Here is a 72,089-nt window from a genome sequence, read left to right on the forward strand (position 1 = left end):
AAAATTTATAAATTAATAAAAAAAATATTTTTCAATAATTAAAAAAAACTCATTGATAATATTGAGTAAATAATTTCAAATTTTATATATATATATATATATATATATATATATATATATATATATATATATATATATATATATATATATATATATATATATATATATATATATATATATATATATAGGGCATATCATATGAGAATGCCTTTTTTATATGAGAATGTGAGAATGAATCTGAACCATTGAATTTTAAAATAAATGGTGGAGATTATGTGTGAAACTTTTTTTCTCTTTTCTCTATTATTAAAATAAATGATGTAGGAGAGAGAAAAAAAGATCCATACATAATCTTCACCATTTATTTTAAAATTCAATGGTTCTGATTCATTCTCACATTCTCATATAAATATGTCATTCTCATATGATATGCCCTATATATATATATATATATATATATATATATATATATATATATATATATATATATATATAAAGAATGTAAATGACAAAATTACCCTTGCAAGAACATGTATTTAATTTGATAAAAAATAAAATTAGTATTCATATTTTTAATAGTTATTTTATTTTTAAATATTCTAATTTTTTTATTTTATTATATTAGTTATTAATATTTTAATTTAATATTTTATTTTAAATTATATTTTATAGGGGTAAATTAGTTAATCAACTGAACCAAACCGAACTCCACACCTTTTTTTCTTGCGGTTCGGATGATTTTTTACGTTAAAAACCGCCCAAACCGCACCGCGAACACCCCTAAACAAATTTAGTGGAAAATAGATTGCTAGCTCAAAATTGTTTTTTTGTTTCCGAATGATAGCGATGAGGAATAAACTTTTGTCACTAAATTTTGAGTTTTTTTAACTATTTTAAAGAATGTTGTATATAGCGTGTGGAGATTTTAAACTATTAAATTAAATATATATATATATATATATATATATATATATATATATATATATATATATATATATATATATATATATATATATATATATATATATATATATATATATAAAAAGAAAGTAAATAAAAGAGATAAAATATGTAAAAGAGTTTAACTGATTGATTGCAGGTGTTGAATAATTTATAAATTATGGTATTTATAAATAAAAAACTATCCCATTAACTATTAAATTGTGTTTTTCTGAAATATTGTCTCACTTAGGCATTTGTGCATATAATATGTGAGTGTTCGCTCTAATTGGAATACATGGCAGCCTCATGCTCGCTTTATTCGCTTCTTCTTTTTTGGCGTCTTACATTGACTTTACTCGTTGTGCACAACTTTTTTATGTTGTGGTTTCACAATCTTTGTTTATTTTATTAGTAGTCATTACAAGATATACTCTCTCCAGCGACATACTGTAGCGACGTGAAATTCACGTGGGCATTTATTTCCAGTTGCGATGTGAAAATAACTTCGCAACCTTTTTTTAAATTTTAAATAACTTAATAGACATAAAGTAATAAGGAGACAGACATTGGGGTATGTGAAAATGGTTGTGACATGGGTTTGACGTCGCTATATTAAAGTTATTAAATTTAAATTGAAAAAGCTATAACATTCACGTGGGGGGAAGATTCAATTTTTAAAAAATTTAGTTGTGACGTTATAAACACGTCGCAACCTTTAGAGGGAAAATTCAACGTTCTAATGAAGTGACATGGTGGCAGTGTTGCAGGAAGAAACATTAATGAATGCTATTGTTGTCCTGTTACGACGTGAGTCTCACGTGGCGAAGTTGCAACGTGATTCTCACGTCACTGCTTAGTTTATATATTCACGCGTTTCACCTCTCTCCACCACCATTCATGTTACCATTTTTCTAACAGAACCATAAACCATCCTCTCCTAAAATCCCCAAATTTTCACTTCCAATTCAATTTTTCATTCCTTTCAATCCCAAATATTTTTCACAAATTTCACATATTGTTATATTAAAGGTAAATTACATCAGTATTTTTTATAATTTCGTTTTATATTCATACTGTATTATGTTTTTAATGCTTTAAAATCTTTTTGTTTACATTTTGAAGAGAGAAAAAGGTGGAGCAGAAGAAGGTGAAGGAGAAAAAGGTGGAGTAGATTGAAGAAGAGGTAAGTTTTTTTTTCTTTTTCAGATTTTTATTAAATGTTTATTTATAATGTGATATATTTTTAATAGATTTATTTGGTTATTTTTTTAATTAGGTTAATTTTTAAATTAATTATTATAAAACGAAATTATAAATTAAATATTAAATATTTATTTTATAAAAAATTAAAAAATAAAACAAAATATAGTAAATAAAAGAGAAACGGAAATTATATATATTTTTTATTAATATTTTTAAACTATTAGAAAAAATTGATATATTAAAACTATTATTAAAATTATTATATAAATTTTATTATATAAATTATATTTTAAAAAATTTTATTATATAAATTTTATTATATATAAATTTTATTATATATAAATTTTATTATATTAATTAATTTATTAGATATAAATACAATTATACCTGCGTCTATATTTAATTTTAAAAAAAAACATTAAAAGTTGCGACGTGAAACCAATGTCTCTACATTCTGACGTGGTTTCCACGTCGCTAATAAAGTCAATTTATCAGTATGTCACACCTACCACGCCTGCTCTGCGTGCAGGGACATGTTCCCTATATAAATTAATTGCGACGTGGGAATCACGTCGCAATCTTCTGACGTGTTTTCCACGTCGCTTTTGCTTTGCCACACGTGCTCCTGCGACATAGGAACCCACGTCGCTATATTTTGATTGTGACGTGATTTTCAGTGTTGCGGCGTGTCTTCCACGTCGCTGAAGAGCATATTTTTTGTAGTGAGTGTTATTAACACCGTACATGATCAAAATGTTCAATTGTCCAGTCTAGTATTTATACTGGATCTAAAGGCTTGTCAGACATAATAGACCACAATAGTCTTGTGAAAAATTCAATTGAAATGTGATCAATTGTGATTAAACTAGTCTGGTTTGTTGTTGGCTAAGGAAAATTTGTCTATTTATTAATAGTTTATCTTGTCGACTTTGACTAGCATGTAATTTATGTCTTACAACATATTCTAGCAATTTTTTAATATTTTAATGAAATTTTTAGTTTTTTTTACACAAATGAAATTTTTAGTTTATTTAATGTAAAAAAGAGAAAACATGGCAAGACTCAAAGCATTGTGGAAACGTTCAATCATGTTCAAAAGTCTCTAGTCACACAAATTATATTATGTTTATGGTAGAAATTATAGTAACAAGAAGCGAAATGTGCCTTCGAAACAAGATTGAAAGAAAATAAAAAATTATGAGAAAATTACTTAATTTTCTCTAAGTTTCATGAAGACAAAAGCCCTTGACAACTAATGAAAATTCATGTATCACCTAGTTATTCAACACAGCACATTCCAAATTTTGACTTGCATCACGTCAGCAAAATAGAGGGAACGCGTCGAACCCAATGTATGGTATTGTGTGATTAGTATGATTCATATTACTAACTATTGTGCATTATTTTGATCATATTTAGAATTTCATAAGTCTGGTTGAAGCAAAATCAACAAAAAATCAAAGCTAACATCCAAGGTTATAAATTCAACAAGGAAGTCGATGTCTAATTCAAAATGTAAAAAGACAAACAAAATAGAAAATAAAATTATGACGATGTTATATAAGTTGGAATGTAAAATTAAACTATTTCTTAATATTTTCTCGATTTTAAATGTCCATTATGACCATGATTTAATGAGAAGCAATACAATAATTTACAAGTTTTAGATTTTGTTTCCAATAAGAAACTTTGAATTTTAATTCCAATAAGGCTACAATTGGAGGCTATATGTCTAAGATAGAGAATTCATCGTTGTTGGAGTCAACCACTTCAACTGTATTATTTTTTTTTTGAACTAAATATACTTGATTAACTAAAAAAAATCAAATAAGTACAAGCGATCCTGAGGATCCAGCAACCAAAAAATTCAAAAGGACTAAGAAAAACTATCACCCATCTAACATTAGGATAGCTATATATTTCCTAAGTTTCATGTTACTCCATGCTCTATAGACAATGGTATCTATAATTCGTTTTCGTATATCCTCGTCGTCCACCTTATTCCCAAAAAATTTCTCATTTCTGACAGCCCATAACATATATATATATATATATATATATATATATATATATATATATATATATATATATATATATATATATATATATATATATATATATATATATATATATATATATATATATATATATATATATATATATATATATATATATATATATATATATATATATATATATATATATGTGTGTGTGTGTGTGGTCTCTGCAATTGCAGTTTTTATAATGGTCGCTTTGCTACGTTTCCCTTTAGTGTTCTATGTTACCCACTACAGTTCATGTCTCCGTTCTCTGGAGCAATGCTGGATTTGTATCCAATCCAGAACCTCCTCCCGAACATGCCTCATTGAAGGACACATGAAGAAGGTATGATCAATGGACTCATCCTCTGAACAGAAACAACACGTCACATTATCAAGCATACCAAATCTCAGTAATCTATCTTTTGTTGGTAATAATCTCAGCAAGTCATATTATTTACCCTTTCTTTTGTCTCTTTTGTTGTAGTTCTTTATAACATGAGTGACTAGTTATCTTATGTTAGACCCTTTGAAATGAATTTGTCCTAAAATTGTTTGATTATTGTAATTTGCTTAGTTTTATTTTATATAATTGTGAAACTTTTTATCATTCAATAAAGATTATTCTTAATGCTTTTATTCACTAACTAATGAGTAAATTGACTCCAAATTGTTCAAATATGCTAATTGTGTCTTGTTAAATTCTATCATATTTTATTATTCAACTTCCAATGTTGCTAAACATAAAATGCTAGTTGTTTGTAATACGGTAGTTTACGATTGATAAAACATTTGATAATTATGAGCACTGCGAGACATTGAGGGATGCAATTAAAGAAGTGGTTTCAACAATGGGCAACTGTGTGTAGCTATTTTTTTAAAATTTAACCTTTATAATTAGGACTAAAGTTGCATTTTTTTAAAATTGGGTTTAATCGTCTTAGTTATTAAATTTTTTGCCTAAATGCAACTTTAGTCCCCCTATAATGCATTTTTTTCAATTTTGGTCCCCTCGTTTCAAAAACCAGTGGAAATTTTGGTCCCCTCGTTTCAAAAACCAGTGGAAACTGAGTGTTTTTTAATGATGTGGTAGATATATTGCTTATGTGTCAGGTGCCAGATGGATATTATAATATTAAAAGAAATGTTTTGTTTATTTTTTATTTTGTTAATTATATTAAACAAGTTTCGTCTTCTCCCACCTGAAAATTGAAATCTAGAAATCGTGTTCATCATCTTCTCTCAATCGTGCATCACTCTTCATTATCTTCTTCTCATTCTTCTAAAACGAGATTCATGTCTTCCTCAAGGTTTTCAATTGCTTCAACAAATCAGTTTGGTTTAAGAAGAAGAGGCCATACATGTTGGTGTGACACTGAGTCACCATTAACGAAATCATGAACTTATGAGAATTTTGGAAGAAGGTTTTATGGTTGTGGTAATTATAAGCTGATGAGGAAAAAAGGTTGTAATTATTTTGAATGCTACGATAAAGACATGGGTGATTGCGCAAAGGATGTAATTAGATTGTTGAAAAACCGAAATGATGAACTTATGGAGATGATGAGCAAAAGAGAGAAAAATGAAGAATTGTTGAAGATGAAGAACAAGTTTTTGGGTTATTTATTGGTTTATCATTTGTGTTTATTATGTTACTTGCGTTTTCATTTGTTGTAACACAATTATTTAAGTAGGAGTAATTTGTAATATGAGTTGTGTTTGTAACTTGTGTTTGCATTATTTGAAATGAACTTGCGTATGTAATTTTAATTTTAATTTCAATTGAAATGAATTGTGTTTTTGGAATTAACCTTTAAATTACCAGTGTTGTTCAAATGAAATTAACCTTTAAATTTTCACTCAATCTTAACTATATATGTTGAACTAAATTGAACTGACAAGTATGCTGATTTAGTTCTATTTATAGGTTCAATATGCAGACTTGAAATTCAAAAAGTTGATAAATATGCATATTTGTGATTCAACATGACAGTTTAGTTTTCAAAACGGGCTTGTAATTCAAAATGTAGACCAGGTTTAATATGCAGTTTGATTCATAACATTTCTTCTAAATATGCAGACATGTAATCATGTAATTCATAACAAGTTCAATTCATAATATTTCAGACCATAAACAAATGTCATAACCCATTTCATAACAAGTTCACTTCACAAAACGGTAACATCATAGGTTCATTTCTTAAGCATGTAACATAAACCATTACATAATAGGCTCGATTCTAAAATCATAATAAGTTCACTTCACAAAATAGTAACATAGCCCATTATATAACATGTTAGTCATACCTTAATTTTTATCCCAAAGATCCCATCTCATTTGCATCTTTACATTGCATCAAGATCACAAACTTGATTATTTCCTAACCCTCTCATCTTTGAGTTTGTCTTTGGGGATATCATCAAACACCTCTTTATGTGTCTTTTACCTGTTAAAGATTGGTAAATATTTGGATAACTACACACATAATGATAATGGGAGGTTATGGCTTGCTTGGGATGATACAAAAGTATATGTGAGGCATGTTAAAATCTCCGACCAGTTTAACCACTGTGGTGTTTATGATTTGGCAAGGAAATTCCATTATTGGTTAACTGCAATTTATGCACATAACCAACTTTAGAAGAGGAAAATTATATGGCAGGATTTGATTGGGATTCATAGTAGGCAGCAAGGTCTGTGGTGTGCCATTGGGGACTACAACAATATTGCATCAGCAAATGATATATTTAGGGGTAAAATGGTGACTAAATCTGAGTATGAAGCTATGCAGGACATGATGGATCAGACTGATTTAAGTGAAATGGATAACGTACGTGGTTCAATAAATAGGCAGAGAATCCTATCTATACCAGGATTGATAGAATTTTGGCTAATGTAGTCTGGCTCCAAAAATACCAGGAAGCTATCTTGAATATTCTCCATCCCCATGTGTCTGACCATGTTGTGTTGTTCTTATTTGTAACAGGTACAAGAAATTGCAATAAGCACTTCAAATATAACAATTGTTGGGTGGACATGAGAGGATTTTATGACATTGTAGAGCAGAGTTGGAGTCAACCTGCTAGGGGTACTCCCATGCATATATTATGGCACAAACTGCATAGACTGAAGCCTGTACTACTGAAAATGAACAAGGTAGCCACTGATACACATCAGATGAAAGAAGAGGCTAGACACAATTTGGAGCAAGCCTACAAGAAGCTTATGAATCATATGTCATATGCCCTTATGATCAATAAGGATAAGAACCTAGTTGAGGAGGTGATTTACTATAATGAGATGGAGGAAAAGGTTATGTCTATGAAGAAAAAAACTAAAATAGATTGGTTGAGGGAGGGTGATGGCAGCACAACTTTTTTCTATGCCTACCTTAAAACAAGACACAATGCTAAAAGCCTGGGGGTGCTGCAGAAATTGGATGAAATGGTTATGACATCTCAAGAGGATATAACTAAAAAGGTTCTTGACTATTATGAAAATCTAATGGGGAGAAAAAGTGATAACCTGCACCATATAGATATTGAGGCCCTCAGAAGAGGTAAGTAGATAAACATGGAGTAAAGGGCTTTCTTTATCAGCCCAATCACTGTAAAGGAAATAAAAGACTCTTTAAAGGGCATAGAAGATCTGAAGTCACCAAGAGCTAATGGATACAGTGCTAAATTCTTCAAATCATGTTGGCATATTATCAAGGATGACAAGATTGGTGTTGTCATGAAATTCTTTGATTAGGGGAGATTATATAGTCTTTAACTAAATTGTTGTAACACTGATTCCTAAGACTGATGTTGCAAAATATGTGAAGGACTATAGACCTATTGCAGGATGTACTACATTTTACAAAATCATATCCAAGATCCTAACTGTCAGGATAGGGAAAATTCTGCCAAGCATTATCAGCCTTTCTCAGGCTGCCTTTGTACCTGGACGGATTATTCACAATCATATTATGCTGGCATATGAGCTCCTCAAATGTTATACAAGGAAAGGTGGGACACCAAGATACATGATACAACTTGATCTGCAAAAGGCTTATGACATGGTGGATTGTCAAGATATGGAAGGAATTCTAAGAGAAGTTTGGATGCTAAGCAGATTCATCCAGTGGATAATGATCATGGTAACTTCTGTTATTTATTCTTTTAACATAAATGGTGATCAATCTAAGGTTATGTGGGCTCAAAGAGGTATTAGACAAGGGGATCCAATATCCCCTTGCTATTTGTGGTGATGATGAAGTACTTGCATAGATTGCTTGATAAAATGCAAATGGACCCTAATTTAAACCATCATCCAAAGTGTGAGCTATTGGGGATTACCAACCTAACATTTGCTAATGATGTACTTCTCTGCTGCATAGGTGATGTGGTTTTATTAGAGATGATGCTCAATACTGTGAAGAATTTATCTCAGACTGCTGGCCTAGTTGCTAACCCGAGTAAGTGCAAGATTTTCTTTGGTGGCATTGACATGGATACTAAACTTAAGATGCAGGAGATAACCACCTTTGATGAAGATCATATTCCCGTTAGATACTTGGGGGTACCCTTAACCAACAAGAAACTTAATGTTAACCATTATGTGCCTCTTATAGATCGAATCATGGCAATAATCAAGCACTCGACATCCAAGCTGCTCAATTTTTGTTGGAAGAATCTTACGGGTGAAAAGTACAACATATGTCATTACTCAATATTGGATGCAGAGTTTGCCCCTTCCACAGAGTGTTGTAAAGAAGATCAATGCCCTTTGTAGAACATTCATTTGGAATGGAAAAGCTGATAAAAGTAGGAAAAGCCATGTGGCCTGGCATACTGTTTGCAACCCAAAAAAACATGGAGGCCTCAACATCTTTAATTTGGAAGTTTGGAATAAGGTAACCATGTTAAAGTGCCTTTGGAATCTTTGCAGGAAATCTGACAATTTGTGGGCCAAATGGGTGCATGTGCACTATTTAAAAGGCAAGGATGCTATGGACTTCATTCTAGGTACAACCAGCTCTTAGGTTACTAGGAGAGTTATGAACTTGAGGGAGACACTCAGAGCTGTTCCAAATGTTTGGAGGCAATTACTTGATAGCCAAAGGTTCTGAAGGAAGTTTCTATATGAAGCTATAATTGATGATGAGCATATAGTTCAATGGATATTTGATTAAGGGTAATAAAGCCAAACCAAGAGCTATCCATATTAGATGGCTTGCTTGTCACTGCGAGCTTAATACTAAAGACAAACTGGTGAGGTTTGGGATGATTCATGAGAGACTGTGTAGCCTCTGCAAAACGGACGATGAAACGTTATATCACTTGTTTTTTAATTGCATGGTGTCTCAATGAATCTGGAAATAGGTCCTGGATTGGGTGGAAATGCCACATGATCTAAAGCACTGGAAAAAGGAATTTAGATGGGCATTGGAGCGAATACAACATAAAGGGTGGAGGACTGATATGCTGAAGCTTGCCCTCACAGAAACTGTCTATGAAGTTTGGAGCTATTGAAACAACGTTGTGTTTTGAAAGAATAAACAGAATAATACTGATACTAGAGATAGAATTTTAGAGAAAATTTCTGTATAGAGCTTGGGGGTCAAAGAGGCTTACAAAACACATAGCAAAATTGATGTTATATAGTGCCTTGTCTTTTAGTCGTTCTAAAGGGTTGGATCTTTTGATCACCAATTCACCATGTACTTGACTTGTTTTTTGATGTTATATATATTTCTTGATTAAAAATAATAATAAAGCTTGTTGAGGGTAGATTTCATCATTACAACTCCTGTTTCACCATGAAGTAGTTACAACTAATTGTGTCACCTGTCCATACAATCACGTACTTAGCGTGCCTATGCTGAGTCTTGTAAATGATAAAGGAGAAAGCCAGGTGTAATAAGTTTCATAACTAACTTTATATAGTTAGTTAAGTTGGTTAGATGTTATATTGGTTAGTTAGTTGGTTTCTCAATCATTTTAGCTAACTATATAATACTTGTTGTAACCAACTCAGATTCTGAGATTGATGATAATAACTTACAATATTCTTCTTCTTCTTCTTTCTATAGCATATAGTTCAATAAGCTTGGCATGTGAAGTATGTCCAAGTCTAAGATGCCATAGGCTACAATTGGAAGGAACATTAACAAGCTTAAGAGTTGTTGAATTAACAAGGTGTCTAGGTGGATTGGGAAACAAGGAAACTGAGGGAGTCTTGAGAAGATACAATCCACCATTCAATTCAGCTTTGCCAATCATCTTCTTGGAAGACAAGTCCTGTATAACACAATCAACATCAATAAATTGGAGTTGATAATTAAGGCCTTTAGTTAACTTGGGGAAAGAAATTAGATTAAAAGAAAAATTAGGCATATACAAGAAATCTGTAAGATAGAATGACTCAGTAAATTTAACGGTGCCTGCAAGATTAGTTGTTACAAGGCTGCCATTAGGTAGTTTGATGGTAATAGGTTTAACTTGTTTGATGCAATGGAAGTAGCTTTGAGTGAAACAAACATGGTCAGTGGCACCCGTGTCTAGGATAAAGGTTTCAGGATGAAAAGAGCTAGTAAGAGTGCAAATGATACCTGAACTAGAAGGGTTTTGAGACGTGAGATGGTTAATACTATGATACTGTAATTGTGAAGCATCTTGGAGTAAGGCTAATAATTGTGCTGCTCTGGAGTAAAAGCCAATCCAGAAGATACATGTGCATTAGCTTCAGACTCACCTCTTGGTAGCACCTCTGACTTGTCTTTAGATGTAGTATAATTGTTTACTGTACCATCTGACATCCAATTAGGAGGGTAATCATGCTTTTTGAAATAAGTGTCAATGGTATGATTTTTCATGCCACATTAATGTGTGCATACCCGATTGCCTATACCTTTACCACCAACAAATCTGCCACCTCTGGAGCTACCTCTGCCACCAATGGATCTTCCACCAACACGGTTACCTCTTGATTGAGAATCTCGATTGAGATTGGGAATGGTTAGCACGATTCATCAAGTGGAATGTGAGTTTATCTTTCTTGTTGAACAAGCAAATAGTAGACTTTGCATATATTTGGTAAAGGATCCATTAGCATAATTTGAGACCTAATTGCAACATATTGATCATTCAATCCCTTTAAAAAACGTATAACTTGATCACTATCTCTGTATGTACGAATCTTAGTGATGGCACGACAAGTAGGATCACAATCACAAGTAGGGATACGTTGAAAATTGTCTAATTCTTGCCATAAAATTTTTAGCTTTATGTAGTAAGAAGAAATAGAGGAATCACCTTGCTTCAAAGTACAGATTTCTTCTTGTAGATCAGAAATACGAAATACATCTCCTTGGTAGAATCGTTCCTTCAACTCATTCCACATGTCAGCTGCATTATCCATCCAAAGAATGCTTTGAGCAATCTCTGGTTCATTTGAATTCTTGATCCATGACATGATCATAGTGTTGCACCTATCCCAAGCAATTGAATTGAAATCAAGGTCTGCTGGGCGAGGTAATACACCATTGATGAAATGAAGTTTGTTTTTGGACCAGAGCGCCATTGTCATCGAACGGGACCAAGAATGATAGTTGTTGCTCGAAAAAAGAGGAGTGACAAGAATCAACGCATGATTCTCGTTGGGATGCATGAAATATGGGTTGAGAGTATCAGTTTGATACCCTTTCGGGTGGTTGTGAATAACAGATTCGCCATGAACGCTTCCTGCAGAAGTTGAGGACATAATGAACGAAGAAACAAGCTAAAGAATGAAGCAAAGAGAAAGAAGATATGGAGATTGAGAACTTACGAGATGCAGCGGAAAGAAGAGGATCACAGGTCGATGATACCATGTGAACATACAAGTTCAAGTGTGCAAAATCTTATGGCTGCCATTAATGAATGCAAAGAAAGCTTGGACTGTATGCTATAGAAAGAAGAAGAAGAAGAAGAAGAAGAAGAATATTGCAAGTTATTATTATCAATCTCAGAATCTGAGTTGGTTACAACAAGTATTATATAGTTAGCTAAAATGATTGAGAAACCAACTAACTAACCAATATACCATCTAACCAACTTAACTAACTATAGAAAATTGGTTATGAAACTTATTACACGTGGCTTTCTCCTTTATCATTTACAAGTCTAGCGAGCCTGAATTTTTTAGATTTTTGTTTTGGTATGTTTTCTGTGTGCTGAATCATTGTTTTCTAATTCTTTTTTAAATGTTTTTTATTAATACATTTACGACAACTCTAAAAAATATATTCTAATTTTTGATAGATAAATTGGAGTTTTTTTAATAGTTACTTGTGAAATATGTAAATATGTGCCTCTTTATGATACTTATGAATTTATTTCACAAATAATTAATAAATATAAATATATTAAATATTTTTTTGAAAATAAATCAATAATAATGATTTTCATTTTTATTAAAAAAAAGTTTCGTACTACGAATGAACCACATCACACGCATGGGGATTCATCTTTATCTTTAGCTCCGTTTGGAACCCTAATTTCCAGAATTTCTCAAATATCACAATCCCTTTCCCTCCGTAATTTCTCTCAGGTAATTCCTATCATATCATTGCACCACCACTTTATTTCTCTCTGTTTTGTTCATATCTGACGCATTTATCAATGATAGATATTAATATCTCTTTTTTATTGAATTATCTCCTTTAATTTGATGTCAATTTCAATTTCTGATGATATATTCTCTGTTATTACCTTAATTCATAGCGTTTTGTTTCATGTTTTTTAAATATGAATAGTTATGGATTTTTTTTGTGGTTCCATTCAACAGGTTTTGAGATTATTTGTGAAATGGCATCAGTGTCTACTCAACCACAGTTCCGGTACACGCAGCCACCGTCGAAGGTGCTTCATTTGAGAAACTTGCCGTGGGAGTGTATAGAAGAGGAGCTGATCGAACTCGGGAAGCCGTTTGGTAAAGTTGTCAACACAAAGTGTAATGTTGGAGCGAATCGAAATCAAGCTTTTATTGAATTTGTAAGTGGAGCTTGTTCACGTTGTTCCCATATTGTGTTTTTTCTTGTAAATTATATTTTGTATCTTGTAAATTATATTTTGTAACCTGCAGGCAGATATAAATCAAGCGATTGCGATGATATCGTATTATGCATCATCGTCGGAGCCGGCTCAAGTACGAGGGAAGACTGTGTATTTGCAGTATTCCAATAGACAAGAAATAGTGAATAATAAAACTGCTGCAGATGTTGCTGGGAATGTACTGTTGGTAACAATTGAGGGTGAAGATGCGCGTCTTGTGAGCATAGATGTTTTGCATTTGGTAAGCAATTGCGTTTGTGCCTATGCTATATCTGCTAGAAATGTTATCATGTGGATGTTAGTATTTTAGTTTTGTGACTAGGTTTTGCTTTGCCAGGCTATGGAAATTGTTTTGACTTGTATGTAAATAATCAGCAGGCCCGTACCAAGGCAATATCTTCGATGGCAGCCTAGTGCTTTTGGAGAAAGAGCTTGTGGGTGTTTGTTTCCTTTCTCCTTTCCTTAGCACTGCCTCTTCCCTATTCTCTCCCTTAGCTCCTACATTGTTGTAGTTTAGGTTTTACCATTCTTTTTTCATTTGTGCAAAGTGAATTGCAAAGCAATTTTCTTCATAAAGCATTTATTTGAATTTAAGTGATAAAGTGAATAATGACACTCACAATCTTTGAAATCTTTAGTATAATAATTACTCAAGTTATATGTTTGAAGTTGTTATTGTTATAAGAGTACAATTATCAAAATTAAATCACCCATATTCCCCCTCCTGGGGCCTGCCCCCAATTTTCCGTAGTTAATGCTAGCATTATTTTTTTTAATCATTAGGAATCAAACTTGGTACCCAATAGTTTGTAACACTCACACCCTACGCGTCAACCACTAGACCCTGGTCGTAATGTTAGCACTATTAAAACGATTTTTGTGACTGTTTTTTCATGTTCTGTATACCCAGAATCTTTGTTTATAATAATCTAGTTCATCATTTAACAAAATTTTTGTGACAATAACAGTAATATTAATATATTAACATTTTCGACTGATATATTGATTTGCTCTAACATACCACTAGGTAGGATTCCCTAAACAGCTAAACAGTAATACTAAAAACAGTGATTAAAAACAAGTCATTTGTGTAAAAAAAACAGGTCAACAGATACTAGGGGATTGAAATGAAAAAGTAAAACTGTATTAAGTTAACAGCTAACACTGAAAACATGAGATCTCTATTAACCAGAGCCTATGACTCCTCTGAAAATTATATATCCTAAACTACGTAACAAACTCCTTTGCTTACCCTCCTTTTTATTCTTTCATTCCCTCTGACCAACTTACTGCCAGCTCATCCTTCACTTGCTCATAATCCTATTGCCCCCTTTCATTCCCTAGGTATATTTGGCTCTACCATACATTGGCCCATATCTTACAGCAGCAGTAATTGATTCTGATGCAAATCCAGTCTCAGTGCTTCTACCATTACCCTACTGTGAAATCTCTGCCTTGTCTCAAGGCTGAATTCTTGAATCTTTCCTTGTAGAGAAGACTTCCCCTCCCAAGTAGTATCTTGATTAACATCTCCTTTCCACATAAGCAGCCATTGCCTAATAGGAAAACTACCCCTGGATTTGAGTACCTTCCTACTAGCCAAGACAGTTGAGTTTGCCAACTCTACCTCCAATTCCTTAGGTAAAACATCCTTGGGAGAATAATCGCGTTTCACCAGTTACTTTCTTCAGCTGTGCGTAAGGCATGGAAAATTGAATGAGCCCTTGAAATTGAGCTAAATTTTAATCTATATTCCTCTGGTTTATATCGCAATAGATTCTGAAATGAACCACTGTAATGAGCAGCCAGCTTTTGATTAATTCATCTATACAGACTGCTATTTATAAGGTCTAGCACTCATCCAAACCGGGTTTGTAAGATCAATATGTAATTCTCCAAATTCATGCAAACGGGAGAGGAGATCTACTGCCTTATGTTAAAAGCAATGACATCTCTTGTAACAAAACTATGACCATTGAAATAGATATCTTCCGATGGCAATTTCCTTTCTAAGTAACTTGTTCCAGCTTTAATAAAATTTTAAGATCAGCATTAGTTCTCCAACTTCATGCAAACGGAAGAGGGCATCTACTGCCTTATGTTAACCAATGTCATCTCTTGCAACAAAACTAAGACCATTGAAAGTGATATCTTCCCATGCCAATTTCCTTTCTAAGTAACTTGTTCCATCTTTACTATAATTGCATTTCATTTTCTGCCAATTCATTAAGACTTTCCCCAGTTTTTTGAATCAAGCTACTCCTAAAATGATGTCCTTTCCTCCTAATTCAATGACATAAGACTCTATCTTGGAATTGAAACCCTAGCTAGATTTTGTGTTAATATGTGGAGATAACATAGTGGGTGGCCCCACTATGAATAAGCACTTCCACTTGCTGCCATCCTGACAAAACTTCCTCTATGCACATAGTTTTTGATTTCCAATGTTGTGTTTTCCTCATTACAATTCGTTGCTTTTCTCCTTTAACACAAGCAAGCGAATTTATTTCTTCGGGCATCGTGAAATAGATCCACCTTCTCTCCATAACAGAAGTGAGAGACACCGACATTGTGTTTATGCTGAGGCTAAGCGGTGTCTGACCCAAAAGTGACAAACCTGAGTGTATTTGGCTATGTCCCAACTAGAACTTTATCTGTTTTCCCATTGGCGTAACTCTTCTTATCTCAAGCTTTTCTGGATGCACCTTTTCTCCATAACAGAAATGAGAGGCATGAACGTTGGGTATATGCTAGGGCTAATCAGTGGCTGATTCATAAGTGACAAACCTGAGTGTATTTGGGTATGCCCTCAACCTGAATTTTCTCTGTTTCCCCTCCTTTGAATTAAAAAAAAAAATTATCGGCCAACCTCCTATTTTCTTTCATTCTTCTCCTCTTTGATATCTCTGGTGTAGCATCCGCACTCGGCGATTGATAAATGATTGTAAGCCACTCATGATGTACCCACTACACTGCACTATGTAACCTTGGAACTTGAGACAAAAATTGGCTAAAATCTTTCAATGTAGTAGTACATCACCATGTTGGTTTGTCAAATAGATGCAAGCTCCTCAAATGAGTTGAAACTTCCAATGACCATAATGATCAATCAGCTCTAACTTTAACTTCTTCCTGTTAAATGCCAAATGGTCCTTGATCTTTCATAGAAGATTAACGTGTTTGATTAAGATTATCCATTGCAATGCTTTAGTTAAGAAAAAGTGCCTTGGGTCCTTCCATGCCATGCTTGGTTAATTTAAGCTTCACTTCCTTGGATTGTAGATGCTTTATACTTCAAAATAAACTTCGTTTTGGCGATCCATCTATATAATTATGCGCTGTCACACATGGGTGGCCTAACTTGCTGAAATTAAATACTCCTTTCTGCATCCCCTCCTTTTATTGTTCATTCCATCAAGCTCATCCTTCACTTACTCATTACCTTACTAAGTTACTATCCACTTCGCTTTCCCTATCTAGAGTTGACTTTCCATAATTTTGGCCTACCAACAGCACTAATAGGTTCTGCATCCTTGTGGCCTCTAGCAGATGCACAGTGACAATTTTGTCCAATCATGATTGCTTATTAATTTCGGTATGCCCAAAATGACGTTTGATAATTGATTTAAGTTGGGAACTGTTTTACTTATTTTGAATTCCTAGATTTGTTACTGTTTTCATCTTATGCAGGTTTTTGTTAATTTTAGATTACTAGATTTGAAATTCTAGATTTGTTAATTTTTGTAAGTTAAAGTTTATCATTCACGAATGCAGGTTTTTTCGGCCTTTGGATTTGTGCATAAGATTACTACTTTTGAGAAAACAGCTGGATTCCAGGTTTGAGAATTAGCCCCTTAATCTAATTTGGATTTATTTTCTATGATATGGACAAAAGCTTATTTTATACACAATTGTTTAGGCACTGGTGCAGTTCTCAGATGCTGACACTGCCACTTCTGCCAAGGATGCTTTGGACGGAAGAAGCATACCTAGGTGACAGTTGTATTACATGTTTGGCATGGTATTTAGTTCAAACTGTGTTGAATGTACAGCTGATAATGTGGTGCATGTCTTTGTTTACAGTTAGACAGTTGTAAATAGTAATGTTTATTGACTTTAGAGTTTATACACTATTGTTGTGCTTCTTGTAATTGTCTGAATCATTGAATCTGTGAAATATACTTATCTACAATACATCATTCCAACCCAACCAATCACGGGTAGAAAATTTGTTAAGCTTGACTACAATGTAGTAGTTATTTGCATTTTCATTGGCACTGCTGATAACCTTTATACCTTAAGCATTCTTATTGCTCAATTGTTTGTTTATGATAATTGACCTTTAATTGTTTTCTCCCTCTGCATCAGCTACTTACTCTCTGGGCATGTGGGACCTTGTACCCTTAAGATCACATATTCTGGACATTCAGACTTAAGTGTTAAGTTTCAAAGTCACAGAAGCAGGTATTGCCGATTTCTTTGGCTTCTAAGGCTTATAGGAAACCGATGTTCGTCAATTTATCTTTTCCCTGGTGATTTTTAATTGATTCATTGTCATGGCCATTGGTTCTACATCTCACCCTTCATATAGTGCTTTAGCCCTTTTATTTGCATGGCAGTCAGTAACCATATGTTTTTTTTAAAGTATTTAGCTAAGTAACTCCTTTTTTCTTGTTTCAGAGACTACACCAATCCTTACCTTCCTGTTGCTCAATCAGCTATGGAGGGAAATGGACAGGTTAGCCTTCTTGAACGTGCAAAATGAAACTTTCTTAATTGCTTATTTTAACTTGATATGCCCTTCATTCACATTGGTAATCTGTATATACTCATACACATTGAGGCGGCCATGTATGCTTCCATCCTTGCAAAGGAGCATGGTTATCTTAATTTTTTGATCTATAGATTTATGATTTTTGCAGTCTGTGATGGGTTTGGATGGAAAGAGACTTGAGGCTGAGAGTAATGTTCTTCTTGCATCAATTGAGAACATGCAATATGCTGTAACATTGGATGTCTTACACACGGTACTTTGAGCTGCACTTGGCGGTTGTCTATTTTTGCAATGATGGACTGACATCACAGTTTAGCTGATATTATTCTGCTTTTACTCTGCTATTTGTAACAGGTTTTCTCTACTTTTGGACCCATCCAAAAGATTGCAATGTTTGATAAGAATGGTGGTTTGCAGGCTCTGGTTCAATACCCAGGTTAGGTTCTTTCAAAACCCTTATTCATCTTTGTTCCAAATCTTCTGATATATTATGTTTCTCTTGTTGATTATTTGAGCATACACCAGTGTGCTTCTCACTTTTAGGATCCTCTATGTTGCTTAGGTTTTAAATTCTTTATACTCATTTGACCCAATAACTAACATTGCTTGAAAAAAGTGGTACTACACTACGATGGTTTATTTTAGATTGAAATTCGTTAGTTGTTTTAGCTTCACCTTTACCGTCTCATAAATTTTCCCTTTGGGTTAATAATTTCACAAAGATGCACTGGTTCTTGTAACTCTTAATGATTTCGGGTTTGTCACTTGCTGGGATCTCCTAAGAAGTGTGTACTCGTAAGTTTTGGCATGAAAACCGCGGTGGATCTATAAATTTCATGTTTTGGGAGCCTAGCAAAAAAGTATTTAGTATTTTTTTTAATAATTTAGAAAATTTTAAGGGATTTATTGCACCTTAGGGGGGCAATATGCTCCCCTCTTATTTCTCATTGACTCCATCTTAGAAACAAAAGCTTATGTCCGCATTTGAGTATGAACAGTGTTGATTTTGGCCTGGTTGGTAGTTAGAAACATTTTACTTGTTTTATTATTTTATAATTGCAGTTAATGATATTAATGACAATTGACATCTTAAATTCTATGGATTACAGATGTTCAAACGGCCATTGTGGCCAAGGAAGCCTTGGAAGGACACTGCATTTATGATGGGGGATTTTGTAAGCTTCACCTCTCCTATTCACGTCATACTGATTTGAGTATAAAGGTAAATAGATATTTACGTCATTCTAGCACGAGACTAGTGTAATGGCTAAATGGAAGAGTTTAGTGCAATAGAAGATACAGTCTTGCGAAATCATGATAGTTCCGCAAGTCATTCCATATAAGCAGACATCCTGTTTATTTGTGGGATACTATTTGCTGAACTTGAAACTCAAGACTCTAGTTTTGGTCCTATTGTAATATGGTTTTTGTCTTGGTTTAGGAGTAACAATATTTACTGAAAATGCTTCCCCTAGATCCTTCCTGTCTCGAATAATAACAAATTTCTTTGCATAAAAATAAATAATAAATTTCTTGTATGGTGTTTCCCTTTACAGGTCAATAATGACAGAAGCAGAGACTATACCATGCCTACTGCTCCGCCACCAGTCATGAACGCCCAGCCCTCAGTTTCAGGGCAACAACAAGCTCCCATGACTGGTCCTCCTGCTCAACACTACAATACTGCTCAGTACGCTCCAACGAACAATCAGAATTTTATGCCTCAATCTCAGGCTGGATGGGGAGCAGCTCCACCAGCACCACACGCAATGCAGCGAATGCATCATAATCCTTACATGCCACCCGGTACGATGCCACCACAAGCTGGCCCTGGAATGATGCAGCAGTATCCTGGTCACTATCAGTAGCCTTGCTCTTTCGTTTCAAATAAACGAAAAATTGGCAAATGTTTGGCACATTGGCAGAAACGAAGACTGTCACAAAAACTATGTTCTTATATTTTGATTATTTCAGTTTGTTTCCACTTCACACCATACTGAATTTTGAAATTTTTAGATGTAATGTAACTAATTTTTTAAGAACTTTAACTTGCTGGTAGCGTTTGAAAAAACTACTCAAATTTCTTTTATTTATATCTTCATTATTTCTATTGGCTTCTTGTAAAAAAAAAAAGGTATACTTAAGTGTGTTTCTATGAAATGTGCCTTTGAAATAAAATGTCTTGTGACTTTTTACCGCAACTTGATGTAACTTATTAATAATAAGTTGGTGAATAATTGATAGAATATGATTAAAAATATGAAAACTAGCAAGCGATGGAATCATCCTTACCAAAGCATGAGAAATTTTATCAGTTTGTCTTTTAACAAACTTAACATGAAAGTTCATAAAATACCGGTTAGTAAGCTTTTGCTCTCTTTGATGATCTTGCCAAATTCCGAAATATATTTAGTTGTTGGGGGTTGGTAAGCGTTTGCACTCTTTGATGATCTCACCAAATTCCAGAATATTTAGTTGTTGGCTAACGACGTTGCCTGGTCTCACCAAATTCTAGAATATTTAGTTGTTGGCTAATGACGTTGTCTGTTACGCTCTTTGAATCTATATAAAAAACCACACCATCCAATTCAAATGAAGCTCATGAACCTATACCATCCAATTCAAATGAAGCTCATGAACCTATTTGATTATTGCTAGAACCCATTTGATTGCTGCCAGAAGGCCTAAAGCTTCTCCCATATCCACCTCAGTAATAGGTGACACATTCATTCAAATGAAGCTCATGAACCTATTTGATTGCTGCTAGAAGGCTTAAAGCTTCTCCCATATCCACCTCGGTAATAGGTGACACACATTCTGTTCGAGCTACCATAAGTTGCCCCCTCTTCAGCTCGAACACAAACACATATTCCTACTTTATTATAAGTCATGAAGAAAGAAACATCTATATTATATTTGAGGCGACATGGTTTAGGTTTGCTCCAAGTGCTGTTTAAAGGAGTTTCATTTTGATTAGAAGTTCACGATTGGAGTTGTTGAGCATTTCTCCATCTCATAAGCAAGTAAGATGCTCGATCACATATCATTTCTAGAGAATCTTCAATGTGATTCCAAATATAATTATTTTCACCTTTTCAAATGCTCCAAATAATGATCGAAATCAAGGCGTGCTAGTCTTGACTTAGAACATGAAAAATAGAGAAAATTATAGATGTGAAAGAAATATTAGCAGTCGTCACCTGTTTAATTATATGCCATAATTCAACTAGTTTCCAACACTCAATACTTTTAGGACATCTGAAGACAAAATGCTTGTCATCTTCTAAACCTTATCCACAAATTTCACAATAGTCCGGACATTGATCTCCTTTATCTATCAACAATTTTCTTGTGGGCACACAATTTCTGCATAAAAGCCAAAGGAGATTTTTTACACTTGGGGGAGTTCTTAATTTTCATAAGAGTTTCTAGTTCTCTTGGACCTTAAGATGAAATGTATCAATGGCCTCTTCTATACAGTAGTTGCAGATACTACGAACTGAAAACACACAATTCTTTTCCAACTTCCACACTCTTCTATCAACCTGAACAACTTTCAATAAAGGAGTTTTAAAATTTTTTACCGCTTCTTCTGCTCCAACAAGAGTGAATCAAATTGTTATTCCATCGATTCCCGTCATAAGCCATCAACTCCGGAAGCTTCAAGTTCTTGATTATTAGAAAATTTGGCCAATGATTTACCAACGAGGGGTTATCATATAATCAATTTTGACCCTAAACTGAAATAGAATCTCTCGATCCAATACTCCACTTATAACCTCCTCCCACAACAAACTTAGAACTCCAAATACTACGCCACACATAATAAGAATTATATCCGATAGATGACTCAAGAAAATCACAATTAGTAAAATATTTTTCTTTGAATAACCAAGTGATCAGATTACCTGGAGTAGTCATAAACTTCCAAGCTTGTTTACCCAACATAGCGTAGTTAAAAGCACTTAGGTTTTTAAACCATACACCTACATCATTCTTATGCATGAAAAATCCCAATACATCCAATGAATGACCTTCGCATGACTCTTGTTAAATGCCCACCAACAAGAGTTCATCATTTTCTTAATTTCGTCAGCTAATGACAAAGGCAATAAGAATATGCTCATGACATAAGAAGGAATGGATTGAAGAACAACTTTGAAAAGAGTCTCATTTTCCACTTGAGAAAGACATTTTCTACTCCAAGAATTTATCTTATTCAATACTCTTTGCTTTATTAATTGAAATATGGCTTTTCTACTCCTTCCAATCATGGACGAAAGACCAAAATACTTACCTGTTTCCTAAACTTGTTGAAATTATCTCTCTATTTACACTGCTTGTGACATTTTTGTTGTAAAATATTTTTGGTTTTTGTAAATTAAGATGGTTCCTCAGGTATCCGTTCCATTTGTCTAAAGATATTTGATAATCGTGGATTTCTTCTATATGTTAGGTATATTCTTGAACTTAAAAGAAATTTACTTTCTATGAACATGTTTGTTGGATTGGGTTATTGTGTTAGAATTAAACATGACATTCTAACAAATTTGTGAAGTTCTTTGATTATGATAATGGATAAAAAAAATGTGAGGTTTGTATATTTTAGAAGTTCTCGTTATTATAGATTATGCATTGTTATCTAGTCAAAACTTTAATGAAAAAACTATGCTATGACATTTGAGTTAAGGTTGTTGATAATGGTATTGATTTGTAATTAAATGACTTAATCGAACAAAAGATTTTCAACTAATTGATTTATGTAAAGTTAAAGGCCTAAATAATATATGGGAAGTTATACAATGAGAAATGAGCCAGGATGAGTTTCATTTGATTTCAACCCAAAACTACTAATTTGACATTAGTTACTCAATTCATTCACTGAGTTGTTGCTAAATTTTCTCTATTATTTTAATCTTAATTCCTTATTAAGAAAACATTTAACCTTCGAAAAATTCCGAATTCCTTAGCGTATTTAAAATTAAAGTTAAGTATTAAAAATAGAAATTCTCAAATGATTTCAAGCATTTATATCTATGACTATACTATAGAATCACAAATTCTTTATCTCAAGTATTCACATATTCCACTTTTGTATGAAACCAGGAATCATCAATCAATTAATCAGTGATTACGTGAATAAAAGCATTAATAATATAGGCAAATAAGAAATTCATTTATATTTACTCACACGAACAATGATTAAATCACATAGTTAAGGGTTTTATCTATCTCTATGCATCTTCAACAAGGGGAGTTTAGTTACTCATACAATGGGCTAGTTAGTCTTTGTGGACCGTTGTCCAACCCAAAATAGCATGTAATAAACCATTGTCTTGTAAGGGTTTTATTGATGTTGTGAGTCAGTACAATCTTGAGCCAGAGCCAATAGATATCAAGACTTGTTTCTTACATGGAGATCTTAAAGAGACAATATATATTGATAAACCACAAACGTTTGTAGAGGACAAGTCTAAGGCTTGTCTTTTGAAGAAATATCTGAATATGTTGAATATAATACCAAGGTAATGGTATCTCGATTTGATTAATTTGTTATAACAGATGATTTTGTGATAAGTGGTTAATATAGCCATGTTAACATATTGAAGAGGAATGAAAAAACCATTCTCTACCTACTTATGTGTATGGACGATATCTTAATGGTAAGTTCTACCAATGATTAAATGGCATGCTCAAGGAGAAGATAGTTGGTAAATTTGAAATCAATGATCTTAATGTTGTCAAGAGAATAATTGAGATGGACATCGTGATAAACCGAGAAAAGGGTGGATTGTTCTTATCTCAATATGGATACTTAAAAAAAGTGATGTAGTAGTTTGGTATGAGTGATACTAATACCATTAGTACTAGTCCTTTAGTTCACCACATAAATATTTTGGCATGAAAATGTACTTAATACAAATATGAGAAGAAAATTATGAAGTTTCCTTTATGTGCTAATAATGGGGTTGGAAACTTCATATATGACATAGTGTGAGTAGACCAAACTTAGCATATGCGATTAACATAGTGATTTAGTTTATGGAAAATCAAGATCATGTGCATTAGAGGTATTTGAAGTGAGTTTTGAAATATTTGAATGGGTCATTTCAATGTAGTTTGAAATAACATGAATAGCTAGAGAGAGAGAGAGATAGAGAGAGAGAGAGAGAGAGAGAGAGAGAGAGAGAGAGAGAGAGAGAGAGAGAGAGAGAGAGAGAGAGAGAGAGAGAGAGAGAGAGAGAGAGAGAGAGAGAGAGAGAGAGAGAGAGAGAGAGAGAGAGAGAGAGAGAGAGAGAGAGAGAGAGAGAGAGAGGAGAGAGAGAGAGAGAGAGAGAGAGAATGCTTTATAAGTATATGTAGATGCAAACTATGTTGAAATATGGATATTTTGAAATCCTTATTGGATTTTGTTTTTACATTATTTTGGGACAACTATTAGCTTAAAGTAAAATTAACAATCTTTTAAGGTATTATCTACAACTCAAGAGGAGTACACTTCCCTTATTGAACCAGTAAGTAGGTAGGGGTTGGGAGGGGTGAAAGTAGACATATTGTTGAAATATTTGATTATGGAGCTAGAAATTACTCTAAAATGTGTGAATATACATTGGGATAACCAAAGTGTCTTTCATTTTTAAAATTATCAAGTATATCATGCAAGGACAAAACACATTAACATTCACTTGAACTTTGTAAGAGACATGATTTAATTGAAGGAGATCATGGTTGATAAATTTTCTTTGGAAGACAATCCTGGGATGAGTTCACAAAGTCATTAACTATATAAGGGTCTAAAATTGTTTGAACTTGATCAATTTTAATGAAGATTAATTCAAGATTGGAGAGAGAAAGAAGGTGGTTGATGTTAAATTGGCCTTAATAAAGTTAAGGTGGAGATTTATTATGCATGTCTTAAAATATCTTCCATTTACAATGATGAGGACTAATTTTACTTGTCCAAAATCCCAAAATCATGAGGCGCATGATAGGGACCCGCGAGGTGGGTTTCAAAAGCTTTTATGAGAATTTTAATTTTGCCTCATCCACGGGGAAGAAAGGCTCTAGCGCGAGGGACTTGTAGAGTCTTTATTGTGAAGCGAGAGGAGCCAAAATAAAGTGTTAGATGGATGACCTCAAAATCTAAACCAAATATAAGCTTTCATCTTTATTCTTCGTGGATATTATTGTGAGATCAAAAGAGGGAACTTTTGAAATTTAAGGCTAAAGGTTGAATGCTTTTGGAGAGAAATTTTTTGGGTTAGAAAACACATTACAAACATCTTGAGTAAGGAGTTTCATTAGAGAAATGCTATAAGCTTTATCTCTTCATTTCTTTTAAAATCTTTTTGTGGACTATGCGAAAATAATCATAGTAGAAATTAGATATTATTCTAGGAAAGCACAAGAAGCTAATTTATTGTAACATTTGCAACTCATATAATCAATCTTTTAGATGGCCAAAGAAATTTTCTCTCCTCCAAACTTAAATCAACTTGGATCGGTTCGGATAAACAAATCTTAGTGTGCTTATCTTATTTCTTTATATTAGTGTTGTTTTTTTATTGGGTAGTTGCCATACACCAAGAGATTATTATTATTATTTTAATATATTTTAATTTAATTATCATTGTTATTTCTCTACAAACATCATTTTAAGATGCTTTGAAATCTTTATTTATTTTTTATTTGACTCTAATTATATTCGATTGATTGATTGACATTACAATAAAAACAATAATTTATTCCTGATAAGGTGATCCAAGATAACATCATTATAGCTCAAGAGCTTATTAGAGGTTATAACAGGAAACATATTTCCCCAGGGTGTACTATTGTTAGAAAGTATAGGATAAGTATTTTTTTAGTATCGTCTCCTCAGGGATTGATGCGATATTATCGCCGTTCTACAGCTTAGCGTATTTTGAGTTAAGATTTTGGACGTTTTTAGTGTCATGAAAGATAAATAGCATGAAAAGAAATTAAAGACAATAACTTAGGATTTAAAAACGGTTTGGTAAAACTGTGTCAAGATTAGTGTTCATTAGTTTGCTTCATATGTACTCTAATGGTTACATATATGAACCTATTAATGATTAATACAATCACGTATCCTCTCGATACCGTTTATCTCTAAAGCAATATCGTGATTATTATCATATTCACCGTCAGATGATCTCTCATGTCGACAATCAACATGATAATCTTAAAAGCTTGATACTTGTGATTATCAACTCACAAATCTATCTCTAGAGTTTGTTTATTGATAGATGAATATCTTTTAGGTCTAGCTTTGAAACATATCTCTCAATAATGATCCAAAACAACAAATGAAACATAAATAACAAGATATTCACCATGTATTAATCATTAACCAAGTTCATACATAATAGATCAAAGAAAGTACATATTTACAAACTAACTACCTCTAATCTTGACACAAGATGAAACTTAGCCCTCCATATCCATGGAAGCTTCAACAACAAGCAACAAACCAAGATTTAGTGACATCAAACTCAAGAAGATCAAAGAAAGATGTTTAGAAATCTTGATTTTCTCTTAAGGAAAATGGTTTTTCTCTTCTTCTCTTGCCCTAGCTTTTTCTCCAAGTGTATGTTATGATAAAAACTATCCTAATCCCCTTAATCATCAATTTTATGTGGCTAAGAACAAAAGTTGAAAAAGTAGGTCCGCTGAGCGGAGCAGGTCCGCTGAGCGGAGCAGTCAAAATATCTAATTTGTCTTCAAGGTCCGCTGAGCGGAGGGGGTCCGCTGAGCGGAGCCAACTTTGTTGCTCGTCCCTGCCCATGTCCGCTTCAACTCCGCTGAGCGGACTTGCTAGTGGAAAAATCTCTGCCTGGGTCCGCTTGGACTCCGCTGAGCGGTCCTTCTTGCACAAAACTCCTTCTTTTTGTATTCCACCCTCATTGCAAGCTTGTTTTGATCATTCTTCTCATTCCATCTTGCCCAAAAGTTGTTAAAACCTAAAGAAAAACATTACAAGAGTTAATAAACTAACTTAATTTAGAAAATAAACACAAAGTTATTTATTTACATACTAATATATCAAAAGGTAATCAAATTTGGCACAAGAGTTTAAGAAATACCACAAAACTTATATACAAAATATGCACAAATGGGATTCTAACAACTATCCAACTGGATATTCAGAAAGCTTATGATACCCTTGAGTGGAAAGTCCTAGAGGATATCATGCGGGAGATGAACTTTCCCCAAAAATTCATCACTTGGGTGATGTTGTGTGTTCAGACTGTCTCCTATAGATACAAAGTGAATGGGCATATGAGTGAATACCTTCCAGCTAAAAGGGGCCTTAGACAACGTGACCCAATCTCCCCTATGCTCTTTGTGTTAGTAATGGAATACTTACATAGATGTCTTAGGAAGTTACATGACAACCCTAAGTTCAATTTCCACCCTAAGTGTGAGAGGGTAGGCATTACAAACATATGTTTTGCTGATGATCTGATGTTGTTCACCAAAGGGGATGGAAATTATGTTACTCTTATGATGGAAACTGTCAACAATTTCTCTGCAGCCACTGGCCTCAAATCTAGCCCAACCAAATGCAAGGTGTATTTTAAGGGGGTGTCTGATAATGTGCAATAGAAAATCCTGGACATCACTAGCTTCAAGGCTGGTTGCTTGCCTTTCAAGTATCTGGGTGTGCCCCTTGCTAGTAGGAAACTCACTGTTAACATGTGCAGACCTTTGATAGAGAAAATTGTTTCTAGAATCAACCATTGGACTGCAAAACTTCTAAGTTATGCAGGTAAACAACAACTGATTCGAAGTGCACTTTTTTCTATCACTAATTACTGGATGCAGGTGTTTCATATGCCTAAGTGTGTTATTCATCATGTGGAAGCTATGTGTAGAAGCTTTATGTGGAGTGGCACTGCAGAGGTAACAAAGAAATCTCCTGTAGTTTGGGAAAAGGTGTGTGATCCCAAGAGGGCGGGAGGTTTAGATATTACTACTATGCATGAATGGAATGTAGCTAATATGGGGAAACTTCTCTAGAATATTCAATCAAAAGCAAATAAATTGTGGGTGAAATGGATCAATGCATACTACTTAAAAAATCAGAACTTTTTGAACTGGCAGCCTAAAACTGAATGCTCTGGATTGCTCAAGAAGCTGGCTGAGTACAGAACTGACATCACTAATACACAGTACTGGCAAGAGGTACTGTAGACTGGAAACTATAGCACAACAAAGATGTATCACAGCCTTAGAGGAGAGAAAACACAGGTGGATTGGAGGAAAATGTTCTTCAAAAATCTGGCTAGACCAAGGGCACAATTTCACTTGTGGCTGGTTCTTATGGGGAGAGTTAGCACCAAGATAAGACTTCAGAAATTTGGTGAGATCACTGATCTGAGGTGTGCTTTTTGTCAGGAGCATGAAACCTTGGAGCATCTTTATTTTGAATGTGATTGGACTAAATCTCTTTGGATTGAAATGCTTAACTGGATAGGCTATTGCAGAAGGCCGGTTGTGTGGGAACAGGAAAAACATTGGATCAGTGCAGAATCAGTGAAGAAGGGTTGGCGGAGGCAGTTTTTAAAAGCAACACCTGTTGAACTTCTCTATGGCATTTGGCAAAATAGAAATTCTATTATCTTTGCAAATGGTGATAAAGATGCAAATTTGTGTATGTCTGTTAAACATATTGTAATAGCTAGATGTTCTAGGAATAGAAGTCTTAGCAAACACATTAGGGATGATACTCTTGTAGAGAACACTTAGTTTGTTTGATTGATCAAGCTGGATCTGTTGATCGACAGCTGTACCGCATTGTTTTTGGAAATAAAATCTATAATTGATTATATATATATATATATATATATATATATATATATATATATATATATATATATGTGTGTGTGTGTGTGTGTGTGTGTGTGTGTGTGTGTGTGTTTTGAAATCATTGCTATGATTTACATGTGTATTAAATTGAGGAATTTTGTGATTGTTTATTTTGTCATTGTTAGTTGTTGTGGCATTATTTGTTACTACTCGTCAAAAAATTTGTTGTATTTGTTGTTGTTTAAAATAAATGATGTTTTTTTTTTTTGTATTCAACTCTGTTGTTCTCCCAACCCTAGCCGTCATCACTTTTCTTCTTCTGTATCCCTTAGAGAGGGGTGATTTAGGATGGATTTTGATTCAAAATCACCCCTTCAAATCATTCTTGTTTCTCTATTAGTTAAATAAGTGATTTTCACATATATTGTGTTTTTTTTGTGATTTCGTCATTTTAGTGTGTCGTTGTTTGTTTTGATTTCCCGTCTTTGTGCGGTGTATTTTGTTTTTCTGTCTTTGTGCGCAGTGTTCATTTGTTTCAGGTTGACAAATGAGTTTCGATCTAATGCAGATCCTATCTATGACTTTGGTGCCATTAACGCTACAGATCTGGAGACATGAATATTTCAGAAATTTCAATATAGTTATAGTTATATTCGTAGGCATATGCAATTTGCCGTTTTATGCTATTAACATGGATGTTGTGAGTTTGTTTGCATATTCATCCTTTTTGTTTTTGGCGATTCTTAATTTGTATTGCAACAATGTACTCTATCGATTGGAATGAATGAATATTTTATTTAGTCAAAAAATAAATAAATGATGTTTTTATATTAGTTGTTAGTTATTCCACAAAATTATTTATGTTGTTCAAAATAGTTATTTTGTTAGTTGTTATTCAAAATTACTTTTTTACTATTATTATAGAAGATTATGGATAAATATTTAAAGAAAGTGATCAATTTAATTTAAAAGAGTCATCATCCTATTCTAAAATTAAGGATTGTCTTTTCGTAATTACAATGAATCAATAAAATATATTAATCAACAATTTTTTAAAAACTCTTAGATGACTTAGATTGCTTTTGTCGACAAATTCTATTGAAAAATATTCTTAAAGTTATCAACTGATTGATCTAATATTCGATAAACGCCATTGATTACTTTAAATAGTATTAAAATATATGACCTATATTACGTTTTTTCTTTTATAGAAAAAATGGTCAAATCCAAAATAAATAAAAAATAAAAAGCATATACAATCAAAGTTAAAAGAAAAAAAACTATCAATAATTTATACTAACTTACAAACTTGGACTAACTTACAGGACTCAGACAATTACAGGAACCAAAATAAAAAACTCACTCACTTATTAAAATTAAAAGTATATTTAAGTTTTTTATATTTATAAATTAGGTAAAATTCATCAAACATTTAAAATTTAATCGACTAACTTATCTTTTATCAATTATAAATTATTTTATCAAATTTTTTTACCGAACAAAACCTTATCTCATACAAAATGAGAAATGAAAGTTAAATTTATTCACATACAAAAAAAAGTATTAGTTAAATTTATTCACATACAAAAAAGGTATTAGACATTCAAACACAAAAGAAACCTTTGAAATATTAAATTTATTTAAAATAAAAAAGGAGTTTATAATAATAATAATAATAAGGCAAAATACCCTTTTTCGTCCCTTAACTTTCACTCGGGGTCCATTTTGGTCCCACAATTTTTAAAAAGTTCACATAACTCCCTTATCTTTTAAAATGGTGTCAGGTTTATCCTTTCCGTCTATTTCATTGAAACGTCCGTTTAGAGTTGCCAGCGTGGCGTATGACCTGGATCTTCTTCTCCTTCATTAAAAGGAATGTTACTTCTGGAAAACGAATTCTTATCAATTTGGGGGCTAGGGTTTGTTGAATAAACACTATCGTGAGAATAATTTACGGGCTGCTAGGGTTTTCCAGAAATCCAGAACAATGAAATCGTCCACTTCTTCGTCAACTATGTTACAAGGAAGCCATGAAAGTTTCATCTCTCAGCTTGGTACGAAGTCGAAACTGCCATGGAAACAAGTTTGCTACTGTGGAGATAAGGCCATTCTAAGAAGGGCAAAGACCACTAAGAGTTTTGGAAGACAATTTTGGGGGTGTCCTCATTTTAAGGTACGTTATTTTTCACAGAGTGTTAGTTTATAGTGTTGGTTTATTAGATTTATGAAATTGAACATGAGGGTGTGTGACATGTAGGGGTCTGATCATCCCGGGTGTGGGTTTTTCGAGTGGTTCTGCGAAGAATCTGAAGAAAACAATGGGCAAATCATGATGGTTAGGTTGGAGAAGCTTGGAAAGAATATTGAACACATACAAGAGGAGTTTGCCAAAATTAGATTGTCAACTGAAGAAATAAAGAAAGAGACTGATCACATACAGAGTCAATTGAAGAAGATGATGAAATATGGAAAATGTTGTAGCTTGATGATTATCATAATTTTGTTTGTAACCTGTTTTATTAAGGATTAGGTTTTATGTTAGTGAAATAGTATTGTGTACCAGTTTTATGAACCAGTTATGTACCAGGTTTAATCTTCAAATTGAAAGCATTATGTTGTGTTCAATTATGTATCAATTGTGTATCAATTATGCACCAGTCTTATGAACCAATTATAACCAGTTATGTACCAGTTTTATGAACAAATTGAAAGCATTATGTTGTGTTCAGTTATGTATCAATTATGTACAATTATGTACCAGTTCAGAATTATGTACCAGTTCAGTTTAGTGTTGTAATTTTGAAAACAGAGTATCACAACAAAATGCTTATAATGCAACCAGAACAGAGCATCACATTAAACAAAAGTGCCATAGAGGTTCAAAAGATACATTAGACTTGCAGAGTACTTATAATACACCAGTTAGGATTCCAAACATTACAAAAGTGCATAAAACCAGACAAATTACCAGACAAATTACATAAAACCATAATTGTTAATAAGTTCCAAAAGTGCTAAATAACTAATATAAAATCTAAAGTGCTAGACATTCTTCTTGAATGAGGCTCTCTTTGTTGGTGTTGTCCTCCTAGTTGTTGGCCCAATTTTTGATGCACCTAGTCTTGTGGTTGGTCCTGGTGGTACCCAAGGAGTCTGTGGCCTTCTCACACCCAGCTTTTTTACCTTGCTTGTTGTTGCCTTTTTTTGCAGGACTTTGTCTTGTTCTGGATGTCTGAGAAGCTGGTTGACTTTGTTGAGTAGCTGGCTGTGCACTAACTTGTTGAGTAGCTGGCTGTGAAGTTGTTACTTGTGATGTTTGTTGAGTAGTTGGCTGTGCAGGCCCTTGAGGAATTTGTTGTGATGTTTGTTGAGTAGTTGGCTGTGCAGGCCCTGTCACCTTACATGTAGCTTTGTTGTGCCCTGACTTTTTGCATCTACTGCATTTCACAATCAGTCCTGTCCTCCTAAGTTTTCTGTCAGTACCATCAAGCTCTCCTTGTTCAAGATTCCTCTTCTTCTTTGGTCTGCCAGGCATTTTTCTGAACTTAGGAGGATGCACATCTGGGTATTGTGTCCTTGCCCATAGGTTAGAACCATTCACAGGATATATAACTGGTTTGTAGACAGCAATGTACCTACTCTTCCTATAGTACTCTGGAATGAAATCTTCAAATCTAAAGTTCCTACTCTTCATACATGACAATGCATGAACACATGGCAAACCAGACAACTCCCACCTCCTACATGAACATATGTGGTCCTTCAAGTTCACAGTGAACATGTCAGCTGGATCTTGCACATGCTTAACCTCAAAAATATGTTCATCAGACATCCTACACAATAGAATAACCAAGAATCACATTACAGCTCATGCATAATTAATTAAATACAAGAGATCACACTTTTTATACCTTACAATCCATGAGTTGGTGTAGGTACTTGTTTTCTCCACTTGTTTTCTAATGTTTGGCAGCACTGCATCATCAGGTAAATTCTCAAACCGCATCCTATTCTTAGCCCATCTCTCCATAAAATAGGTCCTGATCTCTTCCAGCATTGTTACTAAAGGCTTGGTCCTTGACTCAAGGATCACACTATTGAATGCCTCAGACATGTTATTGAGTAGAGTATCACATTTGTTAGTTACCTAAACACAGCACATGAACAGGTTCTTATTATCAAACATATACATCTTATCAAACAAGTAATAGCAAGTAACAACAAGTTACCTTAAAGTCTGATTTACTCCAGAATCTTGGAGATGTCTTCATCATATGTAAATATGCCTCATCACTAATAAGTCTCATAGACCTCATTTCTCTCTCCCAAGCTTGTACATAGGTTGACCTTGCAGCTTTCCAGATAGCATCTTTCAACATTTTACCAGGATACTTCTTCCTGAAGTTATTATAAAGGTGCCTCACACAGAATCTTTGTTCAACACCTGGCAAAAGTTCATCCATTGCTGGTAGTAGACCCTGAAAATTCACATAAGAATATAATGCATCAATGAAAAAGTGTAATGTGATAATCTGCCATGTCCTTCTTCACATTAAACATTGGGTAACTCTTATGTTTAACATCACCTTCTTCACTATCACAGCCACTTTCAAGTTCCTCACTATCATTTGCTATTTCCTCTTCCAAACCATCTTTATCCAACTGTTGTTTGCTTTGTCCCCCCTCTAGATCTTAAAGAAGATCATCCAAATCTTCTTCCTCTAATTCTTCAAAGCCATCAGATGAATCATCAAATCCCACTTTCATAGCACTCTCATAATTTTCATCAGCACTATCATCTCCACTATCAGTAGTAGACCCATCATTCACCTCACCCACATTGTCCTCATCCCTCACAGTATGTACCTCTTCCCTCACAATAGTCTCTTCATCCCTCACAGTAGTGCAATCTTCCCTCACAGTAGTGCAATCTTCCCTCACAGTATGTACCTCTTCCCTCACAATAGTCTCTTCATCCCTCACAGTAGTGCAATCTTCCCTCACAGTAGTGCAATCTTCCCTCGCAATATTCTCTCCATCCCTCACAGCAGTGCAGTCTTCACTCACAATAGTCTCTTCATCCCTCACAACATTGTCATCATCCATCAAAACATTATCTTCTGCCCTCACAACATTATCTTCTGCCATCACAACATTATCTTCTGCCCTCACAACATTATCTTCATCCAGACCAGCAAATTCCTCATTAATTTTTGACATTAACTCTTCTGCATCAATAGGAATATCAGAAAATTCTGGCTGAGCTACTGTGTGTTGAATATATATGTCAACCTTTAAGTGCACCCTATAAAGATCAGCTATATCTAAGGCTCCTTTATCATCAACTAATTCAAGCATGCCTTCAGTAGGATCTCTGTACCAAATTCTCTCAAACTCTCTATAACCTAATTCCTTAAGAACACCAACAAATTCAAAATAACCCCACGTATCTGCATCTATTCTCAACTTTGCAACGTCTCCTCCTTCATACAGACCATTGTTAATATCAACGAATCCACCACTATGGTGAATGGTTAAATTCAGAAACTCGTCCATTACACCTGAAGCAAAGCAAACCCTAAATAAAATTCGTGCTTTAATAACCCTAAATCAGAACAAACAAACCCTAAATTAACAATCCCTGATTTACGAACCCTAAAACCGGACCCTAAACACGAACCCTAAAAGAGAATCCTAAAAACGAAACCTAGATACGAAACATAAATACGAACCCTAAATGACATACCTGTTGTGATTCAGTGGTGTCAATCCTCGCTATTCCTTCAGATTGCAATGCACAGACGAGAAGGGTACTCAGAGTTTCTTCGAGCTTTTCGTCTTCTATGGACAAGAGAAATGAAGTATTCTGGAAAATGGTACTTAGTGGAAATGAGAAAATAACCCTATAATACTGTATTTGACACATCAGCACTCTTAAAATGCCACGTAATGCCACGTTTATGATAAAATAATGAGACAACTAACGGAACCAAACGGAAGGATAAACGTGGCACCATTTTAAAAGATAAGGGAGTTATGTGAACTTTTTAAAAATTGTGGGACCAAAATGGACCCCGAGTGAAAGTTAAGGGACGAAAAAGGGTATTTTGCCTAATAATAATAATAATAATAATAATAATAATAATAATAATAATAATAATAATAATAATAATAATAAAAAAGATAATTAGCAATCCATACACAAAAATAAGACAATTTGTAAATCTCTTAGCCACCATGCGAATTTTTAATTTTGCCACTGCTTTCGAAGATGCACATTCAGAAGTACTTTTTTTTTTCAAAAAATTTGTTTCGTTCTGTAGATACATCTACGGAAGCATTAAAAATATATTATTGTATAGTTAAAATCAACTTATTTCATTTCAGCAATTCTTCCGTAGATGCATCTACGGAACGTGTTGAAAAATAGAATGTTCCGTAGATGTACCTGATGCGTCCGCAAGTGCACGGATATATCGAAGTAATATAAAAGATTGTCGAACCACAGAGACCAATGTCAACCTACTGTAATCTATTGTTGCTTTGTAAAGCTAAGGCTAATGAATGTTTGATTAAGGGATCCTAAGAACTAAAATTGAAATAAAACTAAGATTAAGATAAATATAGGAGAAGAGAGACCAGAATGTGATTCCGCGTACTTCGGGAACTCTGTAATTCATTGGCTTATTAAAGATGTTAAAAACATATTTAGTATAAAATATTAGCTTAAAGACTAAACCTCACTCTCTCGTGGTTTTGAATAAAGTCACGCTCCTTAACCGTAGGATTCTGCTCTCGCTCGCCCACTTAAATCAAAGAACGCGTTTTGAAAACTAAACAAGTCCTAATTATTCCTAAAGTGCTCTCGATGTGTTTAAGATTAATGCCTAGTTTTTACTATCTGGTTCGACCCCCACGCTCTCGCAGTGCCGGTTCGAACCTTAATAGATTCCTCACTCTCGTGACGAAATCGTGGTAAGTAACCTCTCACTCTCGTGACAAGGTTACCTAAATTAAGAATAAAAACTAAAGCCAAAACAGAATTTAATAATAATAATTTAAGCCAACAAAATAATTATCGAGTCCCGTCGGAGACGACGGTCCTCACATACCGGACCCAAAACAGTTTAGTCGGACATAGAATTAAGCGTAAACAAATTAAACGTGTGGATTGAAATTAAGAAGGACATGACAATTAAATTAGAGACGATAAATAAGAATAAATAAGAAATCATAAAATAAAACCTGTAAATGATGAAATAAAAGGTACTGGAATTAACTTCTGAAATAATCTTCGCGTAATGAAAGGAAACAGAACCTAAATCTAATGGTGTGGTAGTTCCTCGATGTGAGAAACTGCCACTTTTACATGGTAGAAAAACTTCCTAAAAACTAAACAAGAAAAAGCTCTGCCAACAAGAGAAGAAGTGTTCCCTCTTTTCTGATTAATGCTGAGTATTTATATTGCTCAGGTTCAGCTAGGTTGAGAAAATATAGGAGGAGATTTAGCTGCTTCCGTCTCAGTAGCAGGCTTTTCGGAGGAGAAATAGGTGGAGAGAAACCAGGACTTGACGAATGTTTTTTTCTGGGCGTGAGTGTGTGACTCACGCCACACACTAAAATATAGAATGCATACCGACCGACAGGAGGAGGGAGTTGACGGACGGCGCCTTTTGTGTTGTGAACCTCGTCACAATTTGTTGTGTGACTAACGTCACTTTAATTCAAATGTGACTAATGTCACATTTTGTTTATATATATATATATATATAAACATAGCGGGGCCCACCTCCTTTATTATATATATATATATATATATATATATATATATATATATATATATATATATATATTATTTTCTTCATTTCTTCTTTTTTTTCCTTTTTTGTGGTTTTAAGCTCGATTCTTCTCCATTTTTGCGACTTTCTTCATACATGCCTTGTAAATAGTAAAAACCTGAAAATATAGAAAATACCGGCATAATACGAATAAAGAGTATCTTAATTAAAATAAAATGAGGACATAATTCATGTAAATCAAGCCGAATATGCGATACATTTTCGTGTTATCAGTACCTATGGAACAGTCTGCTATATTTTCAAATCATGTTCATTCAACTCCAAAACTCAATTTTTTTTACAAAAATGTAAAATTAAAATAATGCATTTTAAGGCAATAGTAAATGGTTGACAAAAAAAATACATCGTATAAATAATGTCGGTCATAATGTCGAATACATCATCAACGTAACATACATAAATGAAATAGAAATACAAATATAAAAAAACCACATGCATCACTACTGTGTGTGTCGAACATCATCCTGCACCTCTCCTCTGTCTCTGCGTCCACCACGCCCTCTGCTGGCTCTGCCTCTAGCGTCAAGTGCCTCTGCCAGCCTAATTATAACATCCACCACACGCCTCTGCTCAGACCCCTCAGAGAATAAACCATCTGCAATGGCTTCTAAGCCCGTGTCAGCTATCTGGCGACACCGAGAAAGAAGATCCTGCGTGTGGTCCATCTCAGCCTGATGAGTCCGCAGAATCTCCTCGTAGGCTGATCTGGGCGAATTTCCAGGTGCAGCGTTAAGCATGTACATGTGCGACACTCTATAGTACTAGGTGATGTACCCCTCGACGCAACCACAGTCGCTCACTACTCTCGTCGCTCGAGCCTCCTCATGAACCATGTGATGCTCCTAGTCTGCAAAGACCTCATCTAACTATCGACGAGTCATGGATAGGAGCGGAGACAGTAGGGTCGTGAGGTATCGTCTGTGCATAGCCAAACTGACGCATGACGCGCTCCGAAAGATAATGTACAATAACGGTCGAGCTGGCGGCCAACCATCCAAAATATAATGCTATCTCATCAAACGGAACCGTCTCACGGTGCTCAGCATAATAGTCATAATGTACGTCCTTGACAACCATGCGATCAAGTTCGCGCCTATAAGAATCCGACACCTGGTTTCTTCTGCGGGGGCTGAATGCACTGACACGTGGCATGAGCTAAGTGTAGGTAAATGCTGTAGTATCCAAGCCTGAAAAAAACATGGTTATTTTAATTTACTATCACAAATATATAATAAGTAGAAGGGTATAAGACTGTTACCACTAAAATGGTATAGTTGCCTGCCACCGTACTTGCCTTCCACAGGCATCCCTCTTCGAGTCTGTAGTAGTTGTATGCCAGTACAGCCGCTCCCCAATTGTACTAATGGATACGTGTTGTATCCGATAAGTGCGTTAGGTAGACGACGTCTGTTTACGACGAGCTTGTGTCCACAAAGGGCTGAGTGTCTATCAAATATAGAAAGTAACATATCATCATCCGCTCTCGGTGTATATCCGCATCTACCTCATCACCAACAGCCTCCTGTGCCGCAAGAAGCTTGACATCATATCTCTACTACAAGAAGCGAAACCTGACGTGGGCCCGCGGGTCCTTTCCACCTCCTAAAGCGCGTCATCAAGATCAACCTCCAGCTCAACAATCATCATCTCCATCACTTTCTCCTTCGTCAGTCTACCGTGTCCAAGGTGGGTACCCTTGATAGGTAGATGCATGAGGCATGTCACATCATCAAGAGTGACAGTAATTTCACCGTGAGCAAGATGAAATGAGAAACTGAAGAAAAAAAGAAATAAGTAATAACCAAAGAAAATTTACCTCTCCCTCCCAATTACGCATGGTTGCATGATCTGCATACCCTGTCAATAAAGATGCGTCTATAGGCCCCCCGGATACCAGACAGGCTCTGGCACCGGATCATCCTCTACAGCTCTAGAGGTGGCACATCAAATCTTGCATCGGCCGTCACAGGCACAAACACAGGAGTAGAAGTAGAAGAAGTGCCTAGGCGACGTCTACATGGGGTGGAATATGTGAGGAACCCTCAACATCATCCCGATGCCTCTGTGGTGTAGTAGTAGATAGGGAAGACCCCTCAAGTGGAACAGACGTAGAAAACCCCTCAACTGGGACATATGGAGAAGGCTCGACTGGAGCAGGTGTATCAGGTTCAGGCACATTTGCTGCAACGAAAGCTCCATCAGTGACGTGAGATACTACACGCACCCGTTCACGCCGCACAGATGCGTGTTGTGCAGTCCTTCCATGTATATCCCTATCCGGAACGTGGACCATAATATCTGCATTGTGATACAAATAACATCGAGTTAGATACTATGTGTCTATAAATAAACAAGAAAAGAAAAAAATCCTCTTCCGTAGAAGCATCTACGGAAGTACCTTTGTTTCAAAAAACTACGGTGCTTCCGTTGATGCATCTACGGAATGCCCTAACGTTTATCTCTTTCGTAGATGCATCTACGAAAGGTTCTAAAAGTCAGAAACTCAACAATGGCGTAAGGCCACTGTTCAATCACTGGAAAACTTCATTTTTGTGGCTTGAACATCCGTTTTACACATCAAACAACACCTACATTGTCTCTAAACTATATTTCTATAACTATCCAATCATTTCTACACCAAAATATCAAATTCTAACTCGATTTTACAAATACTCTAAAATAATTTAAAAAGTCGAAAACTTACCGATTAAATAGAGTTTTGAACTTGATGTAATGTGTTGATAGTTGATGTTGACAATGTCGGCCGAACTCAGGAGAAAGAAATGCACTATTTGAGAATTTTGATTTTTGGGATTGAGAGAGTAGTTGAGAGAGTATGAGTTGAAGAAGAGAAAAGTGAAGAATGAGAGAGGGGAATGATCTGACACGAGTTTAACGTCAAATGCTTTCGAAGAAGAGAAAAGTGAAGAATGAGAGGGGGAAACAAAATCTTTTATATGTGCATCTACGGAACAAAATAATATTAAACAAAAAAAATACTTCTAAAAATACATTTACGAAAGCTGAAGGACATTTTTGTCAATTCGCGTTCTCAAAAATAATTATCAATCCATAACACCCTAGTGAAGAGACTTTGATTGTGTTTGTGTCGTTATAAAATCTCAAACTTCACACGTACACACAAAATCTTAACCCGGCGCCAATTTCATTCTTGGATAAGGTACCTCACATTACGTGCATCTTTGTTCTTCCTCCCATCACTTCCTTCCACACAAAGAGGGAAGGAAAACCATGGCAACACTTCAAACTTCTCTTCTCTTCAAACCCTCCTCCCCCTTCCTCATTCCCAACCACTCCACTCATAAACCTCACCGCCACTTCTCCTTCAACCCCACACGCCTCCGCACGCGCGTTCTGTTCCCTCCTCTCCTCTGCACATTTCAACCCGACGCTACAACTCCCCACTCCGACTCTAACCCTAACCCTAACCCAGCTCTATCCGAACCAAAACCCGATTCAGCTGACGTGGAGCTTATAAATTCAACGGAAAACGATTTGGATTCAAATTCAAACGAATCGCGATTGGAAAGTGGTGATGGCGAGAGGCTTGAGGGTTCGGAGAGTGAGAAGAAGGATTCGAGATTGCCGATAGTGGTGTTCTTGATTGGAGTTTGGATGAGAGCTAGAGAGCGCGTTGAGAGGGCGTTCTCGGAGTTTTTTGATTGGTGGCCGTTTTGGCGGCAGGAGAAGCGGTTGGCGAAGTTGATTTCAGAAGCTGATTTGAATCGGCAGGATGCTGAGAAGCAGAGTGCTCTGTTTGCTGAACTCAATAAGCACAGGTTTGGTGAATATATGAATGATTGTAGTGTAGGAATAAGATAGAAGAAGATTTTACATTTTGCATTGTGTTTGGAAATTTGGATTTGAGTGTTGTTGAAGATTGATTGTAGTACATGCAACAATTTGATTGGGAAGATTGAAATTAGGGAAAATTCACCTAGGTTTACTATAGTACTACTATCTAGTTATTTTTTAGGTTTTTTGTTTTTGAATTTTCATAGCTTTGTTATGTATGTTTTTTTAGGAAGATTTTTGTTGCTAATATGAAAATTAGGGTTCTAAGCCTAAGAAAGAGAGGTGGAAGAGAAACTAGTTAAAAAATAAAACAGTATTATTCATTGATTGTTTCCTTTCGAAAGACACGATTTACTCTGGCAATGTTTGGAAGCTTAGGAGGAGAAGGGAGGGTTTTGGCTAAAATAAGTAATAAAGGAATGATAGTCCCCCAGTTTGAATAGAGTTAATTTTTTTTTATAACACAAACCCTTAATATAGGAGAAGTCCAAAAATATATTGGAGGGTTTAAACAAATTCTTCAAATTGTTTCAATGTTGTTGTTAAAAAACTGGTATAGCGCCGCTATTACACTATTATGTATTGGAATTTGTGTATTATGTCAGTTACTTTTTAAATTTATGTTCATGCAGCTTTTATTTTTTGTGCAACATGCTTTATTTTATATACATTTTTTAATATTTTAACCATAATGCGGCTTCCGCTATTTACCTGTTATACTTTCTGCTATTTATCATATTGGATTTTTCGGCGATTTGATAACACTGTCCACACCATCTTAGAAAAACTAAATAAATCAAAATCAACTTAACAATTGTTTACTGCTGGGTTTTTAAGTCTAGTTCTTGAGCTGGATCAAATCATAAGCCAACGATTATATTCATTTCCATTTATTTATATTAGTCCCGAGTCTGTGATAACGAGATTTGAAGAAAGGGATCGAGCTGTGGACAGCAGAGGAGTTGCAGAATATCTTCGAGCACTAGTGCTTACTAATGCTATTGCAGAATATCTTCCTGATGAGGAATCTGGAAAACCTTCTGGCCTTCCTACCTTGGTAATCACTTTGAAATTAAAATTTTCATGTTCTTTTGTTTTTTTGAATCAATTTTCAGTCTTTATTATTACTGTGCTTCATTGTTCATTACTGGAGGTAGAGTACAATTAGGCATTTTGTTTTGTATCTATTTGTTGATACTAGTCTGTTCAAAAGTGAATCTGTTTTGTTTTATTTTCCACAAGAGTCATCTAAGATATTTTTGTGTGTGTAGGTATTGTGAGACTGTTTTGATCTAAATTGCTTAACAAATGTCTGTCTATTGTAATAGGTCATTCACCTAGCTCTAGCTTTTACCTTAAGCTTATGCTTTTGTGATAGTAGTTCACGACCCTATCATCCAATATGATGGAGAAATTACGGGGACATCAGGACATATTTAAGTTGGGAGAATGAGATGGAAAAATGCTTCAAGTTGTCAAGTGATAATTGTGATAGAAGATGTTTCTCTAGCTCAAAGAATTTTATTATCATGCAACCACAGAAAGTTTAATGCTGTATGTTGCTGAGTTTTGGTACCGAAAAACCAGCAAGAGCATAAGCTCATTGGTAATAAAATGAGAATGTAGCAATTGTGTAGATATACGATAGGATGAGAAGTGAATGTCTGAGAGAAAGTTGTGGGTGGCACAACGTCTGTTGAAAAGATAATTTAATCTTACCCGAGGTGGTTTAGCAATGTAGAAATATAATGAATAGAAGATAAAGTAGTCATAGTGAACAGATTGCGGGTTACCTTATAGTTAGAGATAGAGGGTGACTGATAAAACATATATAGAAGGAGAAATTATTAAATTGGACTTGATCTAATTGGACTTTTTTGAGGATTGGTTTTATCTTGACAGAAGTACAGAAACAGAATATTATGACATTGGTTCTTTCTTAAAAGGAGTACAGAACATAATAACATTGCTTGATCAATGTCGTTGACAAACCTAATAAGAAAAAGGATTTGCTGGTTTTCTTTCTACCAAACAATTTGGATAATCATTATTTTCATATTTATACAAAATTATTAGGTAGTATTTCTTCGTCATATGCTTCTGGATATGAAATATTTGATTTGTGTTCTTATCTTAGAATACATGATAGAATTTATGATGCACTTAAAAGATAGTTCTTGTCCATTCCATTAATTCTTCCTATTTTGCCTCTTGTTAACATTAACTTTTTTTCTGATCACAATAACATCTTCATTTGATAATTTGTTCATAATAACTTATTCTGTGGAAACTTATGAAAAACATATTTTCAGCTGCAAGAGTTGAAACAACGGGCATCAGGTAACACAGATGAGACTTTTCTTAACCCTGGAATATCTGAGAAGCAGCCGTTGCATGTGGTTATGGTAATTTTTTTAATCTCAAGACCTTCTTTATGCTTTGAGTGGTTATATGTACTATAGAAATAAATTATTCAAATTTCCATTTGCATCCTAGATTCTATTATTTGATTTTTCTCAGAATCTCACGAAGCTGCCTCATTTTTTAGGTTGATCAGAAAGTATCAAACAAATCACGTTTTGCACAAGAGCTTATCTCAACTATTTTGTTTACTGTAGCTGTTGGGTTGGTCTGGTACGAGCCTCTGGTTTCTCTATATCTCTCTTTTTGTCATTCTGGTGTATAACATCCACTATTTGACTTTTTTATAACTGTATTCCTAATGTATATTTGTCAGGTTTATGGGTGCTGCTGCACTTCAAAAATACATTGGAGGCTTGGGTGGGATTGGTTCTTCGGGTGTTGGTTCAACTTCTTCCTATACCCCAAAGGAATTAAACAAGGAAGTAATGCCAGAAAAGGTCATTAATCTGTTTTTACAGATAAACTTTTATTTTCTATAACAATATTACAGTGGGGCATATAGATTATTCTTTCTTTTGTAAAATACATGATTAGTTTAGGTGTGTATTAGCCAGAAATTTGGGTTGTCAGTGAGATCTTGGATGAGAAGACTGTAAATGCAATAGGTTAGTGAACAATAGCATAGCATGATAGATGTAATACTCAAACAATTTTTTTATTGTCCAAATAAGATAGTACCGGCTAATCAAGCCATCAGTAATATATCTAATACTATCCAGTGAGATAATAGTTTCCTTATTTGTGACATGGAAGGTCTTGCATATACGATACACAGCCAAATCAGAAATTCTGCAATGCGTTATGTTGTCATAATTTTAATATTTATCTGTCTGTCTCACCTTGCAGAATGTAAAAACTTTTAAGGATGTGAAAGGTTGTGATGATGCAAAGCAAGAACTTGAGGAAGTTGTCGAGTACCTAAGAAATCCAGCTAAATTTACACGCCTTGGAGGAAAGTTGCCAAAGGTCTACAGAAGTTATTGGTCTTTTTATTTTCAATTTACTTATTGCTTTTATTCATATATCTTTCTACTTTACATGTATTGGTACTCGATTCTTAGTAACTAGGTCGTTATTCTCACCACCATTTAAGAACTGATACATATTCAGTTCATCTATATGCACACTAACAAACATGTTAAGCTTTGGTCATCATGATATTATGTAATCTTTTCTTATTTTTATTTCATCATGATATTATGTTAAGCTATGCAGATGAACTCGCCTTTCTTTCCTGAAATAAAATGCCATGCTTCCTTATATGCATATTAAAGAAGTCATGCTTGTTAGTTAGTGCAATTTAGCTATTATAATTTTTTGTTTATGAAGTCAGGCTAAGATGGTTCTCTTTTCAGGGGATTCTTCTGACAGGGGCACCTGGAACTGGAAAAACTCTGCTAGCCAAGGTCAGTTAAATTCTGACATTTTTGGAAAGTTCTTGGAAGGACTTAAATCTGGACTCTAGTTCTCATCTGTGACATTGATATGTTTTACGCTATGCATAATTCCACATGCTTTATTTGAATGTTCATTATAAATTAATCCATTGAAATTCATTATTATTATTATGATCTGATTTTTTGCTTTATCTGGGACCTTGAAGGCTATTGCTGGAGAAGCAGGTGTTCCATTTTTCTACCGTGCAGGGTCAGAATTTGAGGAGATGTAAGTTTTCTTTTGCTAGCCTATTTTGAGAAGCGGGCACATGTTATTATGCTAGAATTGGGGTTACATTTTGTTATTCCAAATGTGGTGCATAAAAAGGCAGTTGTTGTTAACGACTATGTTGTCAATCTCGGATAACGATACCTATTTGAATATTTTTGGACAAATTACATGATTAACACTTTAAACACATAGTTGAAACCCTCATTGTTGCGGCTCTGTGCGCCCTAAAGGAATGAATCCCGACAATTTGAACATTACAATGTATGCAACATTGTGATGAGCTATGAACATTCCAGAATTTCTTATTTCTCTTAGATGTGTGACACTCTATGTTGGTATATTAGATGCTAAAATGTTTTCATGTGATCTCTTAACAAAATTTTGAATTATAATCTATGTCTACTGGAAATTGTAACTTTTAAGTCAGTGGATGGGTATCTTGTGTACGCATACTGTAGCCACTTTCATTGCACTAAGGAAAGTTTATTATGTTGGCTGTAATGGATGATCGGATTCATATTACTTTTCATGCTCAGGTTTGTTGGAGTTGGTGCTCGACGTGTAAGGTCCTTATTTCAAGCAGCCAAAAAGAAGGTCTGATGCTTTTTGTTGACGATTTCTCATAATAGTCTCCTATATGGTTCACTCTTTAACACATGACTTTTACATGTTTCTGATTGTGGAACATTTTTTCTCCTGTATCTTTTGTAGGCTCCTTGCATTATTTTCATCGACGAAATCGATGCGGTTGGATCAACCAGGAAACAGTGGGAGGGCCACACCAAGAAGACATTGCACCAACTACTCGTTGAAATGGATGGGTTTGAGCAGAATGAGGTATCTTTGAACAGTTTAGGTTGCAATTTGTTTGTCTTCTTTTCCAAACTTATTTATCAATTTTTATGCTGTAGGGAATAATATTAATGGCTGCAACAAACCTACCTGATATTCTTGATCCAGCTTTAACGAGGCCTGGTAGATTTGATCGACATGTAAGTTCTTATATTTATTCATTGTTTCACCTATAAATGATTTATGAAAATAAATCAGACATAGGAAAATAAATCAAAACATAGGAAAATAAACATCAGACATAGGAAAATAAATCAAAACATAGGTTAAAAGTAATTTCCAGTTTCTCTTCCAATTGAGGTTGTTGTACCTGATTAATATGTATATAATATAGCAGAAGATGACTAACAAATTCTGAATTCCAGATTGTTGTACCAAATCCAGATGTACGTGGTCGGCAAGAAATATTGGAACTCTACCTGCAAGATAAACCTACAGCCGAGAATGTTGATATTAAAGCAATAGCTCGTGGTACCCCAGGATTCAATGGGGCAGGTGAGTTACTCATTTAAATATATTTGACATGACATGATTTCTATCAATGCGAATGACATACTTCTTCAAATCCCCAAATGATGTTCTCTATAATTTTATATTCGCATAAACTAGATCTTGCAAACCTGGTGAACATTGCTGCCATTAAAGCTGCGGTTGAAGGTGCAGAGAAATTAACAGCTTCACAGTTGGAGTTTGCAAAAGACAGAATAATTATGGGTACAGAGCGAAAAACAATGTTCATATCAGACGAGTCAAAAAAGGTATGTGTAGGAATCAGTATACGTCAGGAAATTTAGTTTGATACTTAAGAACTGTGGCCTATTCGATTGATGTAAACCATAGGTTTCAACCACATTTTCAAATCTTGTTATCTTTTAATTTTTTTTGAATACGAAACTTCTTTGCTACATTATCTTCAAATTCCAGACTTTTCCTTTTAGTTGTACAGTACACCTGTGTTGTGAGGTTACTACAGGATTATAAGTATACTAAAATTCTAAACATAAAGTTTTGATCATAATAGTTAACACTTGTCTTATGATTGATGTGGGGTTAACATAAAAAATACTAATAATACTTGGAAGGAACATTTTGGTAACTTGACCATTCCATATACTTGTAGAAAATACCAATCTTCCATATTTATGAAAATAGAAAATTGGATGCGCCCATCTAATTATTAGTTAGTTGCCAAATCAGTTGTTAGCTGGTGAGTTCAGTTGATATGGCAGGCAAGTTGGTTTTTACTTTATTGTACAAAATTCCCTTTACCTTAAATCATTATCCCAGAGTAATATCTGACCTGCTGGTTGTTCCAAAACAAATATTTTATCAATTTCTTGGGCATTTTTTCGGTATATTTTATTTAGTATAATTGGATTTTGCTGGTATTCTGAAGTGTTCTTCTCTCTTTACCACTCTGCAATAGTAAGTATTTATCTGTCAAATAATAACCTTTTAATGATTAATAAAATATTAATCCTTTGATGCTCCCTCAATCATGCTATTAATGGTTGTAAAAATTTCAGCTTACTGCTTATCATGAGAGCGGCCATGCAATTGTTGCCCTTAACACCGAGGGTGCACATCCAATTCACAAGGCAACAATAATGCCCCGTGGATCTGCTTTAGGAATGGTTACTCAGCTTCCCTCAAATGATGAAACGTCAATAAGTAAGAAGCAGTTGTTAGCTCGCCTTGATGTTTGTATGGGAGGAAGAGTTGCAGAAGAGCTTATCTTTGGTCGTGATAATGTTACAACTGGAGCAAGTAGCGATCTTCAATCTGCTACAGAGCTTGCCCAATACATGGTAATATTCTGCTCTCCTGTTATGTGGCAAGTACAGTTGTGGCATCTGTTAGTTCTCTACAAAATTGATTCAATTTTTTTCTCTTGTTGATGTTCAATTGTTTTTTTGGAATATCAACAAGTAGTAACTGAAATCCCAGATACATCTTAGTTTCTGCTGAAATTTTTTATTAATTGTTTCATTTCGAAATGAGCTTGACATTCATTGTTTGTGTCTGTTGTATTTTAACCTATCTTCACAAGGTTTCAAGTTGTGGGATGAGTGATACAATCGGACCAATTCATATAAAGGAGAGACCAAGTTCTGAAATGCAGTCACGTATTGATGCAGAGGCAAGTGTTTTAAATCTGACTATTGAAATCATGTTTGGATTAATTGATTCGCTCTTCTAATAATATTGATAATTAAATTCATGGTTGGAGCTGATCTTTTCCTGTTCTGTAGGTTGTTAAACTCCTTAGAGATGCATATGACCGCGTGAAAGCTCTTCTGAAGAAGGTTTGTTGAATATCATTGTATATATATATATATATATATTTTTTTTTTGTGTGTAAAAAGAGAAACCCTCTTTCATTGATATAAAGAGAATAAATTACAAAATGTTTGGAGGATAAGGATTAAGGAGTCTTAGGTAATGCAAGGGTATGCAAGGGTACTTTCTTATGCACACAAAGAAAAATGTAATGATTAGTTGTTTAGAAGTCTTGTACCACAAAGAATATGTATATGGAAAATGCTAACATGTGAGTTAATCAACCCACTAGTAAGTTTGACTAAATTCTTTAGTTCAGCGAGTCAAGCAACTAGTAGACACTAACATTTTTTTGGGGTGAAAGTGTGGTTGGTTTTTAAATCAAAATGATCTGCATTTCTATTAAATTTGTGCCACACAAAAAAAAGGACCAGTCCCTGTACATCATAAGCAAACATGAGAAACTTTTTGAGATACACAAATTCATTGAAAAAAGTTGGCAATTTTGTATTATGCAATATTTGATATCTATAAATAATCATAACTAGTCTTTTTTTTCTTCATTTTGTTAGCATGAGAAGGCATTACATGTGCTGGCAAATGCATTATTAGATAGGGAGACACTTAATTCAGAAGAAATCAGGCGATTACTTCTCCCATATCGGGAAGGAAGACTGCCAGAACAACAGGAACAAGAAGAAGCAGAAGGGGATCTTGTATTGGTCTAATCTTTCTCTCTATTTTGTGTCTATTATTGTACTCTAATTATAAGGGAAGCTCTGTACAGTATATCTTGAAGTCCCACAGGTAATTTATCAAATTTATTCTGCAGTTTCCCTCCTTTGCCCGCACTATTCTTGTCATTAGATTATTATAGGAAGTAAGTTATACACCTTTGAATATCTGTGTAGCAAGTAGTCCTGCTAACGGTGACAAAGGTCAGCTATTAGAATACTAGGGCAATATTTTTTTGGAGAGAACCGTGTAATTTGTAGAAAGATATTTATTGGACATTTGGACAATTGTGTTTAGTAGCTATGCATTCTTCATTTTATTTTTAGAATTTCTTATGAGATTGTGACCCAAGTGTCTGCTGGCATGGTTAAATTGTCATTGAAAGTGTTTAAAGAAATAAGATGCAATAAGATGCTTGGTTCCTATTATATCACAATCAATACGAAGGCGCTTGGTTCCTTAATGGAATTATATTACAAAGGAAAACCAGTTTTTTTTTAATCAGTTAAAAGGTAAAGTGGCTAAAGCTAATGAATGCACTATACTCGGGATGCCAAAATTATTTTGCTTCAAAACATAAATATATTTTTCTATAATAATTATGTTCTAAAATGTAAAAATAAAATCATATAGTATACAATAAATTTTACATTTTCAGATTTAAAAAATGAATGTCTAAAAAGTTCTTTTGAAATATAACGAAGGTAAATTTTGCATTATTTTGGAAAATATGAAATAAAATTTATTTGATTATAAATTATTGTTTAAATATTCTTTTTTGGTACAAATTTTATTATCAAACTTTTGGAAAACTCTTACTACACCCTTTAGTTCTCTTAGGCATCATGTGTGTTTAATGTCCCTCTGTTTTCGTAGATGTATTTTCAGAAGTTTTTTTTTTTTTTTTTTACATTTGCGTGGAAGTAAATACGAAGTATGTTGCAGGTACATCTACGAAATACAACCATAATCAGTAAATCAGAAAAATAACATTTGTAACGAGAAAAATAACATTCATTGATTAAAATCGACATTACATTGATAATTTCAGCAGAAAATTAAATATTACATCTAAGAAATTATAAAAGTTAAAACAATTTCATTTGATTCATGCATCATTTGAATGACATCAATGTTGTTTTCCACTTCATCCCACCAACTTTATGTTTTTTCGGTCTTAAGTGAGGTCTTTGTTCTAAACCTCTGAATTCTTCTGATGACTTCGCCAGGTTTGTAATCCCCCGCTAACCAAGACACCAGAGACCTTTTTAGTTGGTCCAAAGAATGGATGTGCCAAAATTTCATCTGCATCGGGGATTTGAGAGGAGAGAAAACAAAATAAGAGCTTTTCGTAGATACATCTACGAAAGTTTTCCTGTTATTTTTTTAACATACCAGAATAATATAGCAGTAGCAGTAGAAGGAAAAACACATAAACTAATACTTGACAAAAAATGATAATATCAAAATGTTATAGAATGCATACATTACACTTTGAAACTAGAAAATACATCAAAAAAATTGTCGCCACCTAAATCTATTGGTGGTTTCAATTTTGACTTTTCCTTATTCGCTTCCTTCTCGATGTTGTTCAATCTTTCGAATTCGTGCATCCTATCAACAAAAAGATCCGTCCATGTCTCGGCATCTTCGGTATGATGAAGCGGCCATTCTGACGACGTAGGTGGTATGAAGCATTCCGGTTTCAAGTAAACTTGTACAAAGTGATTAGCTTTTGAAAGCCATCCAATACACATGATGCGGGCATTTGAATTTGTAGGCGGTGCGATGCGGAGTGGAACAAAGGTTTCCGACTATAACACGTCAAGTCAATGCACACCATATCATAGGCGCATGCAAAAAGATGTTCCATTTTCGGAAATTTCACCCATTTTGTCACCGGTGCGTAATGGCCCATCCAAGGCACAAGAGCTTCGTTAGCCGCTTCAAATTTAGCTCCCTCTCCATATAACCGCATGTACGCTTCTTTATGCGTCTTCAACTCTTGGATGAGTTGATGACAGACAACCGTATATTACCCTCTCCATTACCAAGTAACGCCGAGACGGCTCGATAATCGTAATTACCGTCTCCCACAACATCTACAATTCGCTTGATGTAAGAATGCATAAAAACCGACATCTCTTCCATAAATGGAATTTTCGGTGGAATAAGCACCTCTTCGATGATTGAAATTTTTAGTGGAATAGGTGTCAGAGGTGGTTTGCTAATGCGAGCTCCTTTGTTTGAAATTTTTTGAGATTTTTGAAATTTAGGAGTCAATGAGTCGGGAAAAAATTTATCGACATGCTCACAATAAGAAGGAGACCGTTTAGTCGATTTCTCATTCGGTGTAGGATTCAATTTCTTCGGAGCACCCTTTGTCTTAACCGGTTGAGACGGCGGTTTCATGTCGGTTGTTTCAGGATATCCAATCTTCCGTAATTGTTCTTTGATGTTCATGGTGCCATCAGCCTTCGAAAACCTCTCTTTTATCGCTTCCAATTCGGAAGTAATAGAGATATTCGATTTTTCTCCTTCGACGCAACCATCATCATCAAAACTAAGTCTTTTTCAATGAGGGATAACTTCGTCCATTCTTATTGGCTCACCTAGTCTCGCTTTTTTAGCAATAACACATGCACACAGGAGACCTTACGTTCTAGTAATAGTGCAACCACACTTTACACTATTGGAACCGACAGTTTCACCTTGTTTGGCCCCGTGAAAAATATAGTTTAACCCGGCCCGAGACACATTTCCGATCAATTGAGAATAAAGAATGTTGTCTCTAAATCGATGTTCCAACACCGTAATGCTCCGACCAAATGTGGTTTGTATCTCATTATGTTGGTTTTTGATCATGAAATTTATGGTGTCCCAATCTCGACACAAGTCACCCTTGCTATTAGCCAACCAAATTTTCAAACTAGCATGTGCCGATTCAACTTTATTGGTGGTTGTATTCCCAAGGTGTCAAACATTATCAGTCCACGCACACACAAACTTCTCCTTCACCTTATCAAGAATGGTGCTTTCAACATATTTCAATAAATCCGGATACTTTTCACACACTTTCCGAAATTGAAAGTCGGAATCGGCGTATAATTCTTTTGTCGAAGAATTTGCAATACGAGTCCATTCATCCATTATTTGTTCAACAATCACACCGGACTTCACCAATTTTCCACCTTCGGTCTCTAGTTGTTTCGTCCTGACCGCGGATTTAACCTTACTTCTCACATTACATGTTATGTGATATCGACAAAGTAATGTATTAGAAGAAGGAAATACCTTTGCCACCGCATTCATCAAAGCGGTATCGCGGTCCGTAACCAGCGCCTTGGGCATTTCGACTTGTTCCTTCAAAAGTGACCGACACACCTCTAATGCCTACCTAAAATTACCCTCTTTTTCACACTCCAACAAAGCAAAACCAACGGCGTATGTCTTCTCGATGGATGTAACACATACCATCTCAAATAACAAAAGTTGATACTTGTTGATCTTGTAGGCAGAATTAAGAAGGAGCACTATCGAAAAAGTGTTGAACAACTTTATCGAATCCGAATGAGTCCAAAAAATATCTCGGACCGTAACCCCATCGTCGTAAGTTCAGTACCGCGACACATATTTGTCATCATCTAACATCTTCAACAGTTGTTGCATCTCACTTCTATCTCCCATAATTGCCTTATTATTGCGGTACCAGATGTTACACAATTGCCTTATATTTGATACATTGTCAGGTTCCTTCCGTTTCAATATGTCAAGTATATTTTTCAGTTAGACAAGATTCAAGGATATGTCATTAATACATGTCTTCTCTTTCGGTTTGAGCCGACATACACTAGGATGTCCTTGTAATGTTCCGCATATGTCATGGTTATGCAAACCACAAATAACACTAAATCTCCACTTCTTGCTAGCCACCATGTAACCACGGATTTTAAATGGACACTCGCATTTTCTAGTACCCGTGTCGTCTCTTTCAAACTTCCTTAGAGGAGGATGGTATTTCCCGCTTCTTTCGCACAACATTGTTACGAAAGCATTTCTTCTTGCCGTACCATTATCCAATCTTCCTATTACTGCACCGAAACCAATGTTAGTTGCATTCCTACGAATCCATGTGAACATGCTTTCCCAATCATCAAACTCTTGCTTGTTATTAAAGTCACTGCCGACATCGACCACCTTTACGACTACCCCTTCAACCTTCGGTGAAACATCGATTGAAGGAACTAATTCTCTTGAGATATTATCTGGGTGCCCCATACCTATTCGTAACCAATAATAGAAATAACACAAAATTACAAGACTGCTATAAAAAAATAACACATACACCTTCCGTCGATGCACCTCCGAAACGTGTTCATCTTCAACACGTTCCATAGATGTACCTTCGGAAGCAACGTAACTTTTTTTTTTTTTTTGCAGAAAATTTATGCATAATATGGGCAATTCAATGGATAAAGATGACTATTTACCTGGAATTTAGTCTTCTCTTGCTCCCTTTGATTTGTTGCACCAAAAAGTTGAGCTTTGTAGTGGAAAATGATATTAATGAAGTAGAGTTTTTTAGGGTAGTGAAAGTGAGTGTTGAAGAAGAAATGTGACAGTGGGGGAGTGATCATGTTGGTTCAAATTATATCAGATGCTTTCGTAGGTACATCTATAGAATATTCTGGCGCTAAGTCATTTTGTAGATGTACCTACGGAACAATACATGAACTGAATTTATTTGTAGTTTTTGCCAACTTACACTAGTTTAAAATGCTTTCGTAGATACACCTACGGAAAAAACCAATTTTTTTAAAAAAAATGTGCTTCCAGATGTGCATCTACGGAAGTAGGGGGTATAATTGAAATTTCGTCAGATACCTAAGGGATCTAAGGGGTGTAATGAGATATTCTCTTTAAATTCTAACGAAATAAAACTGACAATCTAACATAAGAAGCTTAATCTCTCTAACATTTAATAGTATTTGATTTTCTTTACGGAAATAAGTTTAAACGAGAAAATATATAAATAGATTTAAATAAAAAAAAGATAGTAATTTACACCATTAATAAAAAAAACAAGTGAATAGTGATTGGATGTGAGAATAAGTTGAGCTGATTTAGACTTTGGTAAGTTTGTTAAATAATTCAAAGTTTAAGTGTGGCATGTATTATCATAGATTTATGTTATATAAATTTCTTAATGCACCATATGACCCTATGGATTACTAGGATATCTCGTAAAAATACATTACGAATTTTCTTATTTTACCTTATGAATTACTAGGATATCTCTGAAAATACAATATTACCCTAAGATTTTGGAAATTCATTTCCGTACTCACCTCAAACACACAATTCACTCCTTTATGAACAATGTTTCAATTTTATGACTAAATTTATTTTTAAAATACTTTCCCGAGTGTCTTAAAATGACTAACTGTGCGTCCAGAGAAGTTTTCCGAAATTTAAAGGGGGCATTTTTCGAATTTTCAAATGTATATTTCTATTCTATAAGGTTCATTAAGAAATTATCTTATTTTATATCTAGGTCAAGCCTTTTCGAAGTTTTGATTGGTCGACTAGTCTACTAAAAAAATTTCAACTAATCTTAAACATCAATGACAAAAGGTGCCCCTAAAAAAGTTGAACCGATCGAGAGTGACAATTCTACAAAGTGTGCAAAAGCTGAACTAATAAATTCATTCCCCATCTCCACGGCCTCTGCAATCAATAAATTCATCTGTTGATGAAGATCAAACACCTTGGATTTTGAGTTCCTAATTTGTTGAAATCGCGAAGCTAGCGATTTAATCTCTACTCAACAACTTAGATCGGTTGATTGCAATTGCTACCAAAATTATGATCTAGTGAATCCAGGTCCATTAGAGCTTTTGTAAGACTCACTTTAGTGAAACTTCGTCCCATGAAAACTATGAAAGAAAAAAGAAAGGTACTGAAGGTTACAAAGAAAACACAAAAAATTTAAGTAGCTATAGAATTCTGTTACAAAAATTAACCTCAACTACCGCAAACTAAAACTTCACCCTGACCATTAAAAACAACTCTACATGTTTATATACAACAAAGAGCATAACCAAAAAAACAAAAGCCTTCGACATTATCAAGGACCACCTGATATGCATCACTTGTTACCTGTTTCTTTTACTACAGAAAAGAGAAACCAACATATATAACTTAATCAATAGAGCAAATGGAATGAAACACCCTTATGGAGGCATCTCAATCGCCAGTCCGACTCCTAGGCCTCCGTAAGGAAAACTGCTGAAGCTTCATCCGTGGCAGCAATGTCTTTGGCAACAACTTATTACAAGATCCTAAATCCGATCAATTCGTTCGGTCCGGTCTCGCAAGGCAATCCCTTCCGAGACATCGGCAAGTGATTTAAGGTTGCACTTAATTACAGCTTCAACAAAGTAGCATGTCTCATCCTTAGTGTTTCCATCAGGTACATCCACCACAAAAGACTCAATTACTAGTGTCCCCGGCCTTCCATCAATAATTTCCGGATGGAGGGACACCACCGACGAGTAGTTCTGAAAGACAAAATATATCACCGCAAATAATCCAGATGCTTATAAGTCGTTACAGAGGGAATATAATATATTAGAACAGAAAAGTATATACTATATAATCATACCGTAAGCCTATGATCACCGCCGATAATCTTGATGCTTAGAACATGTTCATTGTCATCAAGAAGCTCCAACCTTTCTGTACTTGTGGTAGCAGGAAGCCCTGACTTAACATCAACTTCTCTTAAACTTCCAATCTCAAGGTTTCCCCTTACAACACATCTGCTCACAAATGGTTTATACTTTTGCGGCTGATCAAACCTTCTAACCAAAGACCATACCTATATAAACCAAATCTAACCACCATAAATAAACATCACATCACACAGAGAGAATACCTTCTAGAAAATCATTACACAAAAAACATTATCAGGTAGCCCCAGAGTCAGAGTCGTCTTAAGTTTTCAGAGACTCCGTGTAGATTAAAAGTTGAAATGTGGCGAATCAAATATGACTCTATTTTGTCTCAATTTAACCGTGACAAATATTATATGAGAAACTTTTTATAATTACTGAAAAATAAAAACAGATTCCAACAACCCTAACAGAATATCTAACAACCCTAACAGAATATGTAACAACCACAACAATACATTCGAAAATAAATACTGTCATACACACTAACAAAATTTAATTCAACAAAACCCGTAAAAATAATTTTAAAAAAAAAGAAAAAAAGAAGGGTAACCTGAGGAACCGGTGCTCTTATATGCTTAACAAGAGCAGAAGCACACTGATTGTTTCCAGGCTGGTGCCGGTGATGTCTTCTTATAAATTCCATCTCCATGTTACTAAACCTTCCACTTCCACTTCCATTCATTTTTTCACACCCTAATCCAAAACGCACCGTTTCACCTCGTTCTGCAAAATCTTTGGATTTTAGAAGGAGAGTGTGTGATTGGATATTCAGACTCACTACCATAGATCGTGGAAACTACTTACCTAAGAAATTTTTGTTATTATCTCAAAAAAGTAAACGAATTAATTAATCACAATTTTAATTTTGAATATTTATTTATTTATTTATTATAAGTTGTTACTCCATGTTTGGTAAGTTGCATTGTTATTATTTTATTTATAAAATGCAAAATATCTTTGTTAAAAAATATTTGTTTGTTTATTTAAATTCAAAGTGGGGTCCATTTGTATAGTGCTACTATTATTATAAACTAACAGTTTGTTTGTTCTTTTGCGTCTGGCTTTCGCTTTCTTCAACAGAGAAGGCATTACCGGATTTGTTTGAGAGGGGAAATTTTAATGGTTATGTTATTTCATCATGTGTGTGATTTTTAAATTAATTTTGAAATGTAATGAATTGAAATCTGATTCATTCCATTACAAGATGGACAATTTTTTTTATAAGATACTCTTGTTCAATATTCTTTCTATTTTAAAATTAGTTTTATTTTAATTAAAAAATTATATTGTTAAATAAATATTATTATATTTATGTATAAAGTTAATTTTTAAATGAATGAAATAGTTCAAATGTATGTAGTAGTTGAGTTAAATAAATATAAAATATTGATTTAAGATTTAATCATCGGTAATAATATTTATATATTATTCTAAATAAATTATTGTATTTATAAATTAATAACTTTAAAATTATTATTATTATTTTAATGATGTCATATAATTAATGTTATATGACTAGTTCTAAAATATTATATTCTATTTTTTATTTATAAAAGTAGAAAATTCTATTTGATATTATTGAAGTCTATGTTAGCAAAATCACAATACTCACTATTGTTCATTCTATTTTTAGAGCTACATATTGATGTTACTGTAATTCATACTAATGGTTACATTATTAATGATATAATATACACTGAAGTAATTGATGAAATCCAATAATAAATTAAGAAAGTTGTTTCATTTGGTTTTGAAAAGACTATTAAGTAAAAATGTGAGTATTACAAAGTGAATGAAAGTTTTTTTTTTAATATAATGTGTCGATATTATTTTATTTAGTCATATGTTTGTTTCCAAAAACTTAGAAGTCTCTATCTAAAATCTAGCAATGCAATATCTTAGAAATGTGACATTAAATCTCTTACTTCCATTTCAAACCTCCTAAAAGAGTATGTTATCTGTTCTGGTCAGATATACAATGCCTCTAAATTCATTATTTATGTTGGAGGCTTGTCATCTGATAGGCACTGCAGGCTGACAGAGATTATTGGATTCACTAAGGCTTATCCTCCTTTTATCTATCTTGGAGTCCCCATGTTTATAGGCAAACCTAAAGATACTCATTTCTTTCCCCTTCAGGTAACATCAAGCTTAAGTTGGCAACTTGGAAAACTAACCTTTTTATCAATGGTTGGTAGAGTTCTACTTGTCAAAACTGTGATCCAAAGTATGATGGTGCACAACATTACCATCTATGACTGGCCCTCGAGCATCATAAAAAGCATTGACAATTGGACTAGGAACTTCATTTGGAGTGACAATGTTGAGAAGAGGAAGCTGGTTATTGTTGCCTGGAACAAATGTTGTACTAAGACATCTGATAAAGGTCTTGGAATCATATCTTTGAAACACTACAATGCAGCTACTAATCTTCACCTTTGCTGGAAGTTTCTCAACAGCAATCAATCCTGGTCTGCTCTCTTGGCTGCTAGAGTGAAAAGAAATGGTAGAGTTATCAAATATTCCATTAAGTCATCTTTATGGAAAGGTCTAAAGGTTATGTATAACACTGTACTGGACAATAGTGTTTGGATAATTGACAATGGCGGGAAAATTAATTTTTGGTTGGATAATTGGGCTGGGGAAACTCTTGCTTTTAAGTACAAAATTCTAGAAAATTTTCAAATTAATCTCACTTCCAAGGTTGTTGGCTGGTGAAAAAATAACTTTTGGTCCCTTCATGACAATATCCTTCTAGCTAACAGTTGAAACTTCTGATCATTTATTCTTTGGCTGCCAGTTTGCTGCTAACATTTGGAACTGGTTTAGTGCTAATCTCCAAGCCCCTTTCTCTATCAATTTGATGGCTGACTGATTCCAAGTTCTAAGGATCTCCTGGAACCCTTAAGCCTTAGCTGTGATCATAGCCAACATTGTTTTCATTCTCTATCAAATCTGGCAAGCCAGAAACTTGCTCAGGTTTAACAACAAAACAATTTATTGGAAGTAGGGGTGGCAAATGGGCATGCTTGCCCCGCAAAAGCCCGCAAGAAAATGGGGCGGGGCGGTCATAGTAGAGTGTGTGGACCTAAAACTTTGACCTGCCCCGCAAAAAAAAGTAAGGGCGGGGCGGGCTAAGCCTAAAAATGCAAATTTTATGTTAATTTTGGTGCCCGCAAAAGCCTGCATAAAAAATGGGGCAGAGCGGGGCGGTCACACTACAGGGTGAGGGCCTAAAACCTTGCCCGCCCCGCACAAAAGTGAGGGCAAAACGGGCAGCCCAACGGGCTGGGCCCGTTTTTCCATCCCTAATTGGAAGTCATGCATATCCTACATTGCGGCTAGAGCAAAGTTGGTTGGTAACCTAACCACTAAGAAAGAAGACGACTCACTGCATGACTTCTCCTTTATTAAAAGCTTTGGGATCTTTTGTGATGAACAAGCTACTCGCTTGCTTAGTTTCAGTGCGTATTTGGAGACTGACACTCAAGTTTTGGTTGAATGCAATTATTGCGATTGAGAAGGCCAAGCAGATGTATTGGTCTAAACTATGGCTTGAAACATATTGTATTTTGGTTGTGAAGGCTTTTTCTAATCATAATCTGGTGTTGGGAAAATCAAATCTGGTTGGCTTACTTGTTGGGCTTACACTCTTATCATTGAGTTCAGGATCTCACATATTTTTCATGAATCCAATTTTTGTGCGGATTTTCTGGCTAATATCGGCTTAAAGAGCAAAAACTTAACTTGGTTTGATTTTGTGCATAAGGATATTACTACGAATTTGTAATACGGTGGGAGAACTGACTTTTTGAAATGTGCGGATAGCAAGAGTCGCCACCGACTTTTATTTTATCCAATTTATAGAAAGGCTAAAAGAACAGAAAAAACCTTTTGAAAGAGATTGAGTTCGGGGGGTAGGTTATACAAAGGGAAGGTTTAAAGCACCCTTTGTATCCATGGTTATCCATGGGCTCTTAATTGCTTAGCTCACTTTGTTTTTCAAAATGTTTGAATTGTTTGAAAAGTAGTGTGTGAATAGAAATTTGAATAAGAACTTTAGCTTGTAAATAAGCGTAGTCTTTTTGAATTTGATTTTTGAAAAGAAGTGGGAAAATATTTTGATTTGAATTTGAAAAAGAGCAAGCAATTAAAAAGCAATTACCCTTAAGTTTAAAAAATTGTTCTTTTAGCTTTTCAATTTGAAAAGGCTATCCATACCATAAGAGGGTAGGAAGTCCTTTCATTGGATGTGAAGGGTCATCGAGGTTATCGTTTGCCATAAGACTGACCCTGCCACAAAGAGGGCAGGTAGTCTAAGGGAAGGATATAATAGTCATTAATCTTTTTAGGCATCATGCGAGGATACCTTAGCAATGGGGACAAATCATCACTTACCGAGGCAACGTCAAGGGACAAACTTACAAAGAGGGCAGGTAGTCTAAGGGAAGGATATAATAGTCATTAATCTTTTTAGGCATCATGCGAGGATACCTTAGCAATGGGGACAAATCATCACTTACCGAGGCAACGTCAAGGGACAAACTTGATGATGAATGAACTGAGGGCAACATTTGCTTTAGGTATCCTCGGAATCGAGGAACTTGACTATTTTCACAAATTAAGGCAACAGGCAACAATAATAAGGCAACAAGGCAACGAGAGGGATTACCCTAAAGGTGTGTGGGTGCAACAATCACGTGATTCAATTCAGATAATTATCTTTTAAGTAGTGACCTAAGTTAATTCAAGGCTTGCACTCCCTAAGATTACTAACCACATCAGTTAATATTAAGGCAAAATAAAAGGCAGAAAATAAAATCCTACGCTATTACAATAAACACCTGCGGGGACGGGGAAATAAAGGCAGAAAATAAGAGGGAAAAATAATTAATTTAATAACTCGAGCCTTCATCGTTCCTTGATCAACCCTGAAAATTATGAATGAAGAAGAGAGAAGTTAGTGCATTATTGATCCATTGATTATTTACACAAACCCTAATTTAAACCAAAACAGGCAAAATTATTTTAAATAACTTTAAATAACTGTTTAGAAATTAAGAGAATCGAACGTGCGATTAAATATGATATTTACATGATGTAAAATATTAATTCAAATTAATTCATCAATTTAAAAACATATATGAAAAATAATACTTTTATTATAAAACAAACAATTATTTTTAATGTTGTGAGAAAAAATCGAATCTTCGATTAAAATAAAAATAAGTGATTATAAAATTATTATGTAAAATATAAAATGCTTAAATAAAATAAACTTGATAAAAGAAAGAAAAAGAAATAAATAAAATAATGCATGTAATTAAAAAAGAGAAATTAAAAAAAGACTTAGCTCTGGATCTTGTGTGGTGAAGCTCTGATGGTCCATGGTAGACTTGTATTTCTCATGCGTTGGATCTAAAGCTGTGAAGATCTGACGGATGCGCATGGAAGTGTATCGTGGTCTTGCATAGTCTCGCCACGCTGAATCTGCAAGCCTGTACCATCAATGAAAATAAGGAAAAACTAAATGTCAGACACAAGGATCGATCCCACGCTTTCTTGCTTGCCATCACACGCCCTTAACCATTTGCTCTGCATTTGTTAGTTGTTAGTAACACACGCAAAATAAAATAAATAGGATATGAATAAAAAAGAAAAGGAAAGTCAAACAGCCACAACTGGGGCCCATGTGTGTCTGACCGGCGAATGGGAATAGGGGAGAAGAATTGACTGGCCATTCCAGTCGTGACACGCGCAGAGGGAGAAGGTGAGTGGTTGACCGGCCAACCAAAACGATGCACGCGTGTCCCAGGGGGCTCAGTCACTATTCATTGTCTTCTTCAATGATACCTGCGGAATTTCTTATAGATATAGTTGCGAACTTCCTTGCGGAAAAACCTGGGCAATTTCAAAAACCTGCAAAATGCATCAAACCACAAGATCTATCGACCCAGACATACTAATTAAGATGCTGGAAATTCAAAAAGCCATCGTTTCGAACAGGTAAGGCTTGGAACATGGAGAACGAAGCTTGACAACTCTGAAACCCTAATAATGGTGTGCGCCCATTCCTACGTCAAAGCTTTGAGACAAAGATTCATATCCCTTCTAAAAGGTTCCAGGAACTCAAAAAACAAATTAGATTCCATTGAATGTAATCGAAACATGAGATATGAAAAATTAAAATTATGCATGAATATGTCAACCATGGGAAGCGAATCCTAGGGGTGTTCCAGCATGATTAATGGTTCAATTATACCTTATAATACCTCTGGAGACTATTGGAACGAATGTTTAGCTTTGATACTGGTTGGAACGCCAAGTCTTGATTTGCACCTTTCCTTGAATTTTTGTAACTTTGGAAACCCTTGTTCTTTCTCCAAAGTCTCGTCCCCTTTGCTTTGCCCATGCTAGGTATATATAGTAGGGTGATTTTAGGTCAAGAAACATGGAGCAAATAACTTGTCTTTATGAGAAAAAATTTGATTTCCAATTTGCATTAAACTTGATTTTTTGTTTCAATCATGTTCCAATATTTCCTTTCACGAAATTTAGTCATATATTTGATTTATTGGCTGATTGGAATTGATTGGGAATCAAAGATAAATCACATCTTTTTATATTTTTTTCCAAATCTTTGATTTTAGCCATAATTTTAATGAATAAAATTCAATAAAAAATAAAATAATAATCATAAATTCGTGGCTTTGGACTTGGAGCTTCTAGATGACTTGGGGAACAAGATTGGGTCATAAAAAGTTGGGCCCTTTTACAAGAAAATCCATTTTGACCCTTATTTGCTTCATGCACCTCACCCCAAATTGACCAACTTTAACAAGACATATCTCCCCCAATTTTTAAGGTATGGAAGATTTTTAGGACTTTTTGGAAACCTCAAGATGTCCTCTATAAGACACTTTGGAACGTTTTTTCCATTTGAGAATTTTATCTTGATGATATGGGCTCCTGACAAAAACAGCTTTTTTGTGATCTTCTAGAAGGATCTGTAATGTTTTGGCTCATATCTCTCAAATGAAGAATTTTTAGCCTTGGCATGTGAGAGACAAAGTTGTAGGGAATTAAATTTCCTTCAAAATGAGCTTTGAATGGGAAATTTCTGATGTTCCATATGAAAGTTATGGCTGGTCAAAGTTTAGTTGACTTTAAGTCAAAAAACCCTAATTTAGAAATTTAGGTTTTGTTGATTTCTGAACTTTCCTTGATGAATCATGATCAATCCTTGATCAAATGATGAATGATACTTCAAAATAAGGATGTTGTCAAAAAATCAAGAATTTTGACTGTACTTTGACCATAGTTGACTTTTAGGTCAAACTAGTCGACTGTTGACTATCTGAGCTTTTGTCTGGGCAATCTTGTGAATCAGAGCTTGAATCTTGGCATGATGACCCTTTTAAGCATATGAGAGGTCATGGGATCCATTTGAGGTCTTAGAACTTGATTTGATCTTTAGAGAAGCAAAAACCCTAGATGTAGGTTAATTGCTTATGAGCCATGTATGAGTGCCCACTTTTGTATTGTCTTGAGCAGTTGAGGATCATATGAGTCAAAATATGATGGGCAAATTTTGGGGTATGACAGAATTACTTGTTAGATAAGGCGATAACCCCTAGGCTTAGGCTTTGTTTTTAAAAGGTTTTGGTTTGGTCCCCTCTTATGTTTCTTGTACTCCTTTTCTTTGATTTTTAATATAATCCTTTTTGTTTAAAAAAATATTAGGTATTGTGATACGTAAGGGCATGAGTTTGCTACATTCAAGTTTTCACACATTTAAATAAATTTAAATACTTAGTGTAAAATTGAATGATTCACAATACATTAATAAAAGTTACACTTTTCAATGGCTAAGATTAACTATGTAGAGAATCCAAATTCGATATGTAATGTTCATAGTCACATTATCTTTGGATTAATGTAAAAATTATATCAATAAATTCATAAGTAAATTCAATATGAAAGATAATAAATTATGAGACGCCTCAATCACTAAGGGAGATTTCGTAATCTCAATTATGGCCAAACAAAATGAAAATTTATTAAATGAAATATTTCATTATATATTTTGGTTGTGACAGTCTTATATAAACTTATGTCGGTCATATAGAACACCAACAGATTTAAAAAGGGCTGAAGGAACCCCCTCGATGCCCTGCGGTGATTATTCCTCTGGCATTACGCCCTTTACCACAATGATGTTGTCCAAACTTATTAAATATGAAGATTAAAAGTAGTTGGTATAGGTACCTGCATAGCAAGTTAATTAAATCATTGATGAAATCTTTAGCTTAGCTTTTTATAACTAATGAGCTAATTTAATCATTGATGTAATCTTTAGTTTAGCTTTTTATAACTAACCTACATTAGGTAGTTACACATTTGTTGGGAGTTAGTTAGTGATAATAACTATCTGTAGAGGATATAAATATGATGAGTTTGGTCATTGAATGCATATTTGTTGTAACTCTTTTCTCCATAATGCAACGCAAGCTATCTTTGTTTATTTCAACGGTGCTCATAGTTTAGTTTTCACATGGTATCATCAACCTATGGTTTCATCATCACCTTTATCGTTGCATACTCACATTTCTTTCACAAATCTCAATCTATTTCTTTTCTCTTTCTTTGACCGTTCTTTGATTCTTAATTTTTCTTTCAATTTGATTCAACTATGTTTCTTGAAAGTCCTTCGAGTTCCTATGGCGGACAAGCTCATTCGCATCAATTCAACACTTCTTCCAACCTCAACAAGGGTTATTAAAACGATACTCTCAACCCATATTTTATGCATCCTAATGAAAATCCATTTCTTGTGTTAGTTACTCTATTACTGAATGCAGTGAATTACTGATAGTGAGTGATTTGAGTGAGAATGTTGTGAGTTTGAATGAGAAGTTGTATGATTATTAGGTAATATATTTGGTTTATGGACATTTTGTGTGGAATGTTGAGTAGATGATGGATCTGGTGTATGAATATTGGGTATATCATGAGTATGTACATCTGGTGTGATATTATGGTTGGAATCATGAATGTAAGGGAAGTCGAATATATCAGTTGAAGAATAAGGGTTATGAGATAAAGTATGAGAAGTAGATGGTGCATGATTAGAATGTTTGAAAGAAAAAATGGACTCAAAGAAAATAACATCTCTTGATAAAGAAAATTTTAGATTTTAAGTCAAATAGAATATGTCCCTTAACACCTATTTTGAGACCTATATACGTACATTAATGCTTGCCTTGGGGAGATTGAGATCAGGCAAGCATTAATGTAAAATATGAAAAGATGACTTGTTTTGCAAGAAAGGTGTAAGGAGTCTATTTATGATATGTATGACATGAATTATCACATATGACTAAAAAATGTTAGGTAATTGAGCTTGAAATATAAGACCTCTAGCAATGGCAAGAATGTGTTGGTGACTATTCATCCAACTTACCCAACCTCCATTTTCAACCTAGAAGATCTTCTAGAATTACTCACCTTCCCACATTCCTACAGGATTATCACCGCAACTTGGTTGAGAATGCAATTCAGTCTACTAATTTAGACGAATATCCAATATCTTATTCAAGTAAGTATCACCTCTCATCCTTTCTCTCTTATCATAACTTATTTGCCTCCCATACATAATATATTCTCAACATGTCCTCCATCACCGAACCTAACACTTATGAGCAAGCTATTTCTGATGAGAATTGGAGCAAGGCTATTCAATATGAGTTTGGAAAATGGTTCCCTTTCCTCATCACAAGAAAGCTATTGGATATTGGTGGGTTTTTAAGCTCAAGTTACATGCTAATGTACCTGTAGAGAGATATAAGGCAAGGTTGGTTGCCAAGGGCTTTACTGAAACTGAAGGACTTGAATATATAGAAACCTTTGATTCAGTTGTCAAAAGGATAACCATCATGGTTTTCATGGCCATTTCAACTGCTAAAAATAGCCATTGTTTATACTTGATGTCAATAAAACTTTCTTACACGATGAAACTCTATTACACTCAGGGCACACTTAATCAAAATTTGATTATTCATTGTATGCTAAGTCAAATTATACATTGTTCATAGTGATCCTTGTATATGCACATGATTTGGTCTTAGGGAGACTAATGTTAATGAGGTTACCAACATTAAGACCCTCTTAAATGACAAATTTGGCATCAAGGATTTAGGAGTTCTCAAATACTTTATAGAATTTGAAGTAAGCGGGTCAAATGAAGGCATCACACTATGTCGAATAAAGTATACACTTGATCTCCTGCAAGACACTGACTTAAGTTGAGTGAAACCTTGCAGTACTCCACTGCATTCTTTAACGACTCATAGGTCTACTATACGAACAACAATATTCCAAATATTGTTATCCTTCTTTAAATCAGTAATTAGAATGAGTGGTCTAGACATGATGTTATTGTGAATTGAAATGTAGAAATAGAAAGACATGTTAGAAGTGGTAATGACGTGATGTGAACTGAATTGAAACTTTTGAAATTAAATACTAAGCCCAAATAAACTGACCTAGAATATAGGAGAAATTTGGTTAAACCAAGAAACTTAAATTTTTGTAACTGATATCTCAAATCCAAAAAAACATACGAAAGAAGTGTTTTATAAAAACTATGTTAGTTTTTAAGGTTAATATTGTGATAAACACACAATAACAAACATATAGTAAGGAATAAAACATTTATGGCTTGAACTATTACATTGAGTGAATTAAATATAGAAGGCAGTTGTAAAACATTTATGGCTTGAACTATTATATTGAGCGAGTTAAATATATAAGGCAAATGTAACAAAAATTTGGCTTGAACTTTGACATGGATTCTTGAAAATGAACTTGTGTTGTGTATTGAAGATTGAATGAAAACCGAAGAAACAACATTGAACAGTAAAAAACACAATAATGTAACTGAGTTAAATATAGAAGGTAACCGTGAAAGCCATGAATGATGCATTTTTAGGTTTCCTTTTTCAGTTGTTTTTGTGTGAAAGATACAACACGAAAAAGTGGATTTAAGGAAGAAGAATTGAACTGGCATAACTTATCAAAAACATGAAGAAAAAGAATTGGAATGGGCTTTGATTTGGAGAACGCAGTTTTGCAGGTGGGAAAGATAGAAGAGAAGAACGATTCAAGTGGAGAGAGGGAAGATAGTGATTTTGGTTATGCAGAAAGTGAAGAGACGGAAAGAAAGTTAAAAGGAAATTGAAGTAAAGTAATAAGACAATGGAATTAAGACACTTGGTAGAAAACAAGAAGAGGGAGTTCAATTTCCTTTTGATTAATATTTTAATTACTTAATTGGACATTTCTTAGTATAAATGTAAAAATTGAAAAGGGTAATTAAGGGGGAAAATGGTGGAATTTCATTTTCTTAGGTAGGATAGTTAATTTATTTGATTCTCGCAAATGAGTGTGCAGGGGAAGCATAACTCCACGAGTAACTCAAATACTCAAATTTTTCCAAGCATAAAAAAGGAGGACACTAAAATTGCACATGTGCATTATCGGTTTATCTTGTGTTTTGATGCTTTATCATTATTAATTTGTTGAATTTTGAATTTCCTCATTTATCCCCTTACCTACAAAGTAAAAATGGTTTTTTCTTGTATAAAATATAAGTTTGACTTCAGTAAACCTTAAAAGAATTAAGTCAAAGTGATTTATGAATCGATTCAAAATGTTTTGTTTGCTTGACTCGATTCAAAGTAGGTTGTGAATAAATTCAAATGAGAATTTTCAAAATTTACGTGAATTCGATTTATGTGATCTTATTCACAAAGTGGATTGAATCGATTCATTAGCTGAAAATTTTCATCATGTTTTCATCCTAGTTGTGGGAATCAATTCTTCCATTTGATTGAATCAATTCAAATAATTTTTTTATCAGGATCATGATCTAATTCATAACATGATCATTTAAGACAAACCTCTAACATTTGAACAAATTCAATATCATCTTTGAATAAGATCATTTAAGGCTTTTTTCTCTCAAAATTAGTGTTATCTCTCAAGCACATATATAAAGGCTTTTTGAATTCTTAAAATCAAATAGATCAAAAATATCAAAAGTGATAGCTACAGCCTCATCTCTCTCAAATCTATATCTTCATTTTTTCATAGAGAATCATGAACCTTTGTGTATGTGTGATGATTGATTGCAAGGAAATATTAGAGTTCTAATTGTTCATTGAAGTGTGTAGTTTTGTTTAGTTGTTAAAATTATTGTTTTGATTAGAATTGCATGTCTCTTAGATTACTTGTTTAATTTTTTTAGTTGTTACAATTGTTGTTTTGATTTGAATTGCATGTCTCTTAGATTTATTCTTTCATAGATATTAACTGTGTAAGCTTAGATTTGATTTGATTAAGTTTCTCAAAGAATATTATTGTTAATTATATTGTCAAATTATGATTAGATATTTTTTTAAGATTTATTAATCATTAAATACGTCAAGTTTATTATTGATCTCTTTAAGGTTAATTAGCATATTGTTTCTCGTTTGATTCCATATCATTGGTGTATGTGTATGTGTGTGCGCGTGTGCGTGCGCGTATAGTCACAATCAAACCTTGGAATTGTGTAATATCATTTTCAAACAAATATTTACCATAAAATATTTTGCATGTTTCTCTGGTTTTTTATTTTAAATATTGGAAGGGACTTTTTTGTCAACTCATCCCCTTCAAAACAATTAATACCATACTCAAACCAACAACAAATCCTATTGATCTTATTTACGAGGACAATGGGTTAGTTTTGCAAGCACGAAAAAACTAAATCTAACTAGCGATCTATATATGTGTATTCTTACAATTCTATATACTTTTAATATATGATCGAAACTTAAAATTGAAAGAAGCTTATAATACAAACATAGGAAAAAGTTCCTTAACTCTTAACATAATATCTTGTTTAGAAGATGCTAGATGCTCACATTAGGTCAATATATGTTAAATGTTTGATTGACTCTAGTGATAAAGGGAGATTGTTAAAGTAAACCCTAATATCTAATATATATTGGTTGTGTAATGTTCATGAAATAGTTGATGACAGAGATAAATAAGACTCAAATGTGGCGGAGCATACTTTTAGTATGCAAGGAGTGGGGTAGATCTACAAGGATATAGCTCCAAAGCCCAATTAAAAAAAAAGACTAAGAAGTATTATAAGAATTAGTAGAAACCCGTGGTCTTGGAACGTGCAGAGCTTCATATTAGGAAGGTAGTTAAATATTCTTCCGCTTAATCTAACGTCTTGTGTGAATCACAGTCTGATTAGATCTGACGGTGGGAAGTAGACATCATGTCAAAGTTACGTGCCCTGAGCTTCAATGAGTTCATACCTATGCCTTGCATTTTCCTTTATGATGCTTGATATCGGGTCTGATATATGGTCCTCGTGGATGGCCCATAAGAGTTTCCCCTAAGCCTTTGTTCCTGATTGCTCGAACAAGGGTTTTGTCACGTGGGCTTCTAGTTCGATCATTGGGAACATGATCATTTAATGTCTTCTTCATAACTTACAACATTTAACTGGAGGTTTACGACGCGTGGCCCTAGGACTGAAACTAATGATTCCTTCTTATTTTAGGGTACTCGAATGGTCTGAAGATTTTTATGCCAGATCATGGTTGTTGGTGGCACTCCACACTTTCCAACATTATGTTGTCATGGATCAAACAATTTTATAAAGAACATTTAAGGGGTTCTTGGGTAACTTTATCTCTTTTCTCAATTTTTGAGGCTTCAATGATTCTTCCTATATTTTATGTAGTTTCCTTTTGTCTTTTTCAACAGTTTCCATGGATTATCTTTTCAACGCCTTTGCACCATTTCTTCTGATGAATCTTGCCTTGCATGAATAATCAAATTCGTTTTTTTTCAAGGTAATGATTCAAAGTCCCTTTCTCTTTTGTACTTATTTTTTCTTTGTAGGCTTCTTGAGAAGGAAATTATGAAGTATTTAAAGGAAGCAGTTGCAGTCGATGGTGGGAGAGTAGCTAGTAGCCCCGCTCATAAAGAGGTTTATGTATGTTTCTCTTTTTCTATTTTACCCTTGACAAATCCCAATACTGCAGATGATTTCAAGCAGGAACACAAGGCTCTGACTCATATTAGAGCATACCCTCGTACTTTTGGTCGTGACCCCATAGATGACAACGTAAGCCGATGGTTAGAATCCCAATCACATGCTTATGATCATGATTGTTCTTTTTTTGTATGTTAGAACTAACTCTAAGATGCACAACTCTTGCCCAGGAACTCAAAACGTGAAAAAGACAATTGGGTTGTGTGGGTGAACCAAGAAAAGTTTGATGTCATGTTTGTTTTTGTTGGTAATGACAGTCTGAATCATGCTTTCACTGAGGTAGGATCCCCTTCAGACTAGAGATTCTTTTCCTCTAAAGGAAATAAAAATAATGTGTATCAAATATGAAGGGCATGTCATCCTTCTTCACGAATGTTTGTTTTCCTTAATAGGTTTCCATTTTCCTTTCTACAATTTGAGATGTGCATTATGATTCATCTGGTGATTTCCCCTAGCATCTGCATCGGTGATCCGAGTTTACGTTAAATTCTTCTAATATTTGTGTGAGTACAAGAAAAATGTGGCGACCTTAATGTAACACCCTAAAACTTCTGACGCGTAATAATGCAAAATAATTCAAATGTAAACTACTATTCACATTTAGGGCGTCACATTTATCATCACGAATCTGCTCTGTAACACTTTATTAAATAAAAATATATAATTTAAAACACCTGTCATCACATGTTCACCTTTACTAAGGCTCATCGCAGCGGAATTATTCAATAACCACACCTCATCAATTAAAATAAGTCACTTAATAACCTTTATTTAAAATTAAATACATTATGGAAAAAGCCTTCAACATTCAAAGTAACTCGAAAACATCAGGAGTTATAGCATCTAACTCTCGCAATAACAACGCATAATAAAATATCATAAACATTCGCCGACCCGGTGTTATAGATCAGAGCAACAAATTCTAAAACCCATAAATAAACGAAGAATAGCTCTAACAAGCCACCTTCCATACACAACAATAACTCTACTCCTGATTATCTATAAAATGTCCATGGTGGACAACATTAAGCAAAAAAGGTGAGAAATAAACTTCGATATGAATTGGTGTAAATAATGCAAGGGTAGATAAACACATAACATATCATACATTAAATACATAACCAACATCATTACAATTTCACACCCATTCCACAACAACATATACATATATGCAATGAGACTCACGAAAAAACGTGACATTATGCATGTGGTACCAACTAAACATTTGGTTCTCTAAGGAATCGACTCCCCCCTTCTAAACCCATGAGCACCCTTTTTGAGCTCCGAGCCACTAGTCACCCCTTCTGACTTAGAGAACATGCCTTTTTAAATGATCGTCACAAATGATGCATGTTATATCAATCAATGCAACAACAATAACCATGTTTAAGGCCCCCTTCTGACTGTAAACAACGTGCATTGACATACAATAGCAATTCCCCCTTCTGAACTACTATCCAAAAATCAAAACAATAACAATACATAACTAATCACCATATAATTATACACATACAAGACTTAATAATATTCACAACATATCACTAAAATATCACCAAACAACATCATATGCATTCCATATAATTTCTACACCATTTAAACAACGACATTTAAGTAAATCAATTATTATTCAACAATGATAATACACCATGATCAATTTAGCTCATAATACGGCTCGCTGAGCGATGCTAAGAAACATCTCGTTGAGCGAGACCCCTCTCGCTAAGCGATGACACACATATCTGCAACACATAATTACGATTTTCACCGTTGGAGGCCTTCTAGACCTCTATTTTGATTCCGTAAAAAGTCTTGATATCAGAATTTGACATACTACAATTATCTGATGATTAAAACAACAAATTCAAAATATATCACAGATTGACATCAACAAAATCACGAGTTTTCAAGGTTTTTCAGGTTATGTTCTCAAAGCTTCAATAACACAACAATGACAATCAATAAAATTCAGAATTTATCCACCACATGTATCAAAATAACATGTTAGGGAGCACGGAACTTACACATAGACATACCATATAACATAGTTATCCTTATTAATAGTAAAAATCCTAGAGAGAATAAGGGTCCCTCTTCTACCCTTTCATGCCTTCTAAATGTATGAATAAGTATCCAAAGTTCTGGCGCAAGAGATACTTCTTGGCTGAGTCTGGGTCTTATGTTTACCTTCAGGACAACTTATCTCCAAGGAAGATCTATATGAAATTGGTGGCCTTTTGAAAAGTTTGTGCTTCATCGACGACGTCGTGCCTTCTAGGAGGGATCAAAGAAACAAAAGAAAATGGTACATAAAGACGCGCTTGCTGGTGGAGGCCACCATTAGCGGGGGAGAGACATGTCACCTTCAGTTAGGGGTGTATGGATTTTTTTGACTTTCTTTAATAATTCCTTTGTAATGTTTTCCTTGGCAATCTTGATTTCTTGCTTGTAGATAAAATTAAGTGCTACAGGACAATGCTTTAATTGAAGAGGACACCTAGGGGCACCCCTTCTGTTGTGAATTCAATGCCACGAACAAAGTATAAAATAAGGGATGAATAAAGGACAAGGAAGAAGAGGAACACAAGATTGGTTATAACTGCTATTCTTTTACTTTCTCTTAAAACAAGATTACAAGTTTACAAGAATAACAAATAACCTCTCTCACCCCAAATTAGGATTTGCAGCATAGCAATGATGAGAGCCTAGTATGATATTTATAATAAAACC

At 34.3% G+C, this 72,089-nt stretch overlaps 6 protein-coding genes across 9 annotated transcripts; 2 read left to right on the forward strand and 4 right to left on the reverse strand.

Annotated features, from left to right (window-relative positions):
• Nucleotides 1-6,321: 6,321 nt before the first annotated feature.
• LOC131600377 (uncharacterized) lies at nt 6,322-12,268 on the reverse strand. 3 transcript variants are annotated; one of them, XR_009283127.1, is made up of 3 exons: nt 11,998-12,268; nt 10,781-11,912; nt 6,322-10,469 (listed from the first exon to the last, which is right to left on the reverse strand). XR_009283127.1 is itself a non-coding variant. In XM_058872546.1 (3 exons), exons 1-3 carry the CDS (start codon nt 12,038-12,040, stop codon nt 10,435-10,437), a joined length of 507 nt encoding a protein of 168 aa, XP_058728529.1. In that variant the 5' UTR covers nt 12,041-12,268; the 3' UTR covers nt 6,322-10,434. The 3 variants fall into 3 exon arrangements, 2 of the variants coding, with proteins under 2 accessions (XP_058728529.1, XP_058728528.1); XM_058872546.1 differs by having other exon boundaries at nt 11,484-11,912; XM_058872545.1 differs by having other exon boundaries at nt 6,322-11,912.
• A 305-nt stretch (nt 12,269-12,573) lies between these two features.
• LOC131596056 (polypyrimidine tract-binding protein homolog 2) lies at nt 12,574-20,125 on the forward strand. 2 transcript variants are annotated; one of them, XM_058868613.1, is made up of 11 exons: nt 12,574-12,754; nt 12,994-13,202; nt 13,294-13,503; nt 17,037-17,099; nt 17,182-17,255; nt 17,631-17,726; nt 17,943-18,000; nt 18,185-18,289; nt 18,391-18,472; nt 19,146-19,258; nt 19,593-20,125. In XM_058868613.1, the coding sequence occupies exons 1-11, from the start codon at nt 12,607-12,609 to the stop codon at nt 19,902-19,904; spliced, it is 1,470 nt and encodes a 489-aa protein (XP_058724596.1). In that variant the 5' UTR covers nt 12,574-12,606; the 3' UTR covers nt 19,905-20,125. The 2 variants fall into 2 exon arrangements, with proteins under 2 accessions (XP_058724596.1, XP_058724597.1); XM_058868614.1 differs by having other exon boundaries at nt 12,622-12,759; nt 12,997-13,202.
• Nucleotides 20,126-31,957: 11,832 nt separating this feature from the next.
• LOC131598362 (uncharacterized) lies at nt 31,958-33,497 on the reverse strand. Its single transcript, XM_058870974.1, has 4 exons — nt 33,456-33,497; nt 33,099-33,347; nt 32,781-33,016; nt 31,958-32,702 (listed from the first exon to the last, which is right to left on the reverse strand). The coding sequence occupies exons 1-4, from the start codon at nt 33,495-33,497 to the stop codon at nt 31,958-31,960; spliced, it is 1,272 nt and encodes a 423-aa protein (XP_058726957.1).
• Nucleotides 33,498-39,859: 6,362 nt separating this feature from the next.
• On the forward strand, nt 39,860-48,799 carry LOC131596057 (ATP-dependent zinc metalloprotease FTSH 11, chloroplastic/mitochondrial). Its single transcript, XM_058868615.1, has 17 exons — nt 39,860-40,528; nt 41,448-41,601; nt 42,857-42,949; nt 43,093-43,178; nt 43,282-43,405; nt 43,815-43,934; nt 44,324-44,374; nt 44,572-44,633; nt 45,173-45,230; nt 45,348-45,473; nt 45,548-45,628; nt 45,854-45,983; nt 46,098-46,246; nt 47,015-47,296; nt 47,539-47,628; nt 47,741-47,794; nt 48,341-48,799. Exons 1-17 carry the CDS (start codon nt 39,981-39,983, stop codon nt 48,494-48,496), a joined length of 2,364 nt encoding a protein of 787 aa, XP_058724598.1. The 5' UTR covers nt 39,860-39,980; the 3' UTR covers nt 48,497-48,799.
• A 1,702-nt stretch (nt 48,800-50,501) lies between these two features.
• LOC131598363 (uncharacterized) lies at nt 50,502-52,781 on the reverse strand. Its single transcript, XM_058870975.1, has 5 exons — nt 52,574-52,781; nt 51,901-52,036; nt 51,568-51,717; nt 51,163-51,408; nt 50,502-51,072 (listed from the first exon to the last, which is right to left on the reverse strand). Exons 1-5 carry the CDS (start codon nt 52,779-52,781, stop codon nt 50,502-50,504), a joined length of 1,311 nt encoding a protein of 436 aa, XP_058726958.1.
• A 1,688-nt stretch (nt 52,782-54,469) lies between these two features.
• LOC131600379 (abscisic acid receptor PYL8-like) lies at nt 54,470-56,088 on the reverse strand. Its single transcript, XM_058872547.1, has 3 exons — nt 55,791-56,088; nt 55,168-55,383; nt 54,470-55,063 (listed from the first exon to the last, which is right to left on the reverse strand). The coding sequence occupies exons 1-3, from the start codon at nt 56,022-56,024 to the stop codon at nt 54,845-54,847; spliced, it is 669 nt and encodes a 222-aa protein (XP_058728530.1). The 5' UTR covers nt 56,025-56,088; the 3' UTR covers nt 54,470-54,844.
• Nucleotides 56,089-72,089: the final 16,001 nt, after the last annotated feature.

Source organism: Vicia villosa, linkage group LG4 (genome assembly GCF_029867415.1).
Source record: "Vicia villosa cultivar HV-30 ecotype Madison, WI linkage group LG4, Vvil1.0, whole genome shotgun sequence".
Taxonomy (NCBI): domain Eukaryota; kingdom Viridiplantae; phylum Streptophyta; class Magnoliopsida; order Fabales; family Fabaceae; genus Vicia; species Vicia villosa.

Coding starts and splice junctions, on each gene's coding strand:
- LOC131598362 (XM_058870974.1), bottom strand. CDS start 33,497: ATGATAGTGAGGAACTTGAAAGTGGCTGTGATAGTGAAGAAG. Junction 33,348..33,455: donor TGGCTGTGATAGTGAAGAAG/GTGATGTTAAAC, acceptor GTGAATTTTCAG/GGTCTACTACCAGCAATGGA. Junction 32,703..32,780: donor ACCAACTCATGGATTGTAAG/GTATAAAAAGTG, acceptor TCTATTGTGTAG/GATGTCTGATGAACATATTT.
- LOC131596057 (XM_058868615.1), top strand. CDS start 39,981: ATGGCAACACTTCAAACTTCTCTTCTCTTCAAACCCTCCTCCCCCTTC. Junction 45,231..45,347: donor TTCAAGCAGCCAAAAAGAAG/GTCTGATGCTTT, acceptor TATCTTTTGTAG/GCTCCTTGCATTATTTTCAT. Junction 47,795..48,340: donor TGAAAGCTCTTCTGAAGAAG/GTTTGTTGAATA, acceptor TCATTTTGTTAG/CATGAGAAGGCATTACATGT.
- LOC131598363 (XM_058870975.1), bottom strand. CDS start 52,781: ATGGGGCACCCAGATAATATCTCAAGAGAATTAGTTCCTTCAATCGAT. Junction 51,718..51,900: donor GAAAAAGAGGGTAATTTTAG/GTAGGCATTAGA, acceptor ATCCGCGGTCAG/GACGAAACAACTAGAGACCG. Junction 51,073..51,162: donor GGTTGCACTATTACTAGAAC/GTAAGGTCTCCT, acceptor TCATTGAAAAAG/ACTTAGTTTTGATGATGATG.
- LOC131600379 (XM_058872547.1), bottom strand. CDS start 56,024: ATGGTAGTGAGTCTGAATATCCAATCACACACTCTCCTTCTAAAATCC. Junction 55,384..55,790: donor TAAGAGCACCGGTTCCTCAG/GTTACCCTTCTT, acceptor TGGTTTATATAG/GTATGGTCTTTGGTTAGAAG. Junction 55,064..55,167: donor GCGGTGATCATAGGCTTACG/GTATGATTATAT, acceptor TTTGTCTTTCAG/AACTACTCGTCGGTGGTGTC.
- LOC131596056 (XM_058868613.1), top strand. CDS start 12,607: ATGATTTTCATTTTTATTAAAAAAAAGTTTCGTACTACGAATGAACCA. Junction 17,100..17,181: donor AGAAAACAGCTGGATTCCAG/GTTTGAGAATTA, acceptor ACAATTGTTTAG/GCACTGGTGCAGTTCTCAGA. Junction 18,001..18,184: donor CTATGGAGGGAAATGGACAG/GTTAGCCTTCTT, acceptor TGATTTTTGCAG/TCTGTGATGGGTTTGGATGG.
- LOC131600377 (XM_058872545.1), bottom strand. CDS start 12,040: ATGGTATCATCGACCTGTGATCCTCTTCTTTCCGCTGCATCTC. Junction 11,913..11,997: donor TCTTCTTTCCGCTGCATCTC/GTAAGTTCTCAA, acceptor CAACTTCTGCAG/GAAGCGTTCATGGCGAATCT.